General features: G+C 62.1%; 1 protein-coding gene across 1 annotated transcript; it reads left to right on the forward strand.

Annotated features, from left to right (window-relative positions):
* Window positions 1-7,468: 7,468 nt before the first annotated feature.
* Window positions 7,469-45,318, forward strand: fam189b (family with sequence similarity 189 member B; the record flags this gene model as incomplete). Its single annotated transcript, XM_068028440.1, has 6 exons — window positions 7,469-7,629; window positions 7,724-7,823; window positions 30,468-30,552; window positions 35,555-35,998; window positions 37,708-38,009; window positions 45,013-45,318. Coding segments are annotated over 6 exons (1,278 nt in total), but the record flags the coding sequence as incomplete, so codon positions are not given.
* Window positions 45,319-52,500: the final 7,182 nt, after the last annotated feature.

The raw sequence follows: 52,500 nt of genomic DNA on the forward strand, positions 1-52,500 counted from the left end.
TTAGACAAGTCTCCCGGGCCTGACGGGGTATATCCAAGGATGTTATGGGAAGCAAGGGATGAAATTGCAGAGCCGCTGGCAATGATCTTTTCATCTTCTCTGCTGACGGGGGTGGTACCAGGTGATTGGAGGGTGGCAAATGTTGTGCCCCTGTTCAAGAAAGGGAATAGGAACAACCCTGGGAATTACAGGCCAGTTAGTCTTACTTCAGTGGTAGGCAAGTTGATGGAAAAGGTGCTGAGGGATAGGATTTCTGAGCATCTGGAAAGACACTGCTTGATTCGGGACAGTCAGCACGGTTTTGTGAGGGGTAGGTCTTGCCTCACAAGCCTGATTGAATTCTTTGAGCAGGTGACCAAGCAAGTGGATGAGGGTAAACCAGTGGATGTGGTGTACATGGATTTTAGTAAGGCATTTGATAAGGTCCCCCATGGTAGACTTATGGAGAAAGTCAGGAGGCATGGGATAGTGGGGAATGTGGCCAATTGGATTAAGAATTGGCTAACTGATAGAAGGCAGAGAGTGGTCTTAGATGGTAAATACTCAGCCTGGAGCCCAGTTACCAGTGGCGTGCCGCAGGGATCAGTTCTGGGTCCTCTCCTGTTTGTGATTTTTATTAACGACTTGGATGAGGAAGTCGAAGGGTGGGTCAGTAAATTTGCAGATGATACAAAGGTTGGTGGAGTTGTGGATACCGAGGAGGGCTATTGTCGTCTGCAAAGGGACTTGGATAGGTTGCAGTGCTGGGCTGAAAAGTGGCAGATGGAGTTTAACCCTGAAAAGTGTGAGGTCGTCCATTTTGGAAGGACAAACATGAATGCAAAATACTGGGTTAACGGTAGGGTTCTTGGGCATGTGGAGGAGCAGAGAGACCTTGGGGTCTATGTGCATAGATCATTGAAAGTTGCAACTCAAGTGGATAGGGCTGTGAAGAAGGCATATGGGGTGTTAGCGTTCATTAGCAGAGGGATTGAATTTAAGAGCCGTGAGGTGATGATGCAGCTGTACAGGACCTTGGTAAGGCCTCATTTGGAGTACTGTGTGCAGTTCTGGTCGCCTCATTTTAGGAAGGATGTGGAAGCCTTGGAGAGGGTGCAGAGGAGATTTACCAGGATGTTGCCTGGAATGGAGAATAAGTCTTACGAGGAAAGGCTGAACATTCTAGGCCTCTTCTCATTAGAAAGGAGAAGGATGAGGGGTGACATGATAGAGGTTTATAAGATGATCAGGGGAATAGATAGGGTAGACAGTCAGAAACTTTTTCCCGGGTGGAGCAAAGCGTTACAAGGGGTCATAAATTTAAGGTGAAGGGTGGGAGATATAAGGGGGATGTCAGGGGAAGGTTCTTTACCCAGAGAGTGGTCGAGGCATGGAATGCCTTGCCCGGGGAAGTTGTTGAGTCAGAAACTTTAGGGACTTTCAAAAGGCTTTTGGATAGGTATATGGATAAAGGAGAATGATGGGGTATAGATTAAATTGTCCTTGACAGAGGACAAAGGATCGGCACAACATCGTGGGCCGAAGGGCCTGTTCTGTGCTGTATTTTTCTATGTTCTAAAGTCCCTGACAGCATCCCGGCTTTAGTACTGAAAACCTGTGCTCCAGAACTTGCTGCACCCCTAGCCAAGCTGTTCCAGTACAGCTACAACACTGGCATCTACCTGGCTATCTGGAAAATTGCCCAGGTATGTCCTGTACACAAAAAGCAGGACAAGTCCAACCCGGCCAATTACCGCCCCATCAGCCTACTCACAAACATCAGTAAAGTGATGGAAGGTGTCATCAACAGTGCCATCAAGCGGCACTTGCTTAGCAATAACCTGCTCAGTGACGCTCAGTTTGGGTTCTGCCAGGGCCACTCAGTTCCTGACCTCATTACAGCCTTGGTTCAAACATGGACAAAAGAGCTGAATTCAAGAGGTGAGGTGAGAGTGACTGCCCTTGACATCAAGGCAACATTTGACCGAGTGTGACATCAAGGAGCCCGAGCAAAACTGGAGTCAATGGGAATCAGTAAGACAATTTTTAGAAGGTTCGAGTCATACTTAACACAAAGGAAGATAGTTGTGGTTGTTGGAGGTCAATCATCTGAGCTTCAGGACTTCACTGCAGGAGTTCCTCAGGGTAGTGTCCTCGGCCCAACCATCTTCAGCTGCTTCATCAATGACCTTCCTTCAATCATAAGGTCAGAAGTGGGGATGTTCGCTGATGATTGCACAATGTTCAGCACCATTTGTGACTCCTCAGATACTGAAGCAGTCCGTGTAGAAATGCAGCAAGGCCTGGACAATATCCAGGCTTGGGCTGTTAAGTGGCAAGTAACACACGTGCCAGGCAATGACCATCTCCAACAAGAGAGAATCTAACCATCTCCCCTTGACATTCAATGGCATTACCATCGCTGAATCCCCCACTATCAACATCCTCGGGCTACCATTGACCAGAAACTGAACTGGAGTAGTCAAACATGGACAGAAGAGCTAAACTCGAGGTGAGGTAAGAGTGACTGCCCTTGATATCAAGGCAGCAGTTGACAGAGTATAGCATCAAGGAGCCCTAGCTACAAGAGCAGGTCGGAGGCTAAGAATCCTGAGGCGAGTAACTCACCTGACTCCCCAAAGCCTGTCCACCATCTACAAGGCACAAGTCAGGAGTGTGATGGAATACTCTCCACTTGCCTGGATGGGTGCAGCTCCAACAACACTCAAGAAGCTCGACACCATCCAGGACAAAGCAGCCCACTTGATTGGCACCCCATTCACAAACATTCACTCCCTCCACCACCGACGCACAGTGGCAGCAGTGTGTACCATCTACAGGTGCACTGCAGCAACGCACCAAGGCTCCTTAGACAGCACCTTCCAAACCCGCAACCTCTACCAACTAGAAGGACAAGGGCAGCAGACACATGAGAACACCACCACCTGCAAGTTCCCCTCCAAGTCACACACCATCCTGACTTGGAACTATATCGCCGTTCCTTCACTGTCACTGGGTCAAAATCCTGCAACTCCCTTCCTAACAGCACTGTGGGTCTACCTACCCCACATGGACTACAGTGGTTCAAGAAGGCAGCTCACCACCACCTTCTCAAAGGCAATTAGGGAAGGGCAATAAATGCTGGCCTAGCCAGCGACGCCCACATCCCATGAATGAATAAAAAAAACATTCCTCCAAGACACCCTGCCCAGGAGCCGACAATCCCACCAACACCCCCCGCCCCCGAGGCTAACACTTCCCCAGGGGCCGACAACATGCCCTCCCCAGGGGACGACACTGCCACTACTGCCCGCCCCCCTCTGCCGAGGCTGAAACACCCCCCGAGGCTAACACTCCCCTCAGTCGTGGAGTGTTTTGTTTTGGAGAGGTTACAATTTAGCGGAACGGTGTGGGTGTATATTAGTGAACGGTGTGGGGGTATATTAGTGAACGGTGTGGGGGGGGGTGTGGGTGTATATTAGTGAACGGTGTGGGGGGGGAGTGGGTGTATATTAGTGAACGGTGTGGGTATATATTAGTGAATGGTGTGGGGGGGGTGTGAGTGTATATTAGTGAACGGTGTGGGTGTATATTAGTGAACAGTGTGGGTGTATATTAGTGAACAGTGTGGGTGTATATTAGTGAACGGTGTGGGGGAGGTGTGGGTGTATATTAGTGAACGGTGTGGGGGTATATTAGTGAATGGTGTGGGGGTATATTAGTGAACGGTGTGGGGGGGGGGGGTGTGGGTGTATATTAGTGAACGGTGTGGGGGGGGGGGGGAGTGGGTGTATATTAGTGAACAGTGTGGGTGTATATTAGTGAACGGAGGTGGGTATATATTAGTGAATGGTGTGGGGGGGGGGTGTGAGTGTATATTAGTGAACGGTGTGGGTGTATATTAGTGAACGGTGTGGGTGTATATTAGTGAATGGTGTGGGGGGGGTTATATTAGTGAACGGTGTGGGGGGGTGAGTGGGTGTATATTAGTGAACGGTGTGGGTGTATATTAGTGAACGGTGTGGGTGTATATTAGTGAACAGTGTGGGTGTATATTAGTGAACGGTGTGGGGGAGGTGTGGGTGTATATTAGTGAATGGTGTGGGGGTATATTAGTGAATGGTGTGGGGGTATATTTGTGAACGGTGTGGGGGGGTGGTGTGGGGGGGTGGGTGTGGGTGTATATTAGTGAACGGTGTGGGGGGGGTGTATATTAGTGAACGGTGTGGGGGGGTGAGTGGGTGTATATTAGTGAACGGTGTGGGTGTATATTAGTGAACAGTGTGGGTGTATATTAGTGAACGGTGTGGGTGTATATTAGTGAACGGTGTGGGAGTATATTAGTGAACGGTGTGGGAGTATATTAGTGAACGGTGTAGGGGGGGTGTGGGGGTATATTAGTGAACGGTGTGGGTGTATATTAGTGAACGGTGTGGGGGGGGAGTGGGTGTATATTAGTGAACAGTGTGGGGGTATATTAGTGAACGGTGTGGGGGTATATTAGTGAACGGTGTGGGGGTATATTAGTGAACGGTGTGGGGGGGGAGTGGGTGTATATTAGTGAACAGTGTGGGTGTATATTAGTGAATGGTGTGGGGGGGGGTGTGGGTGTATATTAGTGAACGGTGTGGGTGTATATTAGTGAACAGTGTGGGGGTATATTAGTGAACGGTGTGGGGGGGGTGTGGGTGTATATTAGTGAATGGTGTGGGGGGGGGAGTGTGTGTATATTAGTGAACGGTGTGGGTGTATATTAGTGAACGGTGTGGGTGTATATTAGTGAACGGTGTGGGGGGGGTGTGGATGTATATTAGTGAACGGTGTGGGTGTATATTAGTGAACAGTGTAGGTGTATATTAGTGAACGGTGTGGGGGGGGGAGTGAGTGTATATTAGTGAACGGTGTGGGTGTATATTAGTGAACGGTGTGGGGGGGTGTGGGTGTATATTAGTGAACGGTGTGGGGGGGGTGAGTGGGTGTATATTAGCGAACGGTGTGGGTGTATATTAGTGAACGGTGTGGGTGTATATTAGTGAACGGTGTGGGGGTATATTAGTGAACGGTGTGGGGGGGGTGTGGAGTATAATAGTGAACGGTGTGGGGGTATATTAGTGAACGGTGTGGGGGTATATTAGTGAACGGTGTGGGGTATGGGGGTATATTAGTGATCGGTGTGGGGGTATATTAGTGATCGGTGTGGGGGGGGTGTGGTGTATATTAGTGAACGGTGTGGGGGTATATTAGTGAACGGTGTGGGGGTATATTAGTGAACGGTGTGTGGGGGGTGTGGGTGTATATTAGTGAACGGTGTGGGTGTATATTAGTGAACGGTGTGGGTGTATATTAGTGAACGGTGTGGGGGGAGTGTGGGTGTATATTAGTGAACGGTGTGGGTGTATATTAGTGAATGGTGTGGGAGTATATTAGTGAACGTTGTGGGTGTATATTAGTGAACAGTGTGGGGGGGGGGTGTGGGTGTATATTAGTGAACGGTGTGGGTGTATATTAGTGAACGGTGTGGGGGGGGTGTGGGTGTATATTAGTGAACGGTGTGGGTGTATATTAGTGAATGGTGTGGGGGGTGTGGGTGTATATTAGTTAACAGTGTGGGTGTATATTAGTGAACGGTGTGGGTGTATATTAGTCAACGGTGTGGGGGGGGGTGTGGGTGTATATTAGTCAACGGTGTGGGTGTATATTAGTGAACGGTGTGGGGGGGGTGTGGGTGTATATTAGTGGACGGTGTGGGTGTATATTAGTGAATGGTGTGGGGGGGGGTGTGGGTGTATATTAGTGAACAGTGTGGGTGTATATTAGTGAACGGTGTGGGTATATGTTAGTGAATGGTGTGGGGGGGGGGGTGTGGGTGTATATTAGTGAACGGTGTGGGTGTATATTAGTGAACGGTGTGGGGGGGGGTGAGTGGGTGTATATTAGTGAACAGTGTGGGGGTATATTATTGAACGGTGTGGGTGTATATTAGTGAACGGTGTGGCGGGGGTGTGTGAGTGGGTGTATATTAGTGAACGGTGTGGGTGTATATTAGTGAACAGTGTAGGGGTATATTAGTGAACGGTGTGGGGGTATATTAGTGAACGGTGTGGGGTGTGGGTGTGGGTGTATATTAGTGAATGGTGTGGGTGTATATTAGTGAACAGTGTGGGTGTATATTAGTGAACGGTGTGGGGGGGGGTGAGTGGGTGTATATTAGTGAACAGTGTGGGGTATATTAGTAACAGTGTAGGGGTATATTAGTGAACGGTGTGGGGGGGTGTGGGTGTATATTAGTGAACAGTGTGGGTGTATATTAGTGAACGGTGTGGGGGTATATTAGTGAACGGTGTGGGGGGGGGGGGTGAGTAGGTGTATATTAGTGAACAGTGTAGGGATATATTAGTGAACGGTGTGGGGGGGGGTGTGGGTGTATATTAGTGAACGGTGTGGGGGTGTGTGGGTGTATATTAGTGAACGGTGTGGGTGTATATTAGTGAACGGTGTGGGGGGGGGTGTGGGTGTATATTAGTGAACGGTGTGGGGGGGGGGTATGGGTGTATATTAGTGAACGGTGTGGGGGTATATTAGTGAACGGTGTGGGGGTATATTAGTGAACGGTGTGGGGGGGGTTGAGTAGGTGTATATTAGTGAACAGTGTAGGGATATATTAGTGAACGGTGTGGGGGGGGGTGTGGGTGTATATTAGTGAACGGTGTGGGGGTGTGTGGGTGTATATTAGTGAACGGTGTGGGTGTATATTAGTGAACGGTGTGGGGGGGGGTGTGGGTGTATATTAGTGAACGGTGTGGGGGGGGGTGTGGGTGTATATTAGTGAACGGTGTGGGGGGGGTGTGGGTGTATATTAGTGAACGGTGTGGGTGTATATTAGTGAACGGTGTGGGTGTCTATTAGTGAACGGTGTGGGGGGGGGTGTGGGTGTATATTAGTGAACGGTGTGGGGGTGGTGGTGTGGGTGTATATTAGTGAACGGTGTGGGTGTATATTAGTGAACGGTGTGGGGGGGGGGTGGTGTGGGTGTATATTAGTGAACGGTGTGGGGGGGGTGTGGGTGTATATTAGTGAACGGTGTGGGGGGGGGTGGGTGTATATTAGTGAACGGTGTGGGTGTATATTAGTGAACGGTGTGGGTGTCTATTAGTGAACGGTGTGGGGGGGGGGGTGTGGGTGTATATTAGTGAACGGTGTGGGGGGGGGGTGGGTGTATATTAGTGAACGGTGTGGGGGTGGTGGTGTGGGTGTATATTAGTGAACGGTGTGGGTGTATATTAGTGAACGGTGTGGGGGGGGGGTGGTGTGGGTGTATATTAGTGAACGGTGTGGGTGTATATTAGTGAACGGTGTGGGGGGGGTGGTGTGGGGGTATATTAGTGAACGGTGTGGGGGTATATTAGTGAACGGTGTGGGGGTATATTAGTGAACGGTGTGGGTGTATATTAGTGAACGGTGTGGGGTAAATCTGTCTTTCTATCTCCAGCTTGTTCCACAGCGTTCGAGGTCAATGCACCCTGAATGCACGTCTCCTCGCACCACCTTCCTGCAGCACATGACCGATGTGGATGAATTTGTTCCCCCCATCCCCCCGCCTCCATATTACCCCCCAGAGTACACCTGCAGCTCAGAGACCGACGCTCAGAGGTATGTAGGCTCATGACGTTTGGCTCGCGGTTCAGCAGCTGCCCTTTGCACCCTGACCCAGCTGTGATGTGCTCTGTGTTTGTTCCTCTCACAGTATCACCTACAATGGCTCCATGGAGAGCCCCGGACCCCTGTACCCCACTGACTTCCCCCCACCGTATGAAGCTATCATCGGCAACAGCATCACCAGTCAGGTACAACCAGAGGCCAGTGGTCAGGGCTGTCTCTTCTGAATGTAGAGGGAGGGGCTGGGTGCGGGGTCAGTGTGGAGCTGGGTGTGGGGTCGGCGTGGAGCTGGGTGTGGGGTCGGCGTGGAGCTGGGTGTGGGGTCGGCGTGGAGCTGGGTGTGGGGTCGGCGTGGAGCTGGGTGCGGGGTCGGCGTGGAGCTGGGTGTGGGGTCGGCGTGGAGCTGGGTGTGGGGTCGGCGTGGAGCTGGGTGTGGGGTCGGCGTGGAGCTGGGTGCGGGGTCGGCGTGGAGCTGGGTGCGGGGTCGGCGTGGAGCTGGGTGCGGGGTCGGCGTGGAGCTGGGTGTGGGGTCGGCGTGGAGCTGGGTGCGGGGTCGGCGTGGAGCTGGGTGCGGGGTCGGCGTGGAGCTGGGTGCGGGGTCGGCGTGGAGCTGGGTGCGGGGTCGGCGTGGAGCTGGGTGCGGGGTCGGCGTGGAGCTGGGTGCGGGGTCGGCGTGGAGCTGGGTGCGGGGTCGGCGTGGAGCTGGGTGCGGGGTCGGCGTGGAGCTGGGCGTGGGGTCGGCGTGGAGCTGGGCGTGGGGTCGGCGTGGAGCTGGGCGTGGGGTCGGCGTGGAGCTGGGTCTGGGGTCGGCGTGGATCTGGGTGCGGGGTCGGCGTGGATCTGGGTGCGAGGTCGGCGTGGATCTGGGTGCGAGGTCGGCGTGGATCTGGGTGCGAGGTCGGCGTGGATCTGGGTGCGAGGTCGGCGTGGATCTGGGTGTGAGGTCGGCGTGGATCTGGGTGTGAGGTCGGCGTGGATCTGGGTGTGAGGTCGGCGTGGATCTGGGTGTGAGGTCGGCGTGGATCTGGGTGTGAGGTCGGCGTGGATCTGGGTGTGAGGTCGGCGTGGATCTGGGTGTGAGGTCGGCGTGGATCTGGGTGTGAGGTCGGCGTGGATCTGGGTGTGGGGTCGGCGTGGAGCTGGGTGTGAGGTCGGCGTGGAGCTGGGCGCGGTGTCGGCGTGGATCTGGGTCTGGGGTCGGCGTGGATCTGGGTGTGAGGTCGGCGTGGATCTGGGTCTGGTGTCGGCGTGGATCTGGGTCTGGGGTCGGCGTGGAGCTGGGTGTGGGGTCGGCGTGGATCTGGGTGCGGGGTCGGCGTGGAGCTGGGTGCGGGGTCGGCGTGGATCTGGGTGTGGGGTCGGCGTGGATCTGGGTGTGAGGTCGGCGTGGATCTGGGTCTGGGGTCGGCGTGGATCTGGGTGTGGGGTCGGCGTGGATCTGGGTGTGGGGTCGGCGTGGATCTGGGTGCGGGGTCGGCGTGGAGCTGGGTGTGGGGTCGGCGTGGATCTGGGTGCGGGGTCGGCGTGGAGCTGGGTGTGAGGTCGGCGTGGAGCTGGGTGTGAGGTCGGCGTGGATCTGGGTGCGGGGTCGGCGTGGATCTGGGTCTGGGGTCGGCGTGGATCTGAGTGTGGGGTCGGCGTGGATCTGGGCGCGGTGTCGGCGTGGATCTGGGTCTGGGGTCGGCGTGCATCTTGGTGTGAGGTCGGCGTGGATCTGGGTGCGAGGTCGGCGTGGATCTGGGTCTGGGGTCGGCGTGGATCTGGGTCTGGGGTCGGCGTGGATCTGGGTGCGGGGTCGGCGTGGATCTGGGTGTGGGGTCGGCGTGGATCTGGGTGTGGGGTCGGCGTGGATCTTGGTGTGAGGTCGGCGTGGATCTGGGTGCGAGGTCGGCGTGGATCTGGGTGTGGGGTCGGCGTGGATCTGGGTGTGGGGTCGGCGTGGATCTGGGTGTGGGGTCGGCGTGGATCTGGGTCTGGGGTCGGCGTGGATCTTGGTGTGAGGTCGGCGTGGATCTGGGTGTGGGGTCGGCGTGGATCTGGGTGTGGGGTCGGCGTGGATCTGGGTGCGGGGTCGGCGTGGAGCTGGGTGTGGGGTCGGCGTGGAGCTGGGTGCGGGGTCGGCGTGGATCTGGGTGCGGGGTCGGCGTGGATCTGGGTGCGAGGTCGGCGTGGATCTGGTGTGGGGTCGGCGTGGATCTGGGTCTGGGGTCGGCGTGGATCTTGGTGTGAGGTCGGCGTGGATCTGGGTGCGGGGTCGGCGTGGATCTGGGTGTGGGGTCGGCGTGGATCTGGGTGCGGGGTCGGCGTGGAGCTGGGTGTGGGGTCGGCGTGGATCAGGGTGTGAGGTCGGCGTGGATCTGGGTGCGGGGTCGGCGTGGATCTGGGTGTGGGTCGGCGTGGATCTGGGTGTGAGGTCGGCGTGGATCTGGGTGCGGGGTCGGCGTGGATCTGGGTGCGGGGTCGGCGTGGATCTGGTGCGGGGTCGGCGTGGAGCTGGGTGTGGGGTCGGCGTGGAGCTGGGTGCGGGGTCGGCGTGGATCTGGGTGCGGGGTCGGCGTGGGTCTGGGGTCGGCGTGGATCTGGGTCTGGGGTCGGCGTGGAGCTGGGTGCGGGGTCGGCGTGGATCTGGGTGCGGGGTCGGCGTGGATCTGGGTGTGGGGTCGGCGTGGATCTGGGTGTGGGATCGGCGTGGATCTGGGTGCGGGTCGGCGTGGAGCTGGGTGTGGGGTCGGCGTGGATCTGGGTGCGGGGTCGGCGTGGATCTGGGTGCGGGGTCGGCGTGGATCTGGGTGCGGGGTCGGCGTGGGTCTGGGGTCGGCGTGGATCTGGGTCTGGGTCGGCGTGGATCTGGGTGCGGGGTCGGCGTGGATCTGGGTGCGGGGTCGGCGTGGATCTGGGTGTGGGGTCGGCGTGGATCTGGGTGTGGGGTCGGCGTGGATCTGGGTGTGGGGTCGGCGTGGATCTGGGTCTGGGGTCGGCGTGGATCTGGGTGTGGGGTCGGCGTGGAGCTGGGTGTGGGGTCAGCGTGGATCTGGGTGTGGGGTCGGCGTGGATCTTGGGCTGGGGTCGGCGTGGAGCTGGGTGTGGGGTCGGCGTGGATCTGGGTGTGGGTCGGCGTGGATCTGGGTGTGGGGTCGGCGTGGAGCTGGGTGTGGGGTCGGCGTGGATCTGGGTGCGGGGTCGGCGTGAGCTGGGTGCGGGGTCGGCGTGGAGCTGGGTGCGGGGTCGGCGTGGATCTGGGTGCGGGGTCGGCGTGGAGCTGGGTGCGGGGTCGGCGTGGAGCTGGGTGCGGGGTCGGCGTGGAGCTGGGTGCGGGGTCGGCGTGGAGCTGGGTGTGGGGTCGGCGTGGAGCTGGGTGTGAGGTCGGCGTGGATCTGGGTGCGGGGTCGGCGTGGATCTGGGTGCGGGGTCGGCGTGGATCTGGGTGCGGGGTCGGCGTGGATCTGGGTGTGAGGTCGGCGTGGATCTTGGTGTGAGGTCGGCGTGGATCTGGGTGCGGGGTCGGCGTGGATCTGGGTGTGGGCCGGCGTGGATCTGGGTCTGGGGTCGGCGTGGATCTGGGTCTGGGGTCGGCGTGGATCTGGGTGTGAGGTCGGCGTGGATCTTGGTGTGGGGTCGGCGTGGATCTGGGTGCGGGGTCGGCGTGGATCTTGGTGCGGGGTCGGCGTGGATCTGGGTGCGGGGTCGGCGTGGATCTGGGTGCGGGGTCGGCGAGGATCTGGGTCTGGGGTCGGCGTGGATCTGGGTGCGGGGTCGGCGTGGATCTGGGTGCGGGGTCGGCGTGGAGCTGGGTGTGGGGTCGGCGTGGATCTGGGTGTGGGGTCGGCGTGGATCTGGGTGTGAGGTCGGCGTGGATCTGGGTGTGAGGTCGGCGTGGATCTGGGTCTGGGGTCGGCGTGGATCTGGGTCTGGGGTCGGCGTGGATCTGGGTCTGGGGTCGGCGTGGATCTGGGTGTGGGGTCGGCGTGGATCTGGGTGTGGGGTCGGCGTGGATCTGGGTGCGGGGTCGGCGTGGAGCTGGGTGTGAGGTCGGCGTGGATCTGGGTCTGGGGTCGGCGTGGATCTGGGCGCGGGGTCGGCGTGGATCTGGGTCTGGGGTCGGCGTGGATCTGGGCGCGGTGTCGGCGTGGATCTGGGCGCGGTGTCGGCGTGGATCTGGGTCTGGGGTCGGCGTGGATCTGGGTGCGGGGTCGGCGTGGATCTGGGTCTGGGGTCGGCGTGGATCTGGGTGCGAGGTCGGCGTGGATCTGGGTGCGGGGTCGGCGTGGAGCTGGGTGTGGGGTCGGCGTGGATCTGGGTGTGGGGTCGGCGTGGAGCTGGGTGTGAGGTCGGCGTGGAGCTGGGCGCGGTGTCGGCGTGGATCTGGGTGTGAGGTCGGCGTGGATCTGGGTGCGGGGTCGGCGTGGATCTGGGTGCGGGGTCGGCGTGGATCTGGGTGCGGGGTCGGCGTGGAGCTGGGTGCGGGGTCGGCGTGGAGCTGGGTGCGGGGTCGGCGTGGATCTGGGTGCGGGGTCGGCGTGGGTCTGGGGTCGGCGTGGATCTGGGTCTGGGGTCGGCGTGGAGCTGGGTGCGGGGTCGGCGTGGATCTGGGTGCGGGGTCGGCGTGGATCTGGGTGTGGGGTCGGCGTGGATCTGGGTGTGGGATCGGCGTGGATCTGGGTGCGGGGTCGGCGTGGAGCTGGGTGCGGGGTCGGCGTGGAGCTGGGTGCGGGGTCGGCGTGGATCTGGGTGCGGGGTCGGCGTGGATCTGGGTGCGGGGTCGGCGTGGGTCTGGGGTCGGCGTGGATCTGGGTCTGGGGTCGGCGTGGATCTGGGTGCGGGGTCGGCGTGGATCTGGGTGCGGGGTCGGCGTGGATCTGGGTGCGGGGTCGGCGTGGATCTGGGTGTGGGGTCGGCGTGGATCTGGGTGTGGGGTCGGCGTGGATCTGGGTCTGGGGTCGGCGTGGATCTGGGTGTGGGGTCGGCGTGGAGCTGGGTGTGGGGTCGGCGTGGAGCTGGGTGTGGGGTCAGCGTGGATCTGGGTGTGGGGTCGGCGTGGATCTTGGGCTGGGGTCGGCGTGGAGCTGGGTGTGGGGTCGGCGTGGATCTGGGTGTGGGGTCGGCGTGGATCTGGGTGTGGGGTCGGCGTGGAGCTGGGTGTGGGGTCGGCGTGGATCTGGGTGCGGGGTCGGCGTGGAGCTGGGTGCGGGGTCGGCGTGGAGCTGGGTGCGGGGTCGGCGTGGAGCTGGGTGCGGGGTCGGCGTGGAGCTGGGTGCGGGGTCGGCGTGGAGCTGGGTGCGGGGTCGGCGTGGAGCTGGGTGCGGGGTCGGCGTGGAGCTGGGTGCGGGGTCGGCGTGGAGCTGGGTGTGGGGTCGGCGTGGATCTGGGTGCGGGGTCGGCGTGGATCTTGGTGCGGGGTCGGCGTGGATCTGGGTGCGGGGTCGGCGTGGATCTGGGTGCGGGGTCGGCGAGGATCTGGGTCTGGGGTCGGCGTGGATCTGGGTGCGGGGTCGGCGTGGATCTGGGTGCGGGGTCGGCGTGGAGCTGGGTGTGGGGTCGGCGTGGATCTGGGTGTGGGGTCGGCGTGGATCTGGGTGTGAGGTCGGCGTGGATCTGGGTGTGAGGTCGGCGTGGATCTGGGTCTGGGGTCGGCGTGGATCTGGGTCTGGGGTCGGCGTGGATCTGGGTCTGGGGTCGGCGTGGATCTGGGTGTGGGGTCGGCGTGGATCTGGGTGTGGGGTCGGCGTGGATCTGGGTGCGGGGTCGGCGTGGAGCTGGGTGTGAGGTCGGCGTGGATCTGGGTCTGGGGTCGGCGTGGATCTGGGCGCGGGGTCGGCGTGGATCTGGGTCTGGGGTCGGCGTGGATCTGGGCGCGGTGTCGGCGTGGATCTGGGCGCGGTGTCGGCGTGGATCTGGGTCTGGGGTCGGCGTGGATCTGGGTGCGGGGTCGGCGTGGATCTGGGTCTGGGGTCGGCGTGGATCTGGGTGCGAGGTCGGCGTGGATCTGGGTGCGGGGTCGGCGTGGAGCTGGGTGTGGGGTCGGCGTGGATCTGGGTGTGGGGTCGGCGTGGAGCTGGGTGTGAGGTCGGCGTGGAGCTGGGCGCGGTGTCGGCGTGGATCTGGGTGTGAGGTCGGCGTGGATCTGGGTGCGGGGTCGGCGTGGATCTGGGTGCGGGGTCGGCGTGGATCTGGGTGCGGGGTCGGCGTGGAGCTGGGTGCGGGGTCGGCGTGGAGCTGGGTGCGGGGTCGGCGTGGATCTGGGTGCGGGGTCGGCGTGGGTCTGGGGTCGGCGTGGATCTGGGTCTGGGGTCGGCGTGGAGCTGGGTGCGGGGTCGGCGTGGATCTGGGTGCGGGGTCGGCGTGGATCTGGGTGTGGGGTCGGCGTGGATCTGGGTGTGGGATCGGCGTGGATCTGGGTGCGGGGTCGGCGTGGAGCTGGGTGCGGGGTCGGCGTGGAGCTGGGTGCGGGGTCGGCGTGGATCTGGGTGCGGGGTCGGCGTGGATCTGGGTGCGGGGTCGGCGTGGGTCTGGGGTCGGCGTGGATCTGGGTCTGGGGTCGGCGTGGATCTGGGTGCGGGGTCGGCGTGGATCTGGGTGCGGGGTCGGCGTGGATCTGGGTGCGGGGTCGGCGTGGATCTGGGTGTGGGGTCGGCGTGGATCTGGGTGTGGGGTCGGCGTGGATCTGGGTCTGGGGTCGGCGTGGATCTGGGTGTGGGGTCGGCGTGGAGCTGGGTGTGGGGTCGGCGTGGAGCTGGGTGTGGGGTCAGCGTGGATCTGGGTGTGGGGTCGGCGTGGATCTTGGGCTGGGGTCGGCGTGGAGCTGGGTGTGGGGTCGGCGTGGATCTGGGTGTGGGGTCGGCGTGGATCTGGGTGTGGGGTCGGCGTGGAGCTGGGTGTGGGGTCGGCGTGGATCTGGGTGCGGGGTCGGCGTGGAGCTGGGTGCGGGGTCGGCGTGGAGCTGGGTGCGGGGTCGGCGTGGAGCTGGGTGCGGGGTCGGCGTGGAGCTGGGTGCGGGGTCGGCGTGGAGCTGGGTGCGGGGTCGGCGTGGAGCTGGGTGCGGGGTCGGCGTGGAGCTGGGTGCGGGGTCGGCGTGGAGCTGGGTGTGGGGTCGGCGTGGAGCTGGGTGCGAGGTCGGCGTGGATCTGGGTGCGGGGTCGGCGTGGATCTGGGTGCGGGGTCGGCGTGGATCTGGGTGCGGGGTCGGCGTGGATCTGGGTGTGAGGTCGGCGTGGATCTTGGTGTGAGGTCGGCGTGGATCTGGGTGCGGGGTCGGCGTGGATCTGGGTGTGGGGTCGGCGTGGATCTGGGTCTGGGGTCGGCGTGGATCTGGGTCTGGGGTCGGCGTGGATCTGGGTGTGAGGTCGGCGTGGATCTTGGTGCGAGGTCGGCGTGGATCTGGGTGCGGGGTCGGCGTGGATCTGGGTGCGGGGTCGGCGTGGATCTGGGTGCGGGGTCGGCGTGGATCTGGGTGCGGGGTCGGCGAGGATCTGGGTCTGGGGTCGGCGTGGATCTGGGTGCGGGGTCGGCGTGGAGCTGGGTGTGGGGTCGGCGTGGATCTGGGTGTGGGGTCGGCGTGGATCTGGGTGTGAGGTCGGCGTGGATCTGGGTGTGAGGTCGGCGTGGATCTGGGTCTGGGGTCGGCGTGGATCTGGGTCTGGGGTCGGCGTGGATCTGGGTCTGGGGTCGGCGTGGATCTGGGTGTGGGGTCGGCGTGGATCTGGGTGTGGGGTCGGCGTGGATCTGGGTGCGGGGTCGGCGTGGAGCTGGGTGTGAGGTCGGCGTGGATCTGGGTCTGGGGTCGGCGTGGATCTGGGCGCGGGGTCGGCGTGGATCTGGGTCTGGGGTCGGCGTGGATCTGGGCGCGGTGTCGGCGTGGATCTGGGCGCGGTGTCGGCGTGGATCTGGGTCTGGGGTCGGCGTGGATCTGGGTGCGGGGTCGGCGTGGATCTGGGTCTGGGGTCGGCGTGGATCTGGGTGCGAGGTCGGCGTGGATCTGGGTGCGGGGTCGGCGTGGAGCTGGGTGTGGGGTCGGCGTGGATCTGGGTGTGGGGTCGGCGTGGAGCTGGGCGCGGTGTCGGCGTGGAGCTGGGCGCGGTGTCGGCGTGGATCTGGGTGTGAGGTCGGCGTGGATCTGGGTGCGGGGTCGGCGTGGATCTGGGTCTGGGGTCGGCGTGGATCTGGGTGCGAGGTCGGCGTGGATCTGGGTCTGGGGTCGGCGTGGATCTGGGTCTGGGGTCGGCGTGGATCTGGGTCTGGGGTCGGCGTGGATCTTGGTGTGAGGTCGGCGTGGATCTGGGTGCGAGGTCGGCGTGGATCTGGGTGCGGGGTCGGCGTGGATCTGGGTGTGGGGTCGGCGTGGATCTGGGTGTGGGGTCGGCGTGGATCTGGGTGCGGGGTCGGCGTGGAGCTGGGTGCGGGGTCGGCGTGGATCTGGGTCTGGGGTCGGCGTGGATCTTGGTGTGAGGTCGGCGTGGATCTGGGTGCGGGGTCGGCGTGGATCTGGGTGCGGGGTCGGCGTGGATCTGGGTGTGGGGTCGGCGTGGATCTGGGTGCGGGGTCGGCGTGGATCTGGGTGCGGGGTCGGCGTGGATCTGGGTGTGGGGTCGGCGTGGATCTGGGTGTGGGGTCGGCGTGGATCTGGGTGCGGGGTCGGCGTGGAGCTGGGTGTGGGGTCGGCGTGGAGCTGGGTGTGGGGTCGGCGTGGAGCTGGGTGCGGGGTCGGCGTGGATCTGGGTGCGGGGTCGGCGTGGATCTGGGTCTGGGGTCGGCGTGGATCTGGGTCTGGGGTCGGCGTGGAGCTGGGTGCGGGGTCGGCGTGGATCTGGGTGCGGGGTCGGCGTGGATCTGGGTGTGGGGTCGGCGTGGATCTGGGTGTGGGGTCGGCGTGGATCTGGGTCTGGGGTCGGCGTGGATCTGGGTCTGGGGTCGGCGTGGATCTTGGTGTGAGGTCGGCGTGGAGCTGGGTGCGGGGTCGGCGTGGATCTGGGTGTGGGGTCGGCGTGGATCTTGGGCTGGGGTCGGCGTGGAGCTGGGTGTGGGGTCGGCGTGGATCTGGGTGTGGGGTCGGCGTGGAGCTGGGTGTGGGGTCGGCGTGGATCTGGGTGTGGGGTCGGCGTGGAGCTGGGTGCGGAGTCGGCGTGGATCTGGGTGCGGGGTCGGCGTGGATCTGGGTGCGGGGTCGGCGTGGATCTGGGTGCGGGGTCGGCGTGGATCTGGGTGCGGGGTCGGCGTGGATCTGGGTGCGGGGTCGGCGTGGATCTGGGTGCGGGGTCGGCGTGGATCTGGGTGCGGGGTCGGCGTGGATCTGGGAGCGGGGTCGGCGTGGATCTGGGTGTGGGGTCGGCGTGGATCTTGGTGTGAGGTCGGCGTGGATCTTGGTGCGGGGTCGGCGTGGATCTGGGCGCGGTGTCGGCGTGGATCTGGGTCTGGGGTCGGCGTGGATCTGGGTGCAGGGTCGGCGTGGATCTGGGTCTGGTGTCGGCGTGGATCTGGGTCTGGGGTCGGCGTGGAGCTGGGTGTGGGGTCGGCGTGGATCTGGGTGCGAGGTCGGCGTGGATCTGGGTGTGGGGTCGGCGTGGATCTGGGTGTGGGGTCGGCGTGGATCTGGGTGCGGGGTCGGCGTGGAGCTGGGTGCGGGGTCGGCGTGGAGCTGGGTCTGGGGTCGGCGTGGATCTTGGTGTGAGGTCGGCGTGGATCTGGGTGCGAGGTCGGCGTGGATCTGGGTGCGAGGTCGGCGTGGATCTGGGTCTGGGGTCGGCGTGGATCTGGGTCTGGGGTCGGCGTGGATCTGGGTGCGGGGTCGGCGTGGATCTGGTTCTGGGGTCGGCGTGGATCTGGGTGTGGGGTCGGCGTGGATCTTGGTGTGAGGTCGGCGTGGATCTTGGTGTGAGGTCGGCGTGGATCTGGGTGCGAGGTCGGCGTGGATCTGGGTGTGGGGTCGGCGTGGATCTGGGTGTGGGGTCGGCGTGGATCTGGGTGTGGGGTCGGCGTGGATCTGGGTGTGGGGTCGGCGTGGATCTGGGTGCGGGGTCGGCGTGGAGCTGGGTGTGGGGTCGGCGTGGAGCTGGGTGTGGGGTCGGCGTGGAGCTGGGTGCGGGGTCAGCGTGGATCTGGGTGTGGGGTCGGCGAGGATCTGGGTCTGGGGTCGGCGTGGAGCTGGGTGCGGGGTCGGCGTGGATCTGGGTGTGGGGTCGGCGTGGATCTGGGTGTGGGGTCGGCGTGGATCTTGGTCTGGGGTCGGCGTGGAGCTGGGTGTGGGGTCGGCGTGGAGCTGGGTGTGGGGTCGGCGTGGATCTGGGTGTGGGGTCGGCGTGGAGCTGGGTGCGGGGTCGGCGTGGAGCTGGGCGCGGTGTCGGCGTGGAGCTGGGTGCGGGGTCGGCGTGGAGCTGGGTGCGGGGTCGGCGTGGAGCTGGGTGCGGGGTCGGCGTGGAGCTGGGTGCGGGGTCGGCGTGGAGCTGGGTGCGGGGTCGGCGTGGAGCTGGGTGTGGGGTCGGCGTGGAGCTGGGTGCGGGGTCGGCGTGGAGCTGGGTGCGGGGTCGGCGTGGAGCTGGGTGCGGGGTCGGCGTGGAGCTGGGTGCGGGGTCGGCGTGGAGCTGGGTGCGGGGTCGGCGTGGAGCTGGGTGCGGGGTCGGCGTGGAGCTGGGTGCGGGGTCGGCGTGGAGCTGGGTGCGGGGTCGGCGTGGAGCTGGGTGCGGGGTCGGCGTGGAGCTGGGCGTGGGGTCGGCGTGGAGCTGGGCGTGGGGTCGGCGTGGAGCTGGGCGTGGGGTCGGCGTGGAGCTGGGTCTGGGGTCGGCGTGGAGCTGGGTGCGGGGTCGGCGTGGATCTGGGTGCGAGGTCGGCGTGGATCTGGGTGCGAGGTCGGCGTGGATCTGGGTGCGAGGTCGGCGTGGATCTGGGTGCGAGGTCGGCGTGGATCTGGGTGTGAGGTCGGCGTGGATCTGGGTGTGAGGTCGGCGTGGATCTGGGTGTGAGGTCGGCGTGGATCTGGGTGTGAGGTCGGCGTGGATCTGGGTGTGAGGTCGGCGTGGATCTGGGTGTGAGGTCGGCGTGGATCTGGGTGTGGGGTCGGCGTGGAGCTGGGTGTGAGGTCGGCGTGGAGCTGGGCGCGGTGTCGGCGTGGATCTGGGTCTGGGGTCGGCGTGGATCTGGGTGTGAGGTCGGCGTGGATCTGGGTCTGGTGTCGGCGTGGATCTGGGTCTGGGGTCGGCGTGGAGCTGGGTGTGGGGTCGGCGTGGATCTGGGTGCGGGGTCGGCGTGGATCTGGGTGCGGGGTCGGCGTGGAGCTGGGTGCGGGGTCGGCGTGGATCTGGGTGTGGGGTCGGCGTGGATCTGGGTGTGAGGTCGGCGTGGATCTGGGTGTGAGGTCGGCGTGGATCTGGGTCTGGGGTCGGCGTGGATCTGGGTGTGGGGTCGGCGTGGATCTGGGTGTGGGGTCGGCGTGGATCTGGGTGCGGGGTCGGCGTGGAGCTGGGTGTGGGGTCGGCGTGGATCTGGGTGCGGGGTCGGCGTGGAGCTGGGTGTGAGGTCGGCGTGGAGCTGGGTGTGAGGTCGGCGTGGATCTGGGTGCGGGGTCGGCGTGGATCTGGGTCTGGGGTCGGCGTGGATCTGGGTGTGGGGTCGGCGTGGATCTGGGCGCGGTGTCGGCGTGGATCTGGGTCTGGGGTCGGCGTGGATCTTGGTGTGAGGTCGGCGTGGATCTGGGTGCGAGGTCGGCGTGGATCTGGGTCTGGGGTCGGCGTGGATCTGGGTCTGGGGTCGGCGTGGATCTGGGTGCGGGGTCGGCGTGGATCTGGGTGCGGGGTCGGCGTGGATCTGGGTGTGGGGTCGGCGTGGATCTTGGTGTGAGGTCGGCGTGGATCTGGGTGCGAGGTCGGCGTGGATCTGGGTGTGGGGTCGGCGTGGATCTGGGTGTGGGGTCGGCGTGGATCTGGGTGTGGGGTCGGCGTGGATCTGGGTCTGGGGTCGGCGTGGATCTTGGTGTGAGGTCGGCGTGGATCTGGGTGTGGGGTCGGCGTGGATCTGGGTGTGGGGTCGGCGTGGATCTGGGTGCGGGGTCGGCGTGGAGCTGGGTGTGGGGTCGGCGTGGAGCTGGGTGCGGGGTCGGCGTGGATCTGGGTGCGGGGTCGGCGTGGATCTGGGTGCGAGGTCGGCGTGGATCTGGGTGTGGGGTCGGCGTGGATCTGGGTCTGGGGTCGGCGTGGATCTTGGTGTGAGGTCGGCGTGGATCTGGGTGCGGGGTCGGCGTGGATCTGGGTGTGGGGTCGGCGTGGATCTGGGTGCGGGGTCGGCGTGGAGCTGGGTGTGGGGTCGGCGTGGATCTGGGTGTGAGGTCGGCGTGGATCTGGGTGCGGGGTCGGCGTGGATCTGGGTGCGGGGTCGGCGTGGATCTGGGTGTGAGGTCGGCGTGGATCTGGGTGCGGGGTCGGCGTGGATCTGGGTGCGGGGTCGGCGTGGATCTGGGTGCGGGGTCGGCGTGGATCTGGGTGTGGGGTCGGCGTGGATCTGGGTGCGGGGTCGGCGTGGATCTGGGTGCGGGGTCGGCGTGGATCTGGGTGTGGGGTCGGCGTGGATCTGGGTGTGGGGTCGGCGTGGATCTGGGTGCGGGGTCGGCGTGGATCTGGGTGTGGGGTCGGCGTGGAGCTGGGTGTGGGGTCGGCGTGGATCTGGGTGTGGGGTCGGCGTGGAGCTGGGTGCGGGGTCGGCGTGGATCTGGGTGCGGGGTCGGCGTGGATCTGGGTGCGGGGTCGGCGTGGATCTGGGTGCGGGGTCGGCGTGGATCTGGGTGCGGGGTCGGCGTGGATCTGGGTGCGGGGTCGGCGTGGATCTGGGTGCGGGGTCGGCGTGGATCTGGGTGCGGGGTCGGCGTGGATCTGGGTGCGGGGTCGGCGTGGATCTGGGTGCGGGGTCGGCGTGGATCTGGGAGCGGGGTCGGCGTGGATCTGGGTGTGGGGTCGGCGTGGATCTTGGTGTGAGGTCGGCGTGGATCTTGGTGCGGGGTCGGCGTGGATCTGGGCGCGGTGTCGGCGTGGATCTGGGTCTGGGGTCGGCGTGGATCTGGGTGCAGGGTCGGCGTGGATCTGGGTCTGGTGTCGGCGTGGATCTGGGTCTGGGGTCGGCGTGGAGCTGGGTGTGGGGTCGGCGTGGAGCTGGGTGTGGGGTCGGCGTGGAGCTGGGTGTGAGGTCGGCGTGGAGCTGGGTGTGAGGTCGGCGTGGATCTGGGTGCGGGGTCGGCGTGGATCTGGGTGCGGGGTCGGCGTGGATCTGGGTGCGGGGTCGGCGTGGAGCTGGGTGCGGGGTCGGCGTGGATCTGGGTCTGGGGTCGGCGTGGATCTGGGTGTGGGGTCGGCGTGGATCTGGGTATGGGGTCGGCGTGGATCTGGGTGCGGGGTCGGCGTGGAGCTGGGTGTGAGGTCGGCGTGGATCTGGGCGCGGGGTCGGCGTGGATCTGGGTCTGGGGTCGGCGTGGATCTGGGCGCGGGGTCGGCGTGGATCTGGGTCTGGGGTCGGCGTGGAGCTGGGCGCGGTGTCGGCGTGGATCTGGGTCTGGGGTCGGCGTGGATCTGGGTGCGGGGTCGGCGTGGATCTGGGTGCGGGGTCGGCGTGGATCTTGGTGTGAGGTCGGCGTGGATCTGGGTGCGAGGTCGGCGTGGATCTGGGTGCGAGGTCGGCGTGGATCTGGGTCTGGGGTCGGCGTGGATCTGGGTCTGGGGTCGGCGTGGATCTGGGTGCGGGGTCGGCGTGGATCTTGGTGTGGGGTCGGCGTGGATCTGGGTGCGAGGTCGGCGTGGATCTGGGTGCGGGGTCGGCGTGGATCTTGGTGTGGGGTCGGCGTGGATCTGGGTGCGAGGTCGGCGTGGATCTGGGTGTGGGGTCGGCGTGGATCTGGGTGTGGGGTCGGCGTGGATCTGGGTGCGGGGTCGGCGTGGAGCTGGGTGCGGGGTCGGCGTGGAGCTGGGTCTGGGGTCGGCGTGGATCTTGGTGTGAGGTCGGCGTGGATCTGGGTGCGAGGTCGGCGTGGATCTGGGTGCGAGGTCGGCGTGGATCTGGGTGCGAGGTCGGCGTGGATCTGGGTCTGGGGTCGGCGTGGATCTGGGTCTGGGGTCGGCGTGGATCTGGGTGCGGGGTCGGCGTGGATCTGGTTCTGGGGTCGGCGTGGATCTGGGTGTGGGGTCGGCGTGGATCTTGGTGTGAGGTCGGCGTGGATCTTGGTGTGAGGTCGGCGTGGATCTGGGTGCGAGGTCGGCGTGGATCTGGGTGCGGGGTCGGCGTGGATCTGGGTGTGGGGTCGGCGTGGATCTGGGTGTGGGGTCGGCGTGGATCTGGGTGTGGGGTCGGCGTGGATCTGGGTGCGGGGTCGGCGTGGAGCTGGGTGCGGGGTCGGCGTGGAGCTGGGTGTGGGGTCGGCGTGGAGCTGGGTGCGGGGTCGGCGTGGATCTGGGTGTGGGGTCGGCGAGGATCTGGGTCTGGGGTCGGCGTGGAGCTGGGTGCGGGGTCGGCGTGGATCTGGGTGTGGGGTCGGCGTGGATCTGGGTGTGGGGTCGGCGTGGATCTTGGTCTGGGGTCGGCGTGGAGCTGGGTGTGGGGTCGGCGTGGAGCTGGGTGTGGGGTCGGCGTGGAGCTGGGCGTGGGGTCGGCGTGGAGCTGGGTCTGGGGTCGGCGTGGAGCTGGGTGCGGGGTCGGCGTGGATCTGGGTGCGAGGTCGGCGTGGATCTGGGTGCGAGGTCGGCGTGGATCTGGGTGCGAGGTCGGCGTGGATCTGGGTGCGAGGTCGGCGTGGATCTGGGTGCGAGGTCGGCGTGGATCTGGGTGTGAGGTCGGCGTGGATCTGGGTGTGAGGTCGGCGTGGATCTGGGTGTGAGGTCGGCGTGGATCTGGGTGTGAGGTCGGCGTGGATCTGGGTGTGAGGTCGGCGTGGATCTGGGTGTGGGGTCGGCGTGGAGCTGGGTGTGAGGTCGGCGTGGAGCTGGGCGCGGTGTCGGCGTGGATCTGGGTCTGGGGTCGGCGTGGATCTGGGTGTGAGGTCGGCGTGGATCTGGGTCTGGTGTCGGCGTGGATCTGGGTCTGGGGTCGGCGTGGAGCTGGGTGTGGGGTCGGCGTGGAGCTGGGTGCGGGGTCGGCGTGGAGCTGGGTGCGGGGTCGGCGTGGATCTGGGTGTGGGGTCGGCGTGGATCTGGGTGTGAGGTCGGCGTGGATCTGGGTCTGGGGTCGGCGTGGATCTGGGTGTGGGGTCGGCGTGGATCTGGGTGTGGGGTCGGCGTGGATCTGGGTGCGGGGTCGGCGTGGAGCTGGGTGTGGGGTCGGCGTGGATCTGGGTGCGGGGTCGGCGTGGAGCTGGGTGTGAGGTCGGCGTGGAGCTGGGTGTGAGGTCGGCGTGGATCTGGGTGCGGGGTCGGCGTGGATCTGGGTCTGGGGTCGGCGTGGATCTGGGTGTGGGGTCGGCGTGGATCTGGGCGCGGTGTCGGCGTGGATCTGGGTCTGGGGTCGGCGTGGATCTTGGTGTGAGGTCGGCGTGGATCTGGGTGCGAGGTCGGCGTGGATCTGGGTCTGGGGTCGGCGTGGATCTGGGTCTGGGGTCGGCGTGGATCTGGGTGCGGGGTCGGCGTGGATCTGGGTGTGGGGTCGGCGTGGATCTGGGTGTGGGGTCGGCGTGGATCTGGGTGTGGGGTCGGCGTGGATCTTGGTGTGAGGTCGGCGTGGATCTGGGTGCGAGGTCGGCGTGGATCTGGGTGTGGGGTCGGCGTGGATCTGGGTGTGGGGTCGGCGTGGATCTGGGTGTGGGGTCGGCGTGGATCTGGGTCTGGGGTCGGCGTGGATCTTGGTGTGAGGTCGGCGTGGATCTGGGTGTGGGGTCGGCGTGGATCTGGGTGTGGGGTCGGCGTGGATCTGGGTGCGGGGTCGGCGTGGAGCTGGGTGTGGGGTCGGCGTGGAGCTGGGTGCGGGGTCGGCGTGGATCTGGGTGCGGGGTCGGCGTGGATCTGGGTGCGAGGTCGGCGTGGATCTGGGTGTGGGGTCGGCGTGGATCTGGGTCTGGGGTCGGCGTGGATCTTGGTGTGAGGTCGGCGTGGATCTGGGTGCGGGGTCGGCGTGGATCTGGGTGTGGGGTCGGCGTGGATCTGGGTGCGGGGTCGGCGTGGAGCTGGGTGTGGGGTCGGCGTGGATCTGGGTGTGAGGTCGGCGTGGATCTGGGTGCGGGGTCGGCGTGGATCTGGGTGTGGGGTCGGCGTGGATCTGGGTGTGAGGTCGGCGTGGATCTGGGTGCGGGGTCGGCGTGGATCTGGGTGCGGGGCCGGCTTGGATCTGGGTGCGGGGTCGGCGTGGAGCTGGGTGTGGGGTCGGCGTGGAGCTGGGTGCGGGGTCGGCGTGGAGCTGGGTGCGGGGTCGGCGTGGATCTGGGTGCGGGGTCGGCGTGGGTCTGGGGTCGGCGTGGATCTGGGTCTGGGGTCGGCGTGGATCTGGGTGTGGGGTCGGCGTGGATCTGGGCGCGGTGTCGGCGTGGATCTGGGTCTGGGGTCGGCGTGGATCTTGGTGTGAGGTCGGCGTGGATCTGGGTGCGAGGTCGGCGTGGATCTGGGTGTGAGGTCGGCGTGGATCTGGGTCTGGGGTCGGCGTGGATCTGGGTCTGGGGTCGGCGTGGAGCTGGGTGCGGGGTCGGCGTGGATCTGGGTGTGGGGTCGGCGTGGATCTGGGTGTGAGGTCGGCGTGGATCTGGGTCTGGGGTCGGCGTGGATCTGGGTGTGGGGTCGGCGTGGATCTGGGTGTGGGGTCGGCGTGGATCTGGGTGCGGGGTCGGCGTGGAGCTGGGTGTGGGGTCGGCGTGGATCTGGGTGCGGGGTCGGCGTGGAGCTGGGTGTGAGGTCGGCGTGGAGCTGGGTGTGAGGTCGGCGTGGATCTGGGTGCGGGGTCGGCGTGGATCTGGGTCTGGGGTCGGCGTGGATCTGGGTGTGGGGTCGGCGTGGATCTGGGCGCGGTGTCGGCGTGGATCTGGGTCTGGGGTCGGCGTGGATCTTGGTGTGAGGTCGGCGTGGATCTGGGTGCGAGGTCGGCGTGGATCTGGGTCTGGGGTCGGCGTGGATCTGGGTCTGGGGTCGGCGTGGATCTGGGTGCGGGGTCGGCGTGGATCTGGGTGTGGGGTCGGCGTGGATCTGGGTGTGGGGTCGGCGTGGATCTTGGTGTGAGGTCGGCGTGGATCTGGGTGCGAGGTCGGCGTGGATCTGGGTGTGGGGTCGGCGTGGATCTGGGTGTGGGGTCGGCGTGGATCTGGGTGTGGGGTCGGCGTGGATCTGGGTGTGGGGTCGGCGTGGATCTGGGTCTGGGGTCGGCGTGGACCTTGGTGTGAGGTCGGCGTGGATCTGGGTGTGGGGTCGGCGTGGATCTGGGTGCGGGGTCGGCGTGGATCTGGGTGCGGGGTCGGCGTGGAGCTGGGTGTGGGGTCGGCGTGGAGCTGGGTGCGGGGTCGGCGTGGATCTGGGTGCGGGGTCGGCGTGGATCTGGGTGCGAGGTCGGCGTGGATCTGGGTCTGGGGTCGGCGTGGATCTTGGTGTGAGGTCGGCGTGGATCTGGGTGCGGGGTCGGCGTGGATCTGGGTGTGGGGTCGGCGTGGATCTGGGTGCGGGGTCGGCGTGGAGCTGGGTGTGGGGTCGGCGTGGATCTGGGTGTGAGGTCGGCGTGGATCTGGGTGCGGGGTCGGCGTGGATCTGGGTGTGGGGTCGGCGTGGATCTGGGTGTGAGGTCGGCGTGGATCTGGGTGCGGGGTCGGCGTGGATCTGGGTGCGGGGTCGGCGTGGAGCTGGGTGTGGGGTCGGCGTGGAGCTGGGTGCGGGGTCGGCGTGGATCTGGGTGCGGAGTCGGCGTGGGTCTGGGGTCGGCGTGGATCTGGGTCTGGGGTCGGCGTGGAGCTGGGTGCGGGGTCGGCGTGGATCTGGGTGCGGGGTCGGCGTGGATCTGGGTGTGGGGTCGGCGTGGATCTGGGTGTGGGATCGGCGTGGATCTGGGTGCGGGGTCGGCGTGGAGCTGGGTGTGGGGTCGGCGTGGAGCTGGGTGCGGGGTCGGCGTGGATCTGGGTGCGGGGTCGGCGTGGATCTGGGTGCGGGGTCGGCGTGGGTCTGGGGTCGGCGTGGATCTGGGTCTGGGGTCGGCGTGGATCTGGGTGCGGGGTCGGCGTGGATCTGGGTGCGGGGTCGGCGTGGATCTGGGTGTGGGGTCGGCGTGGATCTGGGTGTGGGGTCGGCGTGGATCTGGGTGTGGGGTCGGCGTGGATCTGGGTCTGGGGTCGGCGTGGATCTGGGTGTGGGGTCGGCGTGGAGCTGGGTGTGGGGTCAGCGTGGATCTGGGTGTGGGGTCGGCGTGGATCTTGGGCTGGGGTCGGCGTGGAGCTGGGTGTGGGGTCGGCGTGGATCTGGGTGTGGGGTCGGCGTGGATCTGGGTGTGGGGTCGGCGTGGAGCTGGGTGTGGGGTCGGCGTGGATCTGGGTGCGGGGTCGGCGTGGAGCTGGGTGCGGGGTCGGCGTGGAGCTGGGTGCGGGGTCGGCGTGGATCTGGGTGCGGGGTCGGCGTGGAGCTGGGTGCGGGGTCGGCGTGGAGCTGGGTGCGGGGTCGGCGTGGAGCTGGGTGTGGGGTCGGCGTGGAGCTGGGTGTGGGGTCGGCGTGGAGCTGGGTGCGAGGTCGGCGTGGATCTGGGTGCGGGGTCGGCGTGGATCTGGGTGCGGGGTCGGCGTGGATCTGGGTGCGGGGTCGGCGTGGATCTGGGTGTGAGGTCGGCGTGGATCTTGGTGTGAGGTCGGCGTGGATCTGGGTGCGGGGTCGGCGTGGATCTGGGTGTGGGGTCGGCGTGGATCTGGGTCTGGGGTCGGCGTGGATCTGGGTCTGGGGTCGGCGTGGATCTGGGTGTGAGGTCGGCGTGGATCTTGGTGTGAGGTCGGCGTGGATCTGGGTGCGGGGTCGGCGTGGATCTTGGTGCGGGGTCGGCGTGGATCTGGGTGCGGGGTCGGCGTGGATCTGGGTGCGGGGTCGGCGAGGATCTGGGTCTGGGGTCGGCGTGGATCTGGGTGCGGGGTCGGCGTGGATCTGGGTGCGGGGTCGGCGTGGAGCTGGGTGTGGGGTCGGCGTGGAGCTGGGTGTGGGGTCGGCGTGGATCTGGGTGTGAGGTCGGCGTGGATCTGGGTGTGAGGTCGGCGTGGATCTGGGTCTGGGGTCGGCGTGGATCTGGGTCTGGGGTCGGCGTGGATCTGGGTCTGGGGTCGGCGTGGATCTGGGTGTGGGGTCGGCGTGGATCTGGGTGTGGGGTCGGCGTGGATCTGGGTGCGGGGTCGGCGTGGAGCTGGGTGTGAGGTCGGCGTGGATCTGGGTCTGGGGTCGGCGTGGATCTGGGCGCGGGGTCGGCGTGGATCTGGGTCTGGGGTCGGCGTGGATCTGGGCGCGGTGTCGGCGTGGATCTGGGCGCGGTGTCGGCGTGGATCTGGGTCTGGGGTCGGCGTGGATCTGGGTGCGGGGTCGGCGTGGATCTGGGTCTGGGGTCGGCGTGGATCTGGGTGCGAGGTCGGCGTGGATCTGGGTGCGGGGTCGGCGTGGAGCTGGGTGTGGGGTCGGCGTGGATCTGGGTGTGGGGTCGGCGTGGAGCTGGGTGTGAGGTCGGCGTGGAGCTGGGCGCGGTGTCGGCGTGGATCTGGGTGTGAGGTCGGCGTGGATCTGGGTGCGGGGTCGGCGTGGATCTGGGTCTGGGGTCGGCGTGGATCTGGGTGCGAGGTCGGCGTGGATCTGGGTCTGGGGTCGGCGTGGATCTGGGTCTGGGGTCGGCGTGGATCTGGGTCTGGGGTCGGCGTGGATCTGGGTGTGGGGTCGGCGTGGAGCTGGGTGTGGGGTCGGCGTGGATCTGGGTGTGGGGTCGGCGTGGAGCTGGGTGCGGGGTCGGCGTGGATCTGGGTGCGGGGTCGGCGTGGATCTGGGTGCGGGGTCGGCGTGGATCTGGGTGCGGGGTCGGCGTGGATCTGGGTGCGGGGTCGGCGTGGATCTGGGTGCGGGGTCGGCGTGGATCTGGGTGCGGGGTCGGCGTGGATCTGGGTGCGGGGTCGGCGTGGATCTGGGTGCGGGGTCGGCGTGGATCTGGGTGCGGGGTCGGCGTGGATCTGGGAGCGGGGTCGGCGTGGATCTGGGTGTGGGGTCGGCGTGGATCTGGGTGTGGGGTCGGCGTGGATCTTGGTGCGGGGTCGGCGTGGATCTGGGCGCGGTGTCGGCGTGGATCTGGGTCTGGGGTCGGCGTGGATCTGGGTGCAGGGTCGGCGTGGATCTGGGTCTGGTGTCGGCGTGGATCTGGGTCTGGGGTCGGCGTGGAGCTGGGTGTGGGGTCGGCGTGGAGCTGGGTGTGGGGTCGGCGTGGAGCTGGGTGTGAGGTCGGCGTGGAGCTGGGTGTGAGGTCGGCGTGGATCTGGGTGCGGGGTCGGCGTGGATCTGGGTGCGGGGTCGGCGTGGATCTGGGTGCGGGGTCGGCGTGGAGCTGGGTGCGGGGTCGGCGTGGATCTGGGTCTGGGGTCGGCGTGGATCTGGGTGTGGGGTCGGCGTGGATCTGGGTATGGGGTCGGCGTGGATCTGGGTGCGGGGTCGGCGTGGAGCTGGGTGTGAGGTCGGCGTGGATCTGGGCGCGGGGTCGGCGTGGATCTGGGTCTGGGGTCGGCGTGGATCTGGGCGCGGGGTCGGCGTGGATCTGGGTCTGGGGTCGGCGTGGAGCTGGGCGCGGTGTCGGCGTGGATCTGGGTCTGGGGTCGGCGTGGATCTGGGTGCGGGGTCGGCGTGGATCTGGGTGCGGGGTCGGCGTGGATCTTGGTGTGAGGTCGGCGTGGATCTGGGTGCGAGGTCGGCGTGGATCTGGGTGCGAGGTCGGCGTGGATCTGGGTCTGGGGTCGGCGTGGATCTGGGTCTGGGGTCGGCGTGGATCTGGGTGCGGGGTCGGCGTGGATCTTGGTGTGGGGTCGGCGTGGATCTGGGTGCGAGGTCGGCGTGGATCTGGGTGCGGGGTCGGCGTGGATCTTGGTGTGGGGTCGGCGTGGATCTGGGTGCGAGGTCGGCGTGGATCTGGGTGTGGGGTCGGCGTGGATCTGGGTGTGGGGTCGGCGTGGATCTGGGTGCGGGGTCGGCGTGGAGCTGGGTGCGGGGTCGGCGTGGAGCTGGGTCTGGGGTCGGCGTGGATCTTGGTGTGAGGTCGGCGTGGATCTGGGTGCGAGGTCGGCGTGGATCTGGGTGCGAGGTCGGCGTGGATCTGGGTCTGGGGTCGGCGTGGATCTGGGTCTGGGGTCGGCGTGGATCTGGGTGCGGGGTCGGCGTGGATCTGGTTCTGGGGTCGGCGTGGATCTGGGTGTGGGGTCGGCGTGGATCTTGGTGTGAGGTCGGCGTGGATCTTGGTGTGAGGTCGGCGTGGATCTGGGTGCGAGGTCGGCGTGGATCTGGGTGTGGGGTCGGCGTGGATCTGGGTGTGGGGTCGGCGTGGATCTGGGTGTGGGGTCGGCGTGGATCTGGGTGTGGGGTCGGCGTGGATCTGGGTGCGGGGTCGGCGTGGAGCTGGGTGCGGGGTCGGCGTGGAGCTGGGTGTGGGGTCGGCGTGGAGCTGGGTGCGGGGTCGGCGTGGATCTGGGTGTGGGGTCGGCGAGGATCTGGGTCTGGGGTCGGCGTGGAGCTGGGTGCGGGGTCGGCGTGGATCTGGGTGTGGGGTCGGCGTGGATCTGGGTGTGGGGTCGGCGTGGATCTTGGTCTGGGGTCGGCGTGGAGCTGGGTGTGGGGTCGGCGTGGAGCTGGGTGTGGGGTCGGCGTGGATCTGGGTGTGGGGTCGGCGTGGAGCTGGGTGCGGGGTCGGCGTGGAGCTGGGCGCGGTGTCGGCGTGGATCTGGGTGCGGGGTCGGCGTGGATCTGGGTGCGGGGTCGGCGTGGATCTGGGTGCGGGGTCGGCGTGGATCTGGGTGCGGGGTCGGCGTGGATCTGGGTGCGGGGTCGGCGTGGATCTGGGTGCGGGGTCGGCGTGGATCTGGGTGCGGGGTCGGCGTGGATCTTGGTGCGAGGTCGGCGTGGATCTGGGTGCGGGGTCGGCGTGGAGCTGGGTGCGGGGTCGGCGTGGAGCTGGGTGCGGGGTCGGCGTGGAGCTGGGTCTGGGGTCGGCGTGGAGCTGGGTGTGGGGTCGGCGTGGATCTGGGTGTGGGGTCGGCGTGGAGCTGGGTGTGGGGTCGGCGTGGATCTTGGTGTGAGGTCGGCGTGGATCTTGGTGCGAGGTCGGCGTGGATCTGGGTGCGGGGTCGGCGTGGAGCTGGGTGCGAGGTCGGCGTGGAGCTGGGTGCGGGGTCGGCGTGGATCTGGGTGCGGGGTCGGCGTGGAGCTGGGTGCGGGGTCGGCGTGGAGCTGGGTGTGGGGTCGGCGTGGAGCTGGGTGTGGGGTCGGCGTGGATCTGGGTGCGGGGTCGGCGTGGAGCTGGGTGCGGGGTCGGCGTGGAGCTGGGTGCGGGGTCGGCTTGGAGCTGGGTGCGGGGTCGGCGTGGAGCTGGGTGCGGGGTCGGCGTGGATCTGGGTGCGGGGTCGGCGTGGAGCTGGGCGCGGTGTCGGCGTGGAGCTGGGCGCGGTGTCGGCGTGGAGCTGGGTCTGGGGTCGGCGTGGAGCTGGGCGCGGGGTGGGGGTATTTGGCTGGGTGAGGGAGGGGGGTATTTGGCTGGGTGAGGGAGGGGGGTATTTGGCTGGGTGAGGGAGGGGGGTATTTGGCTGGGTGAGGGAGGGGGGTATTTGGCTGGGTGAGGGAGGGGGGTATTTGGCTGGGTGAGGGAGGGGGGTATTTGGCTGGGTGATGGGTTGCTGAGCTGTCCCTTATTCTCACTCTGTCTCTGTGCAGATCACGGACATTGATCAGCAATTGACCGAGATCTCAAACTCCAGCTTCTGTGAACACATCCTTTCGACAGCATTCAGCGGAGAAGGTAGCAGTTAGGGTGCTGAGCACAGAGCCTCCTCACTCCCGACACCCTCCCTCACTCCCTCATCACCCTCCCTCGACAACCTTCCTCGCTCCCTCATCACCCTCCCTCCCACTCTCTCTCATCACCCTCTTTCACTCCCTCATCACCCTCCCTCGCTCCCTGACGTCCTCCCTCCCTCACTTGCTGCCCGACGCCTTCTCTCCCTCCCTCACTCGCTCCCCGACGCCCTCTCTCCCTCCCTCCCTCGCTCCCCGACGCCCTCTCTCCCTCCCTCACTCGCTCCCCGACGCCCTCCCTCCCTCACTCGCTCCCGGATGCCCTCCCTCCCTCACTCGCTCCCGGATACCCTCCCTCCCTCACTCGCTCCCGGATGCCCTCCCTCCCTCACTCGCTGCCCAACGGCCTCCCTCCCTCACTCGCTCCTCGAGTCCCTCACTCGCTCGCACACCGACGCCCGCCCTCCCTCACTCGCTCGCTCCCCGACGCCCTCCCTCCCTCACTCGCTCCTCGACGCCCTCCCTCCCTCACTCGCTCCTCGACGCCCTCCCTCCCTCACTCGCTCACTGACGCCCTCCCTCCCTCACTCGCTCGCTCCCCCTCCCTCACTCGCTCGCTCCCCAACGCCCTCCCTCCCTCATTCGCTCGCTCCCCGGCACTCTCCCTCCCTCACTCGCTCCCCAACGCCCACCCTCCCTCGCTCCTCCGTCACCCACCCTCCCTCACTCCTCCATCAGCCTCCCTCGCTCCTCCGTCACCCACCCACCCTCGCTCCTCCGTCACCCACCCTCCCTTGCTCCTGCGTCACCCACCCTCCCTCGCTCCTGCGTCACCATCCCTCTCTTGCGCCTCCGTCACCCTCCATCCCTCGATCGCTCCTCAGTCACCCTCCCTTGCTTGCTCCTCCGTCACCCTCCCCCTCACAGTGTAGACCACAAACGGAACTGGACCAGCCACATTAATTCTGTGGCTACAAGAGCAGGTCAGAGGCTGGGAATCCTGTGGTGAGTAACTCACCTCCTGACTCCCCAAAGCCTGTCCACCATCTACAAGGCACAAGTCAGGAGTGTGATGGAATACTCTCCACTTGCCTGGATGGGTGCAGCTCCAACAACACTCAAGAAGCTCGACACCATCCTGAACAAAGCAGCCCACTTGATTGACACACCATCCACAAACATTCACTACCGAGGCACAGTGGCAGCAGTGTGTACCATCTACCAGATGCACTGCAGCAACTCACCAAGTCTCCTTTGACAGCACCTTCCAAACCCGCGACCTCTACCATCTAGAAGGACAAGGTCAGCAGATGCATGGGAACACCACCACCTGCAAGTTCCCACCCAAGTCTCAAACCATCCTGACTTGGAACTATATCGCCGTTCCTTCACTGTCACTGGGTCAAACTCCTGGAACTCCCTTCCTAACAGCACTGTGGGTATACCTACCTCACATGGACTGCAGTGATTCAAGAAGGCAGCTCACCATCACCTTCTCAAGGGCAATTAGGGATGGGCAATAAATGCTGGCCTGGCCAGCGATGCCCACATCCTGTAAAAGAGTAAGGAAATACCCCTCCCTCGCTGCCTGTCGCTCCCACACCCCAATTATCCCTGAATAACATTGCCCACCACCCCCAAAAGTCAGCAATGTTTCAATGAGGTCTCCTGTTCTCATTGACTGGGGATGTTGGGGTGAGCTCTCCTGTTCTCATTGACTGGGGATGTTGAAGTGAGGTCTCCTGTTCTCATTGACTGGGGATGTTAAAGTGAGGTCTCCTGTTCTCATTGACTGGGGATGTTGGGGTGAGGTCTCCTGTTCTCATTGACTGGGGATGTTAAAGTGAGGTCTCCTGTTCTCATTGACAGGGGATGTTGGGGTGAGGTCTCCTGTTCTCATTGACAGGGGATGTTGGGGTGAGGTCTCCTGTTCTCATTGACAGGGGATGTTGGGGTGAGGTTTCCTGTTCTCATTGACTGGGGATGTTAAAGTGAGGTCTCCTGTTCTCATTGATTGGGGATGTTGGGGTGAGGTCTCCTGTTCTCATTGACAGGGGATGTTGGGGTGAGGTCTCCTGTTCTCATTGACTGGGGATGTTGGGGTGAGGTCTCCTGTTCTCATTGACTGGGGATGTTGGGGTGAGGTCTCCTGTTCTCATTGACAGGGGATGTTGGGGTGAGGTCTCCTGTTCTCATTGACTGGGGATGTTAAAGTGAGGTCTCCTGTTCTCATTGACTGGGGATGTTGGGGTGAGGTCTCCTGTTCTCATTGACAGGGGATGTTGGGGTGAGGTCTCCTGTTCTCATTGACAGGGGATGTTGGGGTGAGGTCTCCTGTTCTCATTGACTGGGGATGTTGGGGTGAGGTCTCCTGTTCTCATTGACAGGGGATGTTGGGGTGAGGTCTCCTGTTCTCATTGACTGGGGATGTTAAAGTGAGGTCTCCTGTTCTCATTGACTGGGGATGTTGGGGTGAGGTCTCCTGTTCTCATTGACAGGGGATGTTGGGGTGAGGTCTCCTGTTCTCATTGACAGGGGATGTTGGGGTGAGGTCTCCTGTTCTCATTGACAGGGGATGTTGGGGTGAGGTTTCCTGTTCTCATTGACTGGGGATGTTAAAGTGAGGTCTCCTGTTCTCATTGACTGGGGATGTTAAAGTGAGGTCTCCTGTTCTCATTGATTGGGGATGTTGGGGTGAGGTCTCCTGTTCTCATTGACAGGGGATGTTGGGGTGAGGTCTCCTGTTCTCATTGACTGGGGATGTTGGGGTGAGGTCTCCTGTTCTCATTGACTGGGGATGTTAAAGTGAGGTCTCCTGTTCTCATTGACAGGGGATGTTAAAGTGAGGTCTCCTGTTCTCATTGACTGGGGATGTTAAAGTGAGGTCTCCTGTTCTCATTGATTGGGGATGTTGGGGTGAGGTCTCCTGTTCTCATTGACAGGGGATGTTGGGGTGAGGTCTCCTGTTCTCATTGACGGGGGATGTTGGGGTGAGGTCTCCTGTTTTCATTGACTGGGGATGTTAAAGTGAGGTCTCCTGTTCTCATTGATTGGGGATGTTGGGGTGAGGTCTCCTGTTCTCATTGACAGGGGATGTTGGGGTGAGGTCTCCTGTTCTCATTGACTGGGGATGTTGAAGTGAGGTCTCCTGTTCTCATTGACTGGGGATGTTAAAGTGAGGTCTCCTGTTCTCATTGATTGGGGATGTTGGGGTGAGGTCTCCTGTTCTCATTGACAGGGGATGTTGGGGTGAGGTCTCCTGTTCTCATTGACTGGGGATGTTGAAGTGAGGTCTCCTGTTCTCATTGACTGGGGATGTTGGGGTGAGGTCTCCTGTTCTCATTGACAAGGGATGTTAAAGTGAGGTCTCCTGTTCTCATTGATTGGGGATGTTGGGGTGAGGTCTCCTGTTCTCATTGACTGGGGATGTTGGGGTGAGGTCTCCTGTTCTGAGTGACTGGGGATGTTGAATTGAGGTCTCCTGTTCTCATTGACTGGGGATGTTGGGGTGAGGTCTCCAGTTCTCATTGACTGGGGATGTTGGGGTGAGGTCTCCTGTTCTCATTGACTGGGTATGTTGGGGTGAGGTCTCCTGTTCTCATTGACTGGGGATGTTAAAGTGAGGTCTCCTGTTCTCATTGATTGGGGATGTTGGGGTGAGGTCTCCTGTTCTCATTGACAGGGGATGTTGGGGTGAGGTCTCCTGTTCTCATTGACTGGGGATGTTGGGGTGAGGTCTCCTGTTCTCATTGACTGGGGATGTTGGAGTGAGGTCTCCTGTTCTCATTGACAAGGGATGTTGGGATGAGGTCTCCTGTTCTCATTGACTCTGGATGTTGGAGTGAGGTCTCCTGTTCTCATTGACTCTGGATGTTGGAGTGAGGTCTCCTGTTCTCATTGACAAGGGATGTTGGGGTGAGGTCTCCTGTTCTCATTGATTGGGGATGTTGGAGTGAGGTCTCTTGTTCTCATTGACAAGGGATGTTGGGGTGAGGTCTCCTGTTCTCATTGACAAGGGATGTTGGGGTGAGGTCTCCTGTTCTCATTGACTGGGGATGTTGGGGTGAGGTCTCCTGTTCTCATTGATTGGGGATGTTGAAGTGAGGTCTCCTGTTCTCATTGATTGGGGATGTTGGGGTGAGGTCTCCTGTTCTCATTGATTGGGGATGTTGGAGTGAGGTCTCCTGTTCTCATTGACTGGGGATGTTAAAGTGAGGTCTCCTGTTCTCATTGACTGGGGATGTTGGGGTGAGGTCTCCTGTTCTCATTGACTGGGGATGTTAAAGTGAGGTCTCCTGTTCTCATTGACTGGGGATGTTGGGGTGAGGTCTCCTGTTCTCATTGACTGGGGATGTTGGGGTGAGGTCTCCTGTTCTCATTGATTGGGGATGTTGGAGTGAGGTCTCCTGTTCTCATTGACAAGGGATGTTGGAGTGAGGTCTCCTGTTCTCATTGACTGGGGATGTTGGGGTGAGGTCTCCTGTTCTCATTGACTGGGGATGTTGGAGTGAGGTCTCCTGTTCTCATTGATTGGGGATGTTGGAGTGAGGTCTCCTGTTCTCATTGACTGGGGATGTTGGGGTGAGGTCTCCTGTTCTCATTGATTGGGGATGTTGGAGTGAGGTCTCCTGTTCTCATTGACTGGGGATGTTGGAGTGAGGTCTCCTGTTCTCATTGACTGGGGATGTTGGAGTGAGGTCTCCTGTTCTCATTGACAAGGGATGTTGGAGTGAGGTCTCCTGTTCTCATTGACTGGGGATGTTGGGGTGAGGTCTCCTGTTCTCATTGACTGGGGATGTTGGAGTGAGGTCTCCTGTTCTCATTGATTGGGGATGTTGGAGTGAGGTCTCCTGTTCTCATTGACTGGGGATGTTGGGGTGAGGTCTCCTGTTCTCATTGACTGGGGATGTTGGAGTGAGGTCTCCTGTTCTCATTGACAAGGGATGTTGGAGTGAGGTCTCCTGTTCTCATTGACTGGGTTATGTCCCGTGTTTTCGTTTGCACAGGGTCCATGGACAGTGGCTCCCTGATGATGTCGGAGATCATTGATATCGCAGACGACAGCAGTTGCTCCGAAGATTCCTGCCTGATGGGGGTTCAGGGGTCTGTGCATCACATCCGGAGCAGCAGTGTGCAAAGGGCCGCTGCCACCTGTGGCTCGAGCCTGGAGGGTGACCAGTGCCAGGGTAACAGCAGATCGTGTGGCAGGAGTGGCCGCTCCTACTCGTGTAGCACTTCCAGCCGATACTTTGCCCAGCAACTTGCTGGAGAAGACATTCTCACTCAAAGCTGCCAACGCCTGGAGGCAGCAGGGTCCTGCAGCCAGACCCAGACCGACTGGCTGACCAGACAGAGGAATTGCTCTGTATCATCGGATACATCTGCCTTCCAGACAGTGCTGGACAACCTATCTCAAGGTTGCCACCAACCATGTCCTAGCCGACGGTACAGTGAGCAGTCCAGGCCACAGACCCCACTGAGAGGCTTAGCCGCCTGCCGCATAACCAGGTCGAATAGCGATCCTGGTTTGTATGTGACAAGCAACACAGGTGAGTGTAAAGTACTTCACACATCCACGGTTTTCCTGTAGTTGAATGCTTTCTGCTGGTGGTTGATGCATTCGGGAGGAGGGAGGGATGGAGTGGGGAGGAGGGAGGGACAGCCAGAGACTTCAGAAGCTGACTCCACCACAGCACCTCATGTCCAGAGCCTGCAACTACACTGTGACAGGCAATTGTTTACATATAAAATTGCTAGTGAAAATGTTTACATTGGTAGGTCCAATGTTAAATGTTGGCACAGAAACCAAAACAAAAAGTCGTGACAGGAAGATTTTTTATATGTGGATTTATCAGCGTCCCCAGGGGCACTAGCACTGTTCCTGTCACCCCTTTCCACCCCCCCCCCCCCCCCCCCCACTGCCACCCTCTCCACTACCATTCCTAGTTGCCCCATGCTTTGCCTGTGCTTGCAGGATAGTCAACTGCAGAGGGTGTCAGGTTTTGAATAATCCTTAATTTTTCCATATAGAAACAGGCTTGGAGTCCCAAGGGACAGAGAGACACACAGACGCCTGATTCATAATGGTTATTGACAGCACATTAATACAACCCATTAACATGTAGTGCTCACTGGAGCAGCACCAGGTATACATCAAACAGCATTAGGAATGTCTCCAGCACTGTTAACGTAGTAAAATATCCCAAGGCACTTGACAGACTAAATTTAACAGTCTTTCCCTCTCCCTCATCCCAGTCTCTGAGGAGACCACTCATTTCTTGGAAGATTTGAGAGGGAATAACGTTTTCTCAGTAAATTATTTGTGATTTATTTTTAGCTGAAGGTAATAGAAGCTTGAAAACCCCAGAGGATCAAATGTCCCAGACGTCCACCTACACGGGTAAGGAGAGAATCCTGATCTCATCCCTATCAGGCCCCAAACCAAGGGCCTCCCCGGGTATTGTTCTCCCAGGACAGGTCTCAGGCCTGGGCCTTACCCGGGTATTGATCCCCCAGGTCAGGCCTCAGGCCTGGGCCTCCTGAGGTACTGATCCCCCGGACAGGCCTGGGGCCTCCCCAGGTACTGTTCCCCCACGACAGGCCTCAGGCCTGGGGCCTCGGTACTGATCCCCCAGGACAGGCCTCATGTTTGGAACCTCCCGAGGTACTGATCCCCCAGGACAGGACTGAGGCCTGGGGCCTCCCCAGGTACTGATCCCCCAGGGCAGGCCTTATGCTTGGAGCCGCCCCAAGTACTGATCCCCCAGGACAGGCCTCAGGCCTGGGGCCTCCCCAGGTACTGATCTCCCAGGACAGGCCTCAGGCCTGGGGCCTCCCCAGGTACTGATCCCCCAGGGCAGGCCTTATGCTTGGGGCCTCCCCAGGTACTGATGCCCCAGGACAGGCCTCAGACCATGGGCCTCAGTGAGTACTCATCCCCAGGACAGGCCCCAGGTCTGGAGCCTCCCCGGGTACTGCTCCCCCTCCCAGAGCAAGCCAGGCCTGGCTTCCTGACAGCTTGGGGAAGGGTATCTGTTGGGGGCGGTGGGGGAGGCAGCTGAGGGCGGTGGGGTGAGGTGCGACAGACAAGTTGCGACAACTAAGTTGTGACAGCTATGGTGTGACGAGGCCTCTCTAATCATTGTGGCTTGATCCACAGCTCCCTGTTCCGAGGCCTGCTTGTTGCCCAACTCTCAGCACGGCACACCCGAGCTTCTCCGCCGGATGCCAGTCGGCAAACTCAGGCCTGTGATGAGAGGCAAAGCGCTGCAGACGCTATCGAAGGAAGGCACTCGCTCGCTCGGCGATCTGAAGATGTGCCGTGGCACCAGGGTACTCATGGCTCGATTCCTGCAGCGGTCGAAACGCAACCTCACAATGGAATCATCACACTCGCCATCCGGAGCCATGGGGAGCAAACGGAGGATGGACAGAGGCACTGCTGGAGGTGGCTTTGAGCAGGTGAGGGTCTCGACACTTCCTGGAGCTGCAGCTCAGACTGATAAATGCACGGAGTGAACGGTCACTGCCCCCAAACCCTGACCACGACTAACCACAACCCATCCTGGGATAATGTAGAGGGAGCTTTACTCTGTATCTAACCCCTTTTTTTTGTCGAGGGGGCCTTTATTCCTCAGGCCCGCTTTATATATATATATATATATTTAAAATAACTATGAAAAAACAGATAAATAAAACAAAACTCAAATTAAAATGCCATTCTTGGCGTCGACGATGCACTCCAGTCCCTGCGGTGCCCACTGGTCGCGGAAGGCCTCAAGCGTACTGGCGGACACCGCATGCTCCTTCTCCAGGCACACCCGGGCACCAACATAACCGCGGAAGAGGGGCAGGCAATCGGGGAGGACAGACTCCCCGGACAGCCCACAGCCTGGACCTGTGAATTGCCACCTTGGCCAGGCCCAGGAGCAGACCGACGAGGAGATCCTCCTCCCGGCCCACACCCCTCCTCACCGGGTGCCCAAAGATCAGGAGCGTGGGACTGAAGTGCAGCCAGAACTTGAGGAGCAGCCCCTTCAAATACTCAAATAGGGGCTGCAAACCCGCACACTCCAGGACTCGTCCAGGCCGCAGAAAGTACAGGCGGCCTGGGAGTCCGTGAACCTGCTCAAAACTCTATTGCACGGGACTGCTCTGTGCAACAACCCTCCACCCCAGGTCCCCGATGTAAAGGGGGAAGACTCCAGCGTAGAGAGACCTCCATCGGGGTTTCCTCTCGCCGCCAGATGGCAACGTGGACCGCCAGGGCGTGTCCGGCCGGCTGACAAGGGTGAGGAAGTGGAGAGTGTTCATGAGCAAACACGCCGATTGGAATGGCACGGAGGGCATTTCCGAGAGGCGACTCGGGTTGTGTGGGACCGGCTCCCGAGGAGGGTTTTGGGGCCTGGGTCCAATGGGCAGTTCCGGCCGAGTGGGGGTCAGCTCAGCCGGGAGCGCTCCACTCTCCTGAGCCCCCTCACCACCCGCAGTGAGGGGCGTCCCGGGGGTTTCAGCTACTCCTCCGCCCGCCGGACAATCCCCGGAGTCGGCCGCCCGGACAGCCGAGGCGCTCTCCTCTGCCGGAGGGGGAGCGCCCTGACTGGAGGCGACCATGTTCCAGACTCGGAATAGATCCCGGTACAAGACAGGCAACTCCCTCAGAGAGGCGCGGCTAACGGACTCCGCTGGGAGCTGCGTGTCGTCTTGAAGGCAGTGACACTGGCGGAAAAAATACGTCGCCAGCGCACACCATCTGGGAGGACGCTCGACGTACAGGTATCTCTGCAGGGTCCGAAGGCGGAGAGTCGCAGCCCGGGTGCGGACGCACACCAGCGACTGACCGCCTTCCTCGATCGGGAGACTCAGGACCGCAGCAGAGACCCAGTGTTTCCTCTTGCCCCAGAAGAAATCGACGAGTTTCTTCTGGATCTTGGTGGCGAATGCAGGGGGCGGGGCCAAAGTGACCAACCGGTACCACAGCATGGAGGCCACCAGTTGGTTTATGACCAGCGCTCGGCCCCTGTAGAAAAGCACTCGGAGCAGTCCTGTCCAGCGCCCCAGCTGAGCGGTGACATTTGCCACCAGCACCGGCCAGTTTGCCGGCCAGGCTTCCTCGGCAGGGCTAAGGTCGACTCCCAGATAGAGGAGGTGCGTGGTGCTCCACGCAAAAGGTGTCATCTCCTCCGGCAGGGAGTCCACCCGCCACTGACCAACCAGGTGGTGGTCAGAGCACGGCACCAGCCGCATGGAGGCCGCCGAGACGCGGGAGGCGTACGCCTGCGAAAAGTAGAGGCGGTCAATTCGGGACCCTCCTCCTCCAGACCTCCACGTGAAGGCGCTGGAGTCGGGATGGAGATTCCGCCAGACGTCCACCAAGTTAAGGGAGCTGATCAGTCCCCTCAACTTCTCCACCGACGCTTGGCCGCGCTGGGGACCGGAGCGATCCCCCACCTCGAGGGTGCAGTTAAAATCCCCCCCGAGGATGATTCACTCGCCGCTATCGATGGAGCTCAAGAGAGCGGACACTTGCGGGCGGCACAGTGGCGCAGTGGTTAGCACCGCAGCCTCACAGCTCCAGCGACCCGGGTTCAATTCTGGGTACTGCCTGTGTGGAGTTTGCAAGTTCTCCCTGTGTCTGCGTGGGTTTTCTCCGGGTGCTCCGGTTTCCTCCCACAAGCCAAAAGACTTGCAGGTTGGTAGGTAAATTGGCCATTATAAATTGTCACTAGTATAGGTAGGTGGTCGGGAAATATAGGAACAGGTGGGGATGTGGTAGGAATATGGGATTAGTGTAGGATTAGTATAAATGGGTGGTTAATGGTCGGCACAGACTCGGTGGGCCGAAGGGCCTGTTTCAGTGCTGTATCTCTAAATCTAAAAAAAAAATCTAAAAATCTTCTTCAAAGAAGCGCGCTTGCAACGCGCCGGGCCTGGGCGCGTACACGTTCACAAAGTGGAGCGGCACGCTACCCAGGCGAACGGCGAGGTGGAGCAAGCGGCCCGGCACTAGCTCCTTGACCCCCAAGATCTCCGGCTGAAAAGTCGGGGCCAACAAGATAGCCACCCCACTAGAAATAGGGGTGAGGTGACTCATGTAGACCCCACCCTGCCACTCCAGGAGCCAGGTGGCTTCGTCTCCCGGAACGGTGTGGGTTTCCTGCAGAAAGCTCACCGCGTATCTCCCTTCCCTGAGGACTGAGAGATTGTGAAATCTGCGGTGAGACCCCCTGCTGCCGTTGATGTTAAGGCTGGCTATGGTTATCTTCATGTCAAAGGTACTTAAAATCCGTCACCAACACCTCAGTGAGGAGGGAGTGGAAGTGCACCTGGCCTTCCACTCCCCCAGCAACCCATTGAGGAACACATTAAAACGGCGCCTCTCAACCAGTTTCACGCCCGCACCCTTGCCCGCTTTCTTGAGGGCGGCACGGACGGACTGTATGATCAGCGCCAGATTCGACCAACGGTCGAGGGCCAGCTGAACTTTATCGCGGCAGCCCCTGCAAGCCGCGAGGAAATCCCGGAGTTCCGCCTTGGGGATGAGAGGAGACTCGGTGGGAGGCACGAGGGACTCCACCACCTCACTGGTGATGGATTCAAGGTCGTCCTCCGTGCCCCACACCGAATCCCCATCCTCCTCTGGGTCGTCACCGCCAGTGGCCAGCACACCCACCACACACTGTGGGGCGGACGTCCCGGCCGCGCCAGCTGGTCCCGCCTCCGTCACAATTCCAGCCCCAGAATCGATGGCGGAGGAGTCCTCTCTGGGTTCCAGGATGGAACTGGAGCCTGTGGGTACCAGCGGTTCAGGACCCCCCTCCACCTCTGTTCCCAGGCCAATGAGCGGTCCAGGGGAGATGGAAGTTCCCGAGTCCGGAAATCCAGCTGGAGCCAAGACCGGAGGCGGAGAGAGGAGGCCATCTCCCGCTCCGCCAGCACCCACAGACCCAGCAGATAGAACAAAATTTTCAATTGTAATCGGGTCGGGTGGATTCTGGCTGACCCCTCGGGGGCCCCTTCCTCCCCTACACTCAGGGCAACCGACCTAGTGGCAGAATGGGAGGCGTCCCCAGGCTCCCCCACCACAAGCAGGGCTCCACTGGCTTCCCCCGGAGAGGCCTGTACATGTACAGGTGTCTCCCCCTCCCCTTCATCCTGAGGGGTAGGGAGCTCTTGCTCAGGCTTTGCAGCCTTGATGTTGGTGGTGGTAGGGGGTACCTGGGGACCTGAACAGGAGACAGCTCCCCTCCAACAGATGGGCCCTGCAACTCAAGGCTCCTTGTTACCTCTGTAAGGTGAAGGGTGCCTTCTCCTCTTTTTCCCACTCGGGCGCGGAGGCTCAGAGACCTCCATGTCATCCGAGGCCTCCACCTCCGCACCCTCCTTTTTTTTTAGTTACTCTGGGCCTGAGCCCAGCCCTGGGACAGCTGGATTTCCTGGGAGCGGGCCTTGGGCTGAGCCCAGGCTCGGGTTGTGTCACGGTGTCCAGGGGACGAGCCTCTCGGTGTTTACTTTTCCTCCGCGCCTTCCTTCCACTCGGACGGGCACTCCTCTCCCCGCCGGAGGCTGTGAAAACCACAGCCTCCGGAACTGACTGAGCGGTATCTGTTGTATGTGTGGGGAGAGTGGGAGCAGATGTAGTGCCGCCACTCTGGGCTGCCGAGGTGGAGCTGGGGGCCCGGAGGTTGGGGCAGTTCTTACGAACATGCCCCACCCCCTTGCAGACATGGCACCGCGCCCCGTCCGAGGTCCAAAAGACGCGGTAGGCCGTCCCCTGGAACTCCACACTGAAGTGGCCCTCCAAGACCTCCCCCCCGCGCCAGCTGCATAAATAGCTGGCGGCAGAAGGAGTAGACATGTCGGAGGCTGTGCTCCCGAAGTCCGAACGGGATTGGGTTGATCCCCGACCTTACCTCCCCCAGATGGTGCAGGTGGGGGAGGAAGAGCTCACTGGGAATGAAGGGTGGGACATTGGATAGCATTATCCGATGCACAGTGGCCCCCAGAGGGTCCACCGGCAGGAAGGTCCCCCCCACAGTGATTCCTTTACTCAGGGCCAGGGACACCGCCCGCTCGGTCCTCAGAAAAAACACAGCCTTCCCGTACATCTTTGTGGCTGCAACAATGGCCGAGGGGCTGACAACCTCGGCCATTGCCTTTTCGCAGGCCTCAATGGACATGTTGGGGTGGGGATAGCTCTTCATCCCATGGCTGGATGTTATCAATTTAAAGGGTGATGGGGTCACGTGGGCAGCCACAGAGGCTGCAGCTGCATAGGTAGTAGAGGGCATCGCCACCGGAGATGAAGGGCTTGCTATGGGTCTAAGAGCTAAACCCACCCCGAATTGTAGGCTTGTAATTCAAAAAAACTTGAAAGATTCACAAACAAACATGTATAGGTTAGGGGAGAGGCTGAGGGAATAGAGGAGAGGGAAAGACAGGCTGTAAGGGATGACTTTCTTTTCCTTTCTGGAGGTGGTGCACACAGCACACTTGAAACAGTCTGTGCCAGCACACTTGGTCTTCTGGTTGGGGGAGGCGTCTTCACCAGGGTCAGCTGAAGCTGCCCAGACACTATTTATCCCCTTCCGTCTATTTAGCCAGGCAGCTTCAGCTGACCCAGGCTGGGCAATTGGGGTGGGGAGGGAGCTTCCTTGTAACTTTCGTGCAATTGCACAGCTCCCTGCAGAATTATATAGCCCCCACCCCTTGTTCTTCTGGCCTCTCCAACGTCTCCCAACAGTCCAAGTAAATATAAGTCCGGTGCTTGACACCCACCTCCAAATACAGCCTTATTCCAAAGTCTTTCCTCTGCAGCAAAAGTTGTTGAAAAGTTTTTGCAGTTCCCTCCTCAGCTCTCCCTCTCCAGCAGCACCACCAGCAACTGTCAGCTGCACCTCATTGAGGCACTCAGGATTCCCAATCACAGAGCAGCCAATCCCATGCAGTACTTGTCCTGGGAGTGTTTGATGGGGACAGTGCAGAGGGAGCTTTACTCTGTATCTAACCCCGGTTTTTTTTTTTCTGTGTCGAGGGGGCCTTTATTCCTCAGGCCCCCTTTATAAACATACTTATATTTTTTAAAATAACTTTATTAAAACCAGAAATAAACAAAAACTCAAATTAAAATGCCATTCTCAGCGTCGACAATGCACTCCAGTCCCTGCGGTGCCCACCGGTCGCGGAAGGCCTCAAGCGTACCGGCGGACACCGCATGCTCCTTTTCCAGGGACACCCGGGCACGAACGTAACCGCGGAAGAGGGGCAGGCAATCGGGAAGGACGGACCCCCCGACGGCCCGCAGCCTGGACCTGTGAATTGCCACCTTGGCCAGGCCCAGGAGCAGACCGACGAGGAGATCCTCCTCCCGGCCCACGCCCCTCCACACCGGGTGCCCAAAGATCAGGAGCGTGGGACTGAAGAGCAGCCCCTTCAAATACTCAAAGAGGGGCTGCAACCTCGCACACTCCATATATACATGGAACACGGACTCGTCCAGGCCACAGAAAGTACAGGCGGCCTGGGAGTCCGTGAACCTACTTAAAAGCCTATTGCACGGGACTGCTCTGTGCAGCACCCTCCACCCCAGGTCCCCGATGTAAAGGGGGAAGATTCCCACGTAGAGAGACCTCCATCGGGGTTTCCCCTCGCCGCCAAATGGCAATACGGACCGCCAGGGCGTGTCCGGCCGGCTGAAGAGGGCGAGGAAGTGGAGAGTGTGCAGGAGCAGCTCATACAGGAAACCCCTCCGCACCGATTGGAATGGCACGGAGGGCATTTCCGAGAGGTGGCTCGGGTTGTGCGGGATCGGCTCCCGAGGAGGGTTTCGGGGCCTGGGTCCAATGAGCAGTTCCGGCCGAGCGGGGGTCAGCTTGGCCGGGATCGCTCCGCACTCCCGAGCCCCCTCGCCCCCCCTAACCCCGTGCTGTACCTGCCCTGGGAGTGTTGATGGGGACAGGGTAGAGGGAGCTTTACTCTGGTGAGATGTTAAACTGATTCCCTCTCTGCCCCCTTGGATGGATGTTTCTTTAATGCCAAAGGGATATGGGGAGAATGTGGGAACAGGGTACTGAATTAGATGATCAGCCATGATCTTTTTGGAATGGCGGAACAGGGCTGAATGGCCAACTCCTGCTCCTATTTTCTACGTTTCTATGTAAACAATCCCATGGCCACTATTGGAATGGGAGGTGGGAGGTGGGGTTTGTTGGTGGTGCTGGGGTGGGTAGTGCTCCTCACTGCCCTGGGGCTAATATCTCTCAACCACCATCAGTAAAATGGATAATATTGTCATTGTCTTGCTGCTGTGTGTGATCTTGCTGTACAGAAAGTAGCTTCTGTGTTTACTCCATTACAACAGTACACTTGGTTATAAAGTGCTTTGTATTGTTGTGAGGCTGTAAAAGGTACTTTTGAAATGTAAGTTTGTTCTTGGAGTGTCTCTTCTGCTCTCCTTCTGTTGCAGGTTTCCCGCAGCCGGTGGCAGTGCAGTGTGAGACAACGGCACAGACGACAAGAGGGAATCCACTTGCGGAGCTGTGGTGATCTGAGCTCGTCCACCTTCAGCCTGCGCAGGCTCTTCTCCTCTGGCCGTCTGGAGAGCAGTCGGCCGCACAGCCTGATCGGAGTGTACAGGGAGACCATCCTGTGATCAAGGCCCTTGCCGCACCAAATGCAGGGGAAACTAGACGTTGGCAAAGGAGAGAGAGTGATTGGAGCTGTTGGTGGGATCTAATGGGACCACTTGTTCAAGGAGCCCCCTCTTTTACTTGGGATCATTTCAACACTTGAACACTGAGTTTTGGCCGATCCTTCCCATGGGCCTGTTTAATATAAACCATGTGTGTGTTGGAAGGGAAGGAGGGAGGTGAAGAAGGCCTGTAGTTGGCTCATTCTCAGGTGACATGGTGTTCTGGATGATCTCCGCACTCTCCTCCCCACTGCCTTCTCTCTATCCCATCCTGTCTGTCATAGGCCTGGTGACCTGGTCCATGTCTTCTTGCTTGGGCAGTGGGTACTTTACTGGCCATTACTGTGCCCCAGTCTTCCCCAACAAGTTCAGTAGGTGTTCCACTCCCCTCCCCTCCCCCATCTCCGCGCTGCCCCAGATTGTTGGGTGGAACCCTGGTGGGGGGAGATCCATGTTATTGTCTGAAAGCCCCCTCCCAATCCATCACACACCCCTCCAGTCTGTTTCAGCCATGACTCTTTGTTTTATGGCCCAACCTTACCTTTACCCCATTCTGAGGCCCCTCACAGTCTGGGTGTGGAGCTGGATTCCCAACCATTACTGGATCACTCTTTCCTGTTGGGTGAGTTTGGAGGCCCATCCTCCCCATCCTGCCTCACCCCCACCCTCGCCATACAGCAGGGTTTGGAAAGGGCTGATCCAAAGCCCCTGAAGTGAATACAGTGAAGCCCAACTCTGGGCTGGGCTGGAGAGGCCACCCACCCCCCCCCCCCCACCCCGAATCCTCGGCCCCTGTCACAACCCCTCCCTCTGTACACTAACCAATGCCTGAAGCTGCTCCTTGCTGCCCAGTTGTCCCGAGCAATACTGAACAGGAAGCTCTTGTGTCAGGAGCCCAGCCACTGCTGTGTTAACTGTTTTCAGTCAGTGTTGGGGAAAGGAGTGAATGCTTGCGGGAGGTTGGGAGTGGGGTCAGGATGAACAGTGGACTGTCATGGCCCCTGGCCAAGTGAGGGGCAAGTCCAGCAGCCAGTGTTTGAAGGCTGGGTGAGTGGACTGGGGCTCCCCGACTGTCCGGGCTCCCGGGCGTCCACTTGACTGTGGCACTGAAGGGTGTCCAGTGGAACCATGAGGATACAGAGTGGAGAGATGTTCCTTGCGAGAGCTGCCAGGAAGTTGACGGCAGCACATGGTGCTTGAGACTCTGGACAAGGTGGTCCCAATACTGCATGATGCTTGTGTTAAATTATTAATCTGTAAATAGCAAATTTATAACCAAAACGAGCAGATAACTTTCTACTTGAGCAAATGAGGAGAGTGTACAGGGTTGTGGCACATCCCGTAGGCATGAGGTAGGGTGGGGGAGGGGTGGGGGTGGGTCTCACTGGATTGGGGTGGGGGTGGGGGAGGGTCTGGGTGTCGCTGGATTGGGGAGGGGGAGGGTCTGGGTCTCGCTGGATTGGGGTGGGGGAGGGTCTGGGTGTCTGGATTGGGGTGGGGGAGGGGGAGGGTCTGGGTCTGACTGGATTGGGGTGGGGGGGGGTGGAGGGTCTGGGTCTCTGGATTGGGGTGGGGGAGGGGGAGGGTCTGGGTCTCGCTGGATTGGGGTGGGGAGGTGGAGGGTCTGGGTCTCGCTGGGTGAGGGTGGGGGTGTGGGAGGGTCTGGGTCTCGCTGGATTGGGGAGGGGGAGGGTCTGGGTCTCGCTGGATTGGGGTGGGGGAGGGGGAGGGTCTGGGTCTCGCTGGATTGGGGTGGGGGGGTGGAGGGTCTGGGTCTGACTGGATTGGGGTGGGGGGGGGGGGGGTGGAGGGTCTGGATCTCGCTGGGTGGGGGTGGGGGAGGGTCTGGGTCTCGCTGGATTGGGGTGGGGGAGGGGGAGGGTCTGGGTCTCTGGATTGGGGTGGGGGAGGGGGAGGGTCTGGGTCTCGCTGGATTGGGGTGGGGAGGTGGAGGGTCTGGGTCTCGCTGGGTGAGGGTGGGGGTGTGGGAGGGTCTGGGTCTCGCTGGATTGGGGAGGGGGAGGGTCTGGGTCTAACTGGATTGGGGTGGGGGAGGGGGAGGGTCTGGGTCTCGCTGGATTGGGGAGGGGGAGGGTCTGGGTCTCGCTGGATTGGTGTGGGGGTGGGGGAGGGTCTGGGTCTCGCTGGATTGGGGTGGGGATGGGGAAGGGTCTCGCTGGATTGGGGTGGGGGAGGGTCTGGGTCTCGCTGGATTGGGGTGGGGGGGTGGAGGGTCTGGGTCTCGCTGGGTGAGGGTGGGGGTGTGGGAGGGTCTGGGTCTCGCTGGATTGGGGAGGGGGAGGGTCTGGGTCTCGCTGGATTGGTGTGGGGGTGGGGGAGGGTCTGGGTCTCGCTGGATTGGGGTGGGGATGAGGAAGGGTCTGGGTCTCGCTGGATTGGGGAGGGGGAGGGTCTGGGTCTCGCTGGATTGGGGTGGGGGAGGGTCTGGGTCTCGCTGGATTGGTGTGGGGGTGGGGGAGGGTCTGGGTCTTGCTGGATTTGGGTGGGGAGGTGGAGGGTCTGGGTCTCGCTGGGTGAGGGTGGGGGTGGGGGAGGGTCTGGGTCTCGCTGGATTAGGGAGGGGGAGGGTCTGGGTCTCGCTGGATTGGGGTGGGGGAGGGGGAGGGTCTGGGTCTCGCTGGATTGGGGTGGGGGTGGGGGAGGGTCTGGGTCTCGCTGGGTGGGGGTGGGGGAGGGTCTGGGTCTCGCTGGATTGGGGAGGGGGAGGGGGAGTGTCTGGGTCTCTGGATTGGGGTGGGGGAGGGGGAGGGTCTGGGTCTCACTGGATTGGGATGGGGTGGGGGAGGGTCTGGGTGTCGCTGGATTGGGGTGGGGGAAGGGGTGGGTCTCGCTGGATTGGGGTGGGGGAGGGTCTGGGTCTCACTGGATTGGGTGGGGGGGGCGGCGTACAGCCCTGGCTTTGCGGCAGGGTCAGGCATGTCAGCTCACCAGCAGTGGCTGGACTCGCTAGCTTTGGGAGTTGTTGGGTGAGTAGGTGCTGGGCAGAGCCGATTGCTGTCTTTGGTCGGGTGGTTTGGGGAGGTCGCTGGCAAGTTGCAACGAGAGTGGGGGAATGATGGTGAATCCATCGGAGAGAAGCAGCAAATATAGCAGCAAACTGGGGACAGGGAACAACCCAAAGTCCTTGAACCATAACCTGGTTTTGCACAGAGAGTTCGAAATCTCCACACACTCAGTACAGAGCTCAGAGTGGCTCGTCTCAGACTGTACCTGTCCTTGGGAGTGTTTGATGGGGACAGTGTAGAGGGAGCTTTACTCTGTATCTAACCCCGTACTGTACCTGTCCTGGGAGTGTTTGATGGGACAGTGTAGAGGGAGATTTACTCTGTATCTAACCCCGTACTGTACCTGTTCTGGGAGTGTTTGATGGGACAGTGTAGAGGGAGCTTTACTCTGTATCTAACCCCGTACTGTACCTGTCCTGGGAGTGTTTGATGGGACAGTGTAGAGGGAGCTTTACTCTGTATAAGGAGCTTTATTCCACCTTCCTGTGATGCAACTTAAGGTTGAAGAGTCTCCTGTCACTGACTGTCTAGTTACACACTTAAGGAGCAAATGGTTTGTTCTGGTTATACCTGATCCCCAGTGAAGTCGTCAAATCCTTTAGGAAGACAGGGAAGAAATTGAGGGGAAAAAAACAAATGGGTATTCCTGCAGGGTCATTGAACTGGATTTCATTCTGGTGGAGTTTGTTTGACTCTAGTGAAGTTTGGCTCCAATCTCTTCCCGCCTGCTTGGAAGGCAGACACTGGATGGGCACCGGATGGAGGGTGTGATGGTGTGACTGAGAATGTTCAAATACTGTTAATAAATATCAACCTCGATATATCTATACATTATGAATTTCCTGCCTCTGATTGGATGAGTGGTTTTAAAAGTTTCCACATCAAGAAAACAGAAAATTAATTACCATTTTCCTCCCCTTCTCCTGTCCCGCTGCCCCCTCTTCCTGTCCTTCCGTCCCCCCACCCCTCCCATAATGGCCCGGACTCCTGCCTGAGTTACTGCTTCATTGGGATAGGATAGGAGGCCATTCAGCCCATCGAGTCTGTGCTGGCTCTTTCAAAGAGCAATCCAGTTAGTTGCAACACCCCTGCTCTTTCCCCATATCCCAGCAATTGTCTCCCCTTCACGTCCCATTAAATGTTAATATTGAATTTGTATTCACTGTACTTTCAGGTCGCGTATTCCAGATCATAACTTGTTGCCCAACAACGTTTTTCCTCATGTTGGCTTTTTTCCTCCACTCCATCCAAACCGTTAATGATTTTTAAACATGTCTATCAAATCTCCTCTCAGGCCTCCTCTGCTCCGAGGAGAACAATCCCAGCCTCTTCACTCTATCCACGTAACTGCAATCCCTCATGTCCTGGAGCCATTCAAGTAAACCCATCTCCAAAACCCCCATGTCCTACCCAAAATGTGGCGTCCAGAACTGGAATAGATTTGTTGCTTTGTATGCTGAGGACAGGATGGGACACGTTCCCTGGGCAATGAGCTCGGGATGGGACACGATCCCTGGGCAATGACCTTGGGATGGGATGCGTTCCCTGGGCAATGACCTCGGGATGGGCCACGTTCCCTGGGCAATGAGCTCGGGATGGGACACGATCCCTGGGCAATGAGCTTGGGATGGGACACGTTCCCTGGGCAATGAGCTTGGGATGGGACACGTTCCCTGGGCAATGACCTTGGGATGGGACATGTTCCCTGGGCAATGAGCTTGGAATGGGACACTTTCCCTGGGCAATGAGCTTGGGATGGGACACGTTCCCTGGGCAATGAGCTCGGGATGGGACACGTTCCCTGGGCAATGAGCTTGGGATGGGACACTTTCCCTGGGCAATGAGCTCGGGATGGGACACGTTCCCTGGGCAATGAGCTTGGGATGGGACACGTTCCCTGGGCAATGAGCTTGGGATGGGACACGTTCCCTGGGCAATGAGCTCGGGATGGGACACGTTCCCTGGGCAATGAGCTTGGGATGGGACACTTTCCCTGGGCAATGAGCTTGGGATGGGACACGTTCCCTGGGCAATGACCTTGGGATGGGACACGTTCCCTGGGCAATGAGCTCGGGATGGGACACGTTCCCTGGGCAATGAGCTTGGGATGGGACACGTTCCCTGGGCAATGACCTTGGTATGGGACACGTTCCCTGGGCAATGAGCTCGGGATGGGACACGTTCCCTGGGCAATGAGCTTGGGATGGGACACTTTCCCTGGGCAATGAGCTTGGGATGGGACACGATCCCTGGGCAATGACCTTGGGATGGGACACGTTCCCTGGGCAATGAGCTTGGGATGGGACACTTTCCCTGGGCAATGACCTTGGGATGGGACACTTTCCCTGGGCAATGAGCTTGGGATGGGACACGTTCCCTGGGCAATGAGCTTGGGATGGGACACGTTCCCTGGGCAATGAGCTTGGGATGGGACACGTTCCCTGGGCAATGAGCTTGGGATGGGACACGTTCCCTGGGCAATGAGCTTGGGATGGGACACGTTCCCTGGGCAATGAGCTTGGGATGGGACACGTTCCCTGGGCAATGAGCTTGGGATGGGACACGTTCCCTGGGCAATGAGCTTGGGATGGGACACGTTCCCTGGGCAATGAGCTTGGGATGGGACACGTTCCCTGGGCAATGAGCTTGGGATGGGACACGATCCCTGGGCATTGAGCTCGGGATGGGACACGTTCCCTGGGCAATGAGCTCGGGATGGGACACTTTCCCTGGGCAATGAGCTTGGGATGGGACACGATCCCTGGGCAATGACCTTGGGATGGGACACGTTCCCTGGGCAATGAGCTTGGGATGGGACACTTTCCCTGGGCAATGACCTTGGGATGGGACACTTTCCCTGGGCAATGAGCTTGGGATGGGACACTTTCCCTGGGCAATGACCTTGGGATGGGACACGTTCTCTGGGCAATGAGCTTGGGATGGGACACTTTCCCTGGGCAATGAGCTTGGGATGGGACACGTTCCCTGGGCAATGACCTTGGGATGGGACACGTTCCCTGGGCAATGAGCTTGGGATGGGACACTTTCCCTGGGCAATGAGCTTGGGATGGGACACTTTCCCTGGGCAATGACCTTGGGATGGGACACTTTCCCTTGGCAATGACCTTGGGATGGGACACGTTCCCTGGGCAATGAGCTTGGGATGGGACACTTTCCCTGGGCAATGACCTTGGGATGGGACACGTTCCCTGGGCAATGACCTTGGGATGGGACACGTTCCCTGGGCAATGAGCTTGGGATGGGACACGTTCCCTGGGCAATGAGCTTGGGATGGGACACTTTCCCTGGGCAATGACCTTGGGATGGGACACGATCCCTGGGCAATGAGCTTGGGATGGGACACGATCCCTGGGCAATGAGCTTGGGATGGGACACGATCCCTGGGCAATGAGCTTGGGATGGGACACGTTCCCTGGGCAATGAGCTTGGGATGGGACACTTTCCCTGGGCAATGAGCTTGGGATGGGACACGTTCCCTGGGCAATGAGCTTGGGATGGGACACGTTCCCTGGGCAATGAGCTTGGGATGGGACACGTTCCCTGGGCAATGAGCTTGGGATGGGACACGTTCCCTGGGCAATGACCTTGGGATGGGACACGTTCCCTGGGCAATGAGCTCGGGATGGGACACGATCCCTGGGCAATGACCTTGGGATGGGACACTTTCCCTGGGCAATGACCTTGGGATGGGACACGTTCATTGGGCAATGAGCTTGGGATGGGACACGTTCCCTGGGCAATGACCTTGGGATTGGACACCTTCCCTGGGCATTGAGCTTGGGATGGGACACGTTCATTGGGCAATGAGCTTGGGATGGGACACGTTCCCTGGGCAATGACCTTGGGATGGGACACGTTCATTGGGCAATGAGCTTGGGATGGGACACGTTCCCTGGGCAATGAGCTTGGGATGGGACACGTTCCCTGGGCAATGACCTTGGGATGGGACACGTTCATTGGGCAATGAGCTCGGGATGGGACACGTTCCCTGGGCAATGACCTTGGGATGGGACACGTTCATTGGGCAATGAGCTTGGGATGGGACACGTTCCCTGGGCAATGAGCTCGGGATGGGACACGTTCCCTGGGCAATGACCTTGGGATGGGACACGTTCATTGGGCAATGAGCTTGGGATGGGACACGTTCCCTGGGCAATGAGCTTGGGATGGGACACGATCCTTGGGCAATGAGCTTGGGATGGGACACGTTCCCTGG

Source organism: Heterodontus francisci, unplaced genomic scaffold (genome assembly GCF_036365525.1).
Source record: "Heterodontus francisci isolate sHetFra1 unplaced genomic scaffold, sHetFra1.hap1 HAP1_SCAFFOLD_1682, whole genome shotgun sequence".
Lineage (NCBI taxonomy): Eukaryota > Metazoa > Chordata > Chondrichthyes > Heterodontiformes > Heterodontidae > Heterodontus > Heterodontus francisci.